General features: G+C 39.1%; 3 protein-coding genes and 1 non-coding gene across 4 annotated transcripts in view; 3 read left to right on the forward strand and 1 right to left on the reverse strand.

Annotated features, from left to right (window-relative positions):
* LOC127078230 (tobamovirus multiplication protein 1) overlaps window positions 1-2,389 on the reverse strand; it is a 4,560-nt gene extending 2,171 nt beyond the window's left edge. The window contains exons 1-5 of the mRNA XM_051018771.1: window positions 2,133-2,389; window positions 1,959-2,050; window positions 1,808-1,859; window positions 732-824; window positions 489-560 (exon numbers count right to left, since the gene is read on the reverse strand). Coding sequence (XP_050874728.1) covers window positions 489-560; window positions 732-824; window positions 1,808-1,859; window positions 1,959-2,050; window positions 2,133-2,258 — 435 coding nt within the window. The 5' untranslated portion in view covers window positions 2,259-2,389. The remainder of the gene's footprint in view (window positions 1-488; window positions 561-731; window positions 825-1,807; window positions 1,860-1,958; window positions 2,051-2,132) is intronic.
* A 24,565-nt stretch (window positions 2,390-26,954) lies between these two features.
* Window positions 26,955-27,026, forward strand: TRNAW-CCA (transfer RNA tryptophan (anticodon CCA)). Its single transcript has one exon. It is a non-coding gene; the product is annotated as a tRNA-Trp (tRNA).
* Window positions 26,984-28,580, forward strand: LOC127078263 (pentatricopeptide repeat-containing protein At1g61870, mitochondrial). Its single transcript, XM_051018773.1, has one exon. It carries the CDS (start codon window positions 27,187-27,189, stop codon window positions 28,369-28,371), a length of 1,185 nt encoding a protein of 394 aa, XP_050874730.1. The 5' UTR covers window positions 26,984-27,186; the 3' UTR covers window positions 28,372-28,580.
* A 4,065-nt stretch (window positions 28,581-32,645) lies between these two features.
* LOC127078247 (PKS-NRPS hybrid synthetase cheA-like) lies at window positions 32,646-35,081 on the forward strand. The gene is made up of 2 exons (XM_051018772.1): window positions 32,646-33,862; window positions 33,948-35,081. Exons 1-2 carry the CDS (start codon window positions 33,330-33,332, stop codon window positions 34,726-34,728), a joined length of 1,314 nt encoding a protein of 437 aa, XP_050874729.1. The 5' UTR covers window positions 32,646-33,329; the 3' UTR covers window positions 34,729-35,081.
* Window positions 35,082-72,089: the final 37,008 nt, after the last annotated feature.

Below are 72,089 nucleotides of genomic sequence, written 5' to 3' on the forward strand. Positions count from 1 at the left end.
AGTTTAGTATTCTGATAGTTGATGTCAACTAGCAAAGAGTCTTTTTAACTCTTTTGCTCTATTTACCTATGAAAAGATTGTTCCGAATTGAGATGTATCATGCGGCTAAAAAATATGAACAACCCACAATTACAACCCAAAACAGATATCAAATTGCATATATTTTGAAAGCAACTTTCAACACTGAGAAGCCAGAATGGGTACTCAACCAAGAACAAGTGTCCTAGAAATTGTTGTGTCATAATGATTTCAGTCACCAGAAGACCTTGCCGACGTACCAACAGATCATTATTTAAAATTTTAAAAAAAAAGTTTGCTTACAATAAATAGAATGCTGCAGTCCTAAAATATGGTTAGGGCAAACATCAAAATGCGAGGGAGATTTGTTATGTATCAAAACAAACACCAAGGGAATCCCACAAACAAAAAAGTAAGGATAAGCTTAAATATTCAATATTGTTGTTTGCAATAAGAAATAAGACAGATACCTGGATAAAATACATGACACCATTTACAGAGATGTAAACTATCCTGAGCTTATCAGTTGGTAAACTCCTCGCCTGCTCAAATATGAAACAAAATTAGAATCGAGTTCCTGATTAAAATAGAAAATATTCCTTGATCACAAGAATGTGCATATTATTAATCACTTGATAATAGCTGGTTCATTATATTCACTAAAGCACAAAGAAACGGGTTTAATAGAATAAAGAAAGAAAAAAAAAACATGCCTGGTGATAAATTTCAGCCCAGAAAAGGACAAGAAGTGTGTATGTTGAGAAAAATACAAGCCCCGGTAGATCTAAGAGCACCAAAGTCAAGACCTAAAAGAACAAGTAAAGTAACCACTCTATGTCAGTATTCAAGCCTTTATTACCAATCATTAATCTCACTTGGCAATTCAAACTGAAACTGACCATTCAAAGACTAAACATTCAACAGAGGTAAAAGTCAAATATAAAACCTAAACGAGCAAGCAATGCATCTTCGCATCCAATTCTGAGAGTCAAAAGTGATTCTAAAGACTGCAAATTGATTTTGGTATTTTCAGTAGCTCCTGTTTAGAATATATTATTTTAAAGCTATAATTTGTAGCTTTTGCCTCTCAAAGTGATTTTTACACTCCACTTTAAACTCAGTGAATCAATTCTGACTTTGTAGAATTGATTCGGAGTGAATTGACTTTGTAGAATTGATTCCGAGTGAATTGACTTTAGAATTGACTTTGTACCGTGATTTATATTTGGATACATTTATGTAAAAGTGAGTTGAACAATAATTTTAATGCTAAAATCATGTTTAAACTCAAAAGCTACAAATTGTAGCTTCAAGTAGAATCAATTCTGGAGGCAGAACTTTAGAAGTACCAAACACCTCAAAATCATTCCAGAATCAATTCTACACCTTTAGAATTGCTTTTGGCCCTTCCAAAAACTAAACCAAACATACACTCATTCTAACTAAAATCACTTCCATCAAAATCAATTTTCGCCGCCACAATAGAGAGTAGGTATGGTTTCACGGTTAGAACACTTAAAATTGATTTTGGAGATGTAGAATTGATTTTGACATGTTTGGTTGCTTTCTAGAATTGATTATACTTTGAATTAGGATTTGCAGGTTTTTTTACATTAAAATTTACAATTCAAATCAGTTTTTGCAAGAATTTATCCAAATATAAATTAATTCACTCGGAATTAATTTTTTTCACCGCAGAAGGAATCAAACACAGACTTATTATGGATCATCAGTCTCAGCAATTGAAAGTGAAGCTGAATATCCATAGACGCAAAAAGTCAAAACTAACCTTCGGATGCAAGAAAAAAATCCGAGCGTGAAATCCAAACACTAGAGCACGTACTGCAAAATAAAGTTCAAAACAAATGAAAAATGCAAGAATCAACGCAGGAATAAATTTGAAATAGAAAACATAAGGTAAAAAAAAAAAAAAAAAAAAAACTCCGCTAACAATGAAGTTAAATAGATGAAAAATCTTCTGCGTAGTCCAACCGTATTCCGGTACTCTAAGCTCAATTCTGATGAGTTGAATCTGCAAAAATCGAAATCGGAAGTTTAACGTAATGAAACGATGAATGAGAGAGAGAAAGAGAAGAGAGAGTGGAGCAACATACGAGAGCGATGAAGGAGATGAGAGAGTAAGCAGCGCATAGAGCGTAGAAGAATGGAATATGGGAGAGAGTGGAATCGGTGAAACGGTTCCACCAAGACCAATCGGAGAAAGGGAAGAGAAGGTGCATCGGTGAGACTTTCCGTCCAATACTACCGGAACGAGAGCGAGATTAAGCGTGTGTTAGGTGTGTTTACTGACTGAGTGGAATAGTAGTAGTTTGATATTTTAATAATGCAATCGTTTAGTTTGATTTTCTTGTTGTAAAATATTATTTCATGTGTTTAGAGTTTTTTTTGGAGTCAATGCTTAGTTAGGAGCTGCACTTGATTCGTTTTTTTCTACTCCAATAAATTTATTTTGTTTCAATTGTAATTATGATCTATACTTTTCTAAAATATAAATGAAATCATTTGATTAAATTTTTTTAACTAATTAGAATTGAAATTCAAAAGTCAAAATTAAAATTGAATTTTAAATTTTTTGAATTTAAACGTAAAATCTTTGCCACTATTGTCATTCCTTTTTAAAAAAAAATGTTTTCTATATAAATGTTAATTGGTAGTTTTTAAAGTGAGGGAGCAATTAAATCCCTCACTAATGTATTAGATCTTTTAAAATAATTTAAAAGTTAGATTTTAACTTTTTCTTTATTTTTTATCTTTTTATTTTACGATTTTTTTCAAGTTACTCTTCATCTTCTTTTTTCCTCAGTCCTAATTCAGAATAAGAAAAAATTTATGGTGTTTTTTTAGATTTTTCTTTCGATTTTTTTAAATAATCATATTTTTAAATTATATACTAAAATAATCACGTTTTTAATTTATTTACTAAACAAATCATATTTCAGTTGGATGACAAGAGGAGACATTAACCATGTTTGCGCATGCTTTCATTAATCACACATTGACGCCATTCATCATGGTGCATACATGTACATGTCGCCACTGTATGTGGTGCATGCATGCATCTAGTAGGTGCATGTGTCACTGCATGTGGATACTCCTTTATACAAACTCTATAAATACAACATTCTCTTCCCATAATTTTTCACACATCTTCTTACTATCTCTTTCCATATTTCTTCAATCTCCTTTCATTTTTCGTCAAAATGTCTTCATATATGTGTCTTTATATTCAGAAGAGAAATACTGATTTAATTTATTCGGTAGTAAAGTCTCCGATAAAGATTCGACTCTGGAATACAGAGACATTCGAACATCTTAACAGAAGTTTGATCTGTTGGTTAGATTGAGACATTGCAGAGGGTGAAAATATCAGAAGAATTCAAAGGCTTGCTACCGTGTTCAACCAAAATGGAGAAATTCGTTTATGGGACAATGTTAAAATTGATAGAGATTTTCACATGATGATGTATAGTTCTCGGAAAATTGTCCTGATGTTTGTAATCACATAGTTATGTTGTTTAGTCGTTGTATTTGTTTGTTTTATTATTTAATTTTTGTTTAAATTATTGTTTAGTTGTTATTTTTAAATTGTTGTAACCGAATATGATATTTATGAAATGAATGTTGTTTTTAATATAAAGCAAAATGGTTACATTTAAAAATATGCTGTCGTGCTTGGCCTTACACTGAGACAATTTGCACGATTGTGTCCGGACTGACGACATGAACTACACAAACTCACCATTTTATTCGCCGTATCCATTTTGGTTCGAACTAGTGTGTTGTTAGGGTGGCCCTTTTTCTTTCTTCACATTTTTTCATTGTGTCAGACTATCTCTCATTGATATTCAGGCCAATAATCCTCTTTTGGTACTATTGTTGTAAACATTGCATAGGTTTATGACTTTGTAAACGACGGATAGTAAGTTGGGAAGATCATGTTGAGCCTTTGAACATGTCGATATGACATGGGAGCAAGGCATACGAAAGACTTAGAACTTTCTGCAGTCGCACCAATCTCTATCTAGTTCCATTCGATAGTATCCCCCCGAATTCCCTTCATTGTTATCTAGTGACTCAACAACACCGAAGCAACCTTTATTACGGTCAAACAATATGACCACATGTGTGTTAGCTTTGATAGCTTCCTCCTTAATGAATTTAATCGAAGCATCACTGAACAGCTGCCCTGATTGTAACATTAAACTCCATTTTGAATGTTTGATCTCAAACAATGACTCTAGCCTAAAATAGGTTGCTTTGACCAAAGCAGTTATTGATAGGTTTTAGATGCCTTTGAAAAGAGAGTTCATTGGTTCCACGAGATTTGTTGTCATGTGGCCTCATCGCTGACCATTGTCGTATGCCCTGGTCCACTTCTCTAATGGAATATTGTCGGTCCACCTTACTGCATCTGCATTTGTCAATTTGATGTCTTCGCGGTAGTGTTTGAAGGAAGGTTCTGTTAATGCATATCATGCGTTCACAACCTTCTTCCGCATCGTATTGTCTTTGATCTCCCGCATGAAATTTTGAGCGATGTGTCTAATGCAGTAGACATGCGTTGAAGGAGGATCCTGCCAATTATTATCAAGGTTTCTATATGCACTCTTAATTGATGGATGCCTGTTGAAATCAAACATAAGTTAGGCTGATAAGCAACGTGTAATCGAAGATTTTTTAGAAAAAAACTTCATCCATAAGTAGTATCCCTTTCAACCAGAGCGAATGCGATTGGAAAAATGTTGTTGTTGCCATCTTGTGCCACTGCCATGAGTAGCGTTCCTTTTTATTTCCTGTACAACCATGTTCCATCAATTTGTATAATAGGTTTACAAAAAGTAAAACCTTTTATGCATGATTCATACGCCCATAAGAGTCGGAGGAATACGTTATTTCAACTAACACAAGTCCCGTCTGGGGGTATATGCCGACAAGTTCTCCAAATTGACAACAATCCATGGAGCATAATGCTTAAGTGCCATCAAGTATTTTGGAAGTCCTTTGTACGACTCCTCTAAATTTTCGAACACTATTTCAGCTGCCTTAGTCCTAACTATCCATGACTTCCTGTACGAGGGAGTATACTTGTATCGTGTAACGATATGCAAGATTATTGTACTCACCCTAAACGACGGATTGTTGTTAATGACAGACAAAGTTTCATCGCATATTAACTGAGACATGAGTTTGCGATGATCCTGCATCGGGTTGGTGATTATGTGTAACACCTCAAAATTTGCCCTCCTCTCTTGGGACTAGCATTAACATATTGCATTACATTTTTAGGTCATTAGGCATTGCATATTGCATATCATGTGGTTACATTGTGCAAGCCATTCTCCCAAGTCTTGATCAGAAGATGGAGAAGTCAAAGTGCAAGCCTAGGATTTATTGACTGATCATGGGCCATCTGGGGATTGGGCTGTGAATTAGGGTTTTATGATTCTCAATGGATGTTGGTCTTCATCTTGATTGCAATGATACATCATCATCATCGTGGTTGGATGTCATCTAGTGGTTGAAGAAGATTCCTTGAGATTAGGGTTTTGACCACTGGTCAACCCTAATCAGCTGCATTGGGCCAATCAGGGCTGGATCAGGAGATGAGGTTTCTGATGGTTATGAGGTTCATTTTGTGATTATATGGTGATTATTGAGGCTAGGGTTGCACCCTTGAGCCATTTCAGTTGGAGATTGGGGTTCAATTTGATCTGTGCATTGCCAGATTCATCTGTCAGTTGAAAAGTCAACTATGGTCAACTGTACATGATCTGATGGATGCGGAGGTGGAAATGAGTTGGATACACTTCATTCATGTTGGAACAAGTGTTATTTGACATCTCAAAGCTTAAAAATGAAGAAAGTCAAGTCAGGACAAAAACTGCTAAAAATAGAAAGTGACTTGTAACTGAAGTTTCCAAAAATGGAAAGTTTTGGACCTCAAGATCACGTGTCCAAGGAAGCTTCAAATGAAAATTTGTTCAACATGAAAGTTGTAGATCTTGTTCTCACCTTTCCAAAAAGTCCAAGAACTTGAAAATCCAATGTATGGTTGGAAAATTATGGCTCAGTGAAATTCAAAAATGACCCGTAATCAGGAGGCCATAATTTCCACATGCTTTGTCCAAATTGCAAGTTCTTTATATGCACAAACTCCATTTGACATGTACTTTGAGGGTGCATAATTGGATTTGTCCAAAAATGGCCAAGGCAAAAAGTCACTTTTCAACTGGACAGTTGAATTGGACCAGGGGCAAAATTGTCCAACTCTCGAAATAATTGGAATTTTGAGATGGGACTTTTTTCTACACCTCATAAATGGAATTTAGAGTGTGTTGGAATCATCATTTCTTGCATAGGCCTTGTAAATTGAGATTTGGCTTGAAAAATGCAATGGTTAAAAATGGACAAATGGTATCACATGGTGATTTTGAGATTTACACAACCAATGAGCATGAGGCAAGTTTCTACAGCTCACATATGGTATTTGGAGGTTGCATGAGCTGTTAACAGGTGGCAATGAGCTGTATATGGAAATTACACTTTTGCCCTCATTTGCAAAATTAGCCATTTCACTTACAATTGCATTTGGCTAATTAACATGATTAGTGGATGATTAAGCTACCATATATAATCAAAAACACTTGTTAATCATAACAGAACACACATTTCCCAAAGTTGGATCAAGAACTCATCAAATTCTCTCAAACCCTCAAGAACACAAAAACCTTTAAATCCAAATTTCATCATCAATTCTCAATCAATCTTCGAGATTCTTTTTGCATTGAACTTCTACAATCATCCTCTCAAACTGTTTTGATAATTTGGAAGGAGAGGAGTATGAAATCGCGGCTGTTCAATATCACTCCATCAATGGTGAAATCGAAGCTTGAGCAGTAGAAGCCATAGCGATTGATTCTGAACACATCACTCGAATTCCTGAAGCTGTTGGCGCATCTGTTTGAGGTTGATTTGCACAAAGAACCACGCGATTAACACTGCCATTCCAGGTACCTTCGAATTTCGATCATCATGTTTTGCTCGATGTTCATATGCGTTTTATAGAGCTTGCTACGTAGATCATGGTGATGTAATTAGTTTTGCAAATGGTTGACTGTAGCTTAAGAAATCGCGATTTGAAATTATGAACACAAACCCTAAGTGATTCGATTCGTTTGATATAGGAAGAATTGGTTGAAATAGAGTTCATATTTGGATTGTAGAGGTTGAGACGAGTCCATTGATTATTCGCATGTCCATTTTCGTTGAAATTTTGTGTTCATCATTTTTCTGAAATTCTGGAAAAACGTTTGGTTGAGAACGAAGCAGTTAACGCGTTTGATCCAGAAATGTGTTTGAAAATTCAAATCCGGTGTTTCCCTCCCGCGCCAGCTTTAATTACAAAAATGCCATTGGCATTTTAATTAATTTAATTAATTTCATTTTAATTCATAAAAAATTGCTAACACCTTTAAAAAATCATAGAAAAATGTAGAAAATTCCTAAAAATGTGAGAGTTGTTGTGTTGACTTACTTGTTGACTTTAGGACTTTTTTGACCTATTGGTCAAAGTTGTGCTTGGTAGAAATTCCATTTGGCATAAGCTTGTTTCACATGTATCCATTTTTGCTACACTTTTACCATTTGGTTCATGAAATGCTCATAATGTTAAATAAATTCTTGAAAATTTTTGTGATGATTCTTGACTGATTGATGCTCATTTCCATGTAAATTTCATGAATTTTTGATACCTGGTCATTGAGCAGCAAATTTTGGAACTTAGGTGTGACAATTTGTGTCACACCTTATTATGTCAACTTGCAGGATTTTTTTGAGTGACCTATACTTGTTGAAATAAAGTGAAATTTTGCATGATGCTTAGTTAGCATGTTAAGATGCTTTATGAATTTTTGTGGAATTTTACATTGCATTTTCAATTTGATTGTGATTTTTCATTTCTGTTGGTCAATTGTGCAAGCTTATATGATACATGTTGGTAGAATGATTGGGAAATCTTCATATGGTATTGTATAATCATGAAATTTGATATGCTTGTAGTAGACACATGTTAGGACCTCCCTGTTTTGGTCTCATCCATTTCTTGTTTGTTTTCATTGAGTTATGATTTTTTGAAGTGGAAGCATGTGTTGATGTTGTGATTTGGAGCCTATAATTGTGTCTGTTTTTGTTGATTTTCATTGACATGGTTCCATTTGCCCAATTAAGCTCAAATTTGACATGGTAGACCTTGAATACCCCCTGTTTAGGTGTAATTAATTTGAGAATTTTTGGATGTGTTTTGGTATGGATTTGAATGCAATACTTCTGTTTGTATGCTTGGTGCTTCATATGAACCAATGTGCCTTGTTTTGTGCATGAATTGAACATGATGAATGATATAAACATGAGACCAATGATGTTTGATCTTGTTTGATGTTAATTTGAGATTGGTTGGTGAATGCCTTGCTGTTTTAAATTTTTTCTCGCTTTTGGACCCTAGGCTTGGCCTAGTGGTCTTGTTGCTAATATTCGCTTGATTTTTCAGGATCAAAAGCATAATGCACATGGGGAATGAATCAAGTTAAATTTAATTGATGTTGTTGATGTTTGTACACTAACATAACATTGTTTTGCAGGTGGTGAAGCTTAGGCTTGGGCTTTGAGCTTGCTTTATTGTGCATTGCTTTGTATAGTTTGATTGATTGAACACTTGCTGTTTGGTTTTGTCTGTCTGAGTACTAACTGTGTTTGATTGTTTCCAGGTACTTTAGTTGCTCAGTTCCTTGTGAACTTTTGCTTTGCGTTGCTTAAGCAACTCGCATTGAGTTAAGTCCTCTTGACTTCATGTAGTCTGGAGACCCGGCTGTTACCGGGCCGGGCAAATAAATGTCTGAAGTCCTCCTTAAGAGGCAATGATTGTGGTTGTTTATTTTTAAGCCCAAGCAGGTGAAAGTCCTTTAAATAAGGCAATTGGTGGAAGGTAGGGGTATGCAGTCTACCCCCCACTATTCAGTTGAGTCTTCTCCTTGCTCCCATTACATGGTTGTAGCATTGAGATCAAAAGCCCAAGATCCTGTGCAGTGCACATTGTGTCAGAATCATCGAGTATAGAAGGGTTCCCCTATTCTGGACCCATGCTCATTTGTCAGAAGCTCTCCCTGGTTAGGGATATGAGCTGTGAGGTCTGATCCTCACTTCACCTCTTCATCTGCTTCACCTTAGCCTCGTAATGGCAAGGTTAAGAGCAAATCAAAACCATGTACAGACGACTCGCTTCGGCGGTCAAACCCCTTTGATTGAGCCCCTTGTGTGGTTATAGTGCGTGCTCTGTGGATATCTGTTTGAGATGCTTGTTCTCATTTGATATATGATTGTATGCTTGTGTGCTAGCTTCTTTCCTGGTTAGGGTAGTTTGCTTATGCAAGTAGGATAGAAAACTGAACTTAGGGTAAACGATGCATGACAACATTAGGCTCGAGTCTCAGCTCCCTAGTTGTGTATCTTTCCCCGGTTTCTGGTTAGCAATTTAGTCCCTTTCAGGGGAACTACATCGCCCTGATCCTCGTTCCAGACGAGGTATGTAGGCAGGTGGTCGTGCGAGACCACTCCGGGCAACCTTTTTCTTTTTTGCGTGTGTTTAATTGTTATCTGACTGTGTGTTTGGGTTCGGATGCCGACGTAAGCCCAGTGATTGGCTGTCGGGCTCCACGTTTGCCCTTTTGAGTGTGTTTTGGTTCGGATGCCGACGTAATTCCATCTAGTGGTTGTCGGGCTCCATGTTTGCCACCCTTGCTTGTTTGTATGTTTTGTGTTGTTTGGCGTGCGTAAGCCGAACTACAGTGGCTCTGATTCTTGTTCCAGACAAGATATGTAGGCATAAGGTGCGATACCTTATCGAGCTTGTTCCTCTTAACCCCACCTGCGTTCCCTTGTGTGTGTGTGTGATGTTTAGCAACCTTTTCTTTTCTTAGAACGTGGATCCCGTCGAGTACGACGGACGTGAGGGGTGCTAATACCTTCCCCTTGCGTAATCGACTCCCTTACCCTTTCTCTTTGGTCGCGAGACCATGTTCTTTCCAGGTTTCTCTGAGCGTTTCCTTTCCCTATCTTGGGATAAATAACGCGCAATGGCGGCTCTGTGTGTGTTTTTATTTTGAGTCTCGCCGGTTGATTTTTCGCAGGATGCGACAGCTGGCGACTCTGCTGGGGACTGCACGGATGTAGACCTGTGCTGGTCCATCGTCCCTAAGCGAGTCTCTCCTAGCGTTCTAGGACGAGTTAGGTTGCTTGTTTTGTGTTATTTATTGCATTTATTATTCTAACCTGTGTATATATTTGCATTAATGTTTGCATGCATCATACTATCATGCTGTTGCCGTCCTCTATGCAGGTGGTTCTGTTATTTGGGGTGGGTGTTCTGAGTGGGGCTAAAACCCAGGCCCGAGTATACACCTAGGATTAGTGTGGTCTCGCGTCGCTCACATGTCGGTTGGGCATGATGTTGCGATGTGACATACCACAAGCCGGACGAGGTTCATCTGAGAAATGCTCTTCCAGTGGGATTTTCCACTTTGGTTGGGTTATCTCTTTTGGGCTGTTGACTCTGGTGACCGATCATTTCCCGGATCTTTGGTTTAGACGATCTCAGGAGAGCTACAATGGCACACCCGAAAGGGCAAACCCATTGAGTATCTCTGCCCGATTGTCGAGACTATTATCCCCCTTAGGATGACCTGTTTAGAATTTACCTGTGAGGGGAGGGTGATTCTTACAGATGCATGTTCAGATGTATGATCAGATGGTGACTTTTTGTTCCGTGGATCGGAGTCCTATTTATAAGTCGGATTTATGGCCGTTTATTTCTGAGACGCCGGAGTGCTGTCCGTGGTATTCATCAGTGGGGATCCGTTTATTTCAGGATTCCCCGGGCCGAGATATTTATCAGTGGGGATCCGTTTATTTCAGGATTCCCCGGGCCGAGATATTTATCAGTGGGGATCCGTTTATTTCAGGATTCCCCGGGCCGATTCAGATGGTTTTGGGTATCTGCTCAGAGATTGGTGATGGTGATGATGATGGTGTATCAGTCTTCCGTTTATTTCGGAACCCTTGAGTCGGATTTGTGGTTAGTCAGACTTCAGATGGTTGTGATCAGTCCAGGGATCCGAGTTGTGGTTTAGAGCAACAGATGATCAGATGACTTGGAGGATGGCCCATTGCATTCATCTGCATCATTCTCATTTTGCATTCATCTGCATCGAACCTATGTCTAGCCATATGGGGAGTATTATGGATTGAGAATCTGGTTGAGAGACATCTGGATGTCAAAATGTTATTGGTGAAATGTTATCTGTCTCGATGAAACCAAGATCAAAAGACAGAAGCTTCCTCATATGGATAGACGTTGCATTCATGCATATTAACCTGTTTGCTGTTTTGCAGGAATCATTGCTCGTGCTCGCAGAACCGTACCTTTGCACTCAACACGCCCTCACAGATATTACACCAGGCGCAATACTCCCAGACTGATGGATCCTCCCAACGCTGACATCCTCGAACTGAAAGAGAAGATGGGAGAGCTGATCAGTGTCATGCAAGAGTTCGCCTTAGGGCAGAAAGTAATTGCCGAAAAGGTGAGGAGGATTGAAGACTGGCTGAAGATGGGGAACATGCAAGGAAACGCTTCGTCGTCTGGACCGAAGAAATCTTTTGGTAATGACCAGCACAAGGATGAGGGTGAATCGAGTGCTGTGTACGCCCAGAGAGGACACGGTAGGGGTCGTTACTACCAGCACACCGCTGCGGTAACTATTCCTGCTGACAATCAGCCTGCACAACAGCAACAACAGCGTCAGCCATTTCAGCAGAGGTCTCAGAGGGCAGGACATCCAGTCAGGAGGAGGATGAGTGATCGGCATTTTGACAGGCCGCCTGTGACATACTCTGTCCTATTGAAAAAGCTGAAAGATATGGGGCTGGTACAGTTGAGGACTTTGGCACCTATGGGACCTGATCAAAGGCCAGCCAATTTTGATGAAAATGTCAAATGTGAATTCCATTCGGGTGCTCCCGGGCACAGTGTAGAGGACTGCAAAGCTTTTAAGCACGTAGTCCAAGACCTGGTGGATTCCAAGGCCCTCAATTTTACATTGTCATTGAATGCTGATGCCAATCCCATGCCGGCGCATGGACAGGCGATGGTGGGTGCAATTGCTGAAAATTCAGATCGCACCTGTGTAGTAGGTGAAGAGACTGATGGTAACTGCAAGTTCAGTGGTTGGGTAAAGCCGTGCGTACCAGGAGGCTGGAAGGCTTAACAGATCATCACGGTCACTCTACTTGAAGAGTAATGATTTCTGTTTTGATTTTATCTGCATGAAAGCCATACGTTTTGCCCGAAACGTAATGGTCCATTGTAAGGGCCACCTCATGTTTAAATTTGCATTTCTGCATCATTAATAAATGGATGTTTTTCAGTCAAAAAACGGTGTTCCCTGTTTTTCCTTTATTTTTGCAGTTTAAAAACAAATAAAAATGGCAATGTTTGTTTTCATTTTTCTTTTTTGATTTGTCTCGTCCCGAATTCAAAAATAATTCTCCGGATCTCGTTGATAACAATTTGGTTACACCTCATATGACTTCGACAAACCGAGCAATCAGGCTGAAGAAGAAGGCGAAGAAGACTGTGGTCTGCTGGCATTAAGCAGGATGTTAAAACCAGAGGAGAAAGTGATTCAGCCGCACGCGGAGCGGATTGAGATTGTGAATCCAAGCACCGCCGAGGTCAGGAAAGAAATAGGAAAATGAGGCCGCTTCAGAGGCGAGTCGAGAGCAGAATGGTAGCCTTGTTGAAAGAGCAGGTGGATACCTTCGCCTGGTCATGTCAGGATATGCCAGGAACGGATACCGATGTCGTTGTGCACAAGCTACCATGGAGAGAAGACAGTCCTTTGGAGAAGCAGAACGCCAGTGCCTGTATCAGAGAGCCATGGTGACTTTGTTTCATGATATGATTCATCATGAAGTTGAATGCTATGCTATGACATGATAGCAAAGTCCCAGACAAGAGATGGGCATCTGGCAGACCGGGGCAAGCTGTTTGACCGGTTGAGACAATTCAAACTGAGGTTGAATTCAAGTAAGTGCACTATCAGAGTGCAGGCCGGTAAGCTGTTGGGGGTTCATTGTAAGGGAGGAATCGAGGTTCATCCTGCAAAAAAAAAAAAAAAAAAAAAAAAAAAAATGCCTGAACCGAGGTAAAGAAAAAAGAGAGGTTCGTGGTTTCTTAGAAAGATTGAACTACCTGTCATGGTTCACATCTCATCTAACAGCCACGTGCGAACCTATATTCAAGTTGTTGAAAAAAAAAATCGAACGGTCAGGCGAAATAATGATTGCCAAGGGGCATTGAAAGAAATAAAGGAATAAGTAGCAGGAACCTCTGATTCTGATACCTCTTGTGGAATGAACAATTGTCAATCTTGTACTTGACGGCCTTCGAGGGGTCTACGAGGTGAAGTGGGTCAGCATGACGCGTCTTGTCGAAAAGAGCATGCAATTTACCTTAGCAAAAAGTTTACCGACTGTGAAACAGTACATTCACTGTTCGAGAAAACTTGCTGTACTTTGGCATAGGCTGCTCGCCGACTGAGACAGTATATGCTGATTCATACCACTTTGTGGATTTCCGAGATGGATCCGATCAAGTATGGGTTTGAGAAGCCAGTATTGACCGGACGGGTTGTGAGAGTGCAAAAGAATATTGACTGATCAGTATACTCTCAGAAAGCAATCAAGGGGTGTAGTGCCTGATTACATCGCCCAGTAACCCGTGGAGGATTATCAACCGATGAAGTTTGAGTTCCCTGATGAGGACATCTCGAGGTACTCAAATCGAAAGATTGAGAGTAACCGATCCCGGAGGAGGGGCCTGACCCCGAATCCGAACGGATTCCGATGTCTGATGGGGAGGTTAAGGTGAATAAGATTTTGTTGCCCGGATAACGTTTGAATACACCAACGACGGTGTGGCTGAGTAGGAAACTGGTATCCTGGGTATTGATCTTCGGTGTGTCTACTGGGGCAACTCCGTTCTCATTGGTATGGAGGCTGTATTACCTGTTGAAGTTCAGATTCCCTCTCTGAGAGTCCTGATGGACGTGAAATTGCAAGAGGCTGAATGGGTAAGGACCCGGTACGAAGAGTTGAGCCTGATAGAGGAAAAGAGGCTAGCAGCCATCTGTCATGGGCAATTATACCAGCAAAGGATGAAGCGTGCTTTTGACAGAAAGGTGCGACCTCGGGTATATCACGTAGGTGATATGGTGCTGAAAAGGATCCTTCCTCCTCAAAACGATCGTAGGGGCAAATGGACGCCGAATTATGAAGGTCCATTCGTGGTCAAGAAGGTTTTCTCTGGAGGAGCCTTGTTGTTAGCGACCATGGATGGTGAGGATTTTCCATTCCCTGTGAATGCGGACGCAGTTAAAAAATACTTCGTGTAAAGAGACCCGCTGGACGAAAAGAACAAAATAGTCCAGGCAAAAATGGGCATCCCGGCGAACCAAAAACAGAAAGAAAGGTTCGGGCAAAAATTAGGGATAAAATGAAAAAATGTACACCCGGCAGGTCGAAAACCTGAGAAGGCGACTTGGGCAAAAAAGGGTATCCCGGTGGACTGAAAACCCGAAAGGGCGGTCCAGGCAAAAGAGGGATTGAAACGAACAACTGCGTCCAGCATGATCGTTTGTGCTTTGGTTAAAGCATCATGGATAATACCCGGTAGGGATCAATCAGAATCGTCTTGTTCAGAAGGCAGAAGCATGGAGAGTCTGAGGACATATGGGGTGTAACCGAGTTGGAACTCGATGAGATCACGGGTTTCACATTGCCATTAGGATAGATTTTTCCTTTTGAGCGCAATTACCTCTTTTCAGGAATTGCTTCCTTTGTATTGCTCATTTGAGCCACACTTTTTCAGTCAATAAAATGCATATTCAGTCAAATAATTTTGTTTTTGTCTTTCATTACCGCTTTGATTGCAAAAACATCCAGATATTTTTGATAAAGAATCTTGCATTTTAATACATACAGGTCCCTTCCAATGCATGTTTATAAGATTGAAGGCTTGAAATCTTATTTGGAAGGTTGAGTGACCCAAGTGTTGAAATCTTGACACGCCTGGGGCACGGTTTTGTCTGACGATCTGTTTTGCAGGAACTGTTGGATATTTTCACTCACTTGCAGGTTGTGATGTGGAAGCTTTTAGTAATAGATCCCCAGAGAGTTCGCTCAGGGATGAATGAATGGAGAACGATGAAGTGACGTTGCGGCGTACGACGATCCTTGATGATAATCAAGAAGACTCTTCAAAATCGGAAGGTTTGAAAGTTTGTAATTCCCCGCAGGGTTCGATCAAGGACGAAGGAGGAACGGAGAGACGACGGAGGGACGTCCGACGATCTTTGGAATTAATCAAGAAGACTCTTCAAAGTCTGATGATTGAAATTTCTGTATAGCTCCCAGGAGTACGTTACCGTCAAGCGCGGAGCGATTTGGAATACAAGATGATGGAACAGAAAAGGTCCAGACGAGTCTGGGAATTCTCAAAAGTGGAAAGCCGATGCGAGATTGGGAGGTGGATACCAGGGTTCGACGAGTCGACGGGTGTTTTGTACCAACTTTTCTCATTTCCCGGCTAAGTCCCCAAGCAGAGTCATAGGACTAGCTCCCCAGCAGACTCAAGGTCTGTGGACTTCCCCAGCCGAGTCAAGATGGTTATCCCCGGCAGGTAAACGGTGTTTCCTCAGCAGCCAGGCCAGAAGGTTGCTACTCCCCGAGTGGAGCAGGTTTCAATGACATATATCTCCAGCAGTTCCCCGAGTGGAGCGGGTTTCAATGACATATATCTCCAGCAGTTCCCCGAGTGGAGCGAGTCTTTTTCAAAGAAATATATCTCCAACAGTGTCCATCCTACCAGTGGATTGGACAAGTTTCCGTAGCGGACGGATGTTTGCATCTCCAGCTGAGTTGATTCTACCTAGGGATTGCATGGGTTGTCCCCAGCGGAGTAGCTTTCGTTTCCCTAGCAGGGTCAGAATGGTTATCCCCAGCAGGTTTCAGATCGATGCTTTCCCAGTCGTCACGACTGGAGGTTGCTGTTTCCCCAGCGGAGTATCTGTGGGCATTTCCCCAGTGAAGTTGCCAGGTGTCTGTGAGGGTTCTCCAAGCAAGGTGGGGATGTATATCCCCAGCAAGTCAAAGATTGTTGTATCCCCACAGAGTGCATTGGTGGTTCTTATCCCCAGCAAATTCCCGAGCGGATTGGGTACAAAGGAGGTTTCCCCAGCAAGGATTGCCTATTTCCCAGCAGCAGTGTTATTCCCCAGCAGGTTGGAGTTGGAGCAATGGCGAGTTCCTCAGCAGAGTGTCTCGTGCTTCCCAGAAGAGTCCCTTGAGGGGGATATTTTTTATGCATTCATCATGTAAATAAGCATATCATATTGCATAGAAAAAATAAATAATCGCGTAGCATTTCCATAATTATGGAGCATTACGCAGAAAAATCAATCATGCATCATTGCAAGCATAGGCTAGTCTCAAGCCGTGGTTACCGTTTGAGATATGGTTCTGCCAGTGGGTGAAGATGCTACTCGAGCCGTGATTACCGTTTGAGGAGTGGTTTCACTAGTTGGAAAATCATCAGTATTGCAAGTATCAGTTACTCGGGCCGTGGTTACCGCTTGAGATTTGTTGTACCCCAGTAGTACGATACTGGATGAGTTTTTCCGTCGGACAGAGATGGAAATAAAATCAGAAGATGTTACTTGGATAAGTTCAACATCGTGACGCGATCAGCGCGATTCAAGCCGTGGATACCGCTTGATATTTAGTTTCATCGGATGGTGAAGATGTTACTTGGATAAGTTCAACATCGTGACGCGATCAGCGCGATTCAAGCCGTGGATACCGCTTGATATTTGGTTTCACCGGATGGTGAAGATGTTACTTGGATAAGTTCAACATCGTGACGCGATCAGCGCGATTCAAGCCGTGGATACCGCTTGATATTTGGTTTCACCGGATGGTGAAGATGTTACTTGGATAAGTTCAACATCGTGACGCGATCAGCGCGATTCAAGCCGTGGATACCGCTTGATATTTGGTTTCACCGGATGGTGAAGATGTTACTTGGATAAGTTCAACATCGTGACGCGATCAGCGCGACTCAAGCCGTGGATACCGCTTGATATTTGGTTTCACCGGATGGTGAAGATGGTACTTGGATAAGTTCAACATCATGACGCGTTCAGCGTGACTCAAGCCGTGGTTACCGCTTGAAGGTTTGGTTTCACCAGATGGTGAAGATGTTACTCTGAGGAGTTTAGCATCATGACGTCAGATCAGCAAGGTTCCCCAATAGTGCGATATTGGAGGAAATGTTTCCGTCAGACGGAGATGGAAATGAAATCAAAGGACGTTACGCGATCAGCGCGATTCTGGGGTTTAAATGGAGAAAAGGAGATGTTGCGACATTTTCTGGAGAACGGGGTTCATATTGGCGATCGCAAGTTATCGTCAGGCGACTGGGGTTCAAATGGGAGATCAGGGTTCATTATTTTGGCGAAAGGGAGTGCTGAGGCATTTTCCGGGGTTCAAATGCAGAGGTCCGAGGATCGTTTGCGCGGAAAAACGTTCGGGGTTCAAGAAAATAAGAAAAAGAAGCAGAGAAATTTTCGGGGTTCAAGAAAATGAAAAAAAATAGAGAAAATTTCGGGGTTCAAGAAAAGCAGAGAAAAAAAGGGAGAGGATGATAATCCCGAGTGGATGTGTGGTGATCAGGCCGTGGTTATCCCTGCGTTACCATTTATTTTGGTATCCAGGTCGTCTTTCGAGATTGTTTCTTCGCCGATGCTGACAGGCGTTGTTAATTATTATCCCATCAGAGTGCAAATTGTTCGTCTGTTCTTGGTATTCAATCACTCTTCATCCTGATCATCCGAAAGCCGAGGTTATTCGTATCGACAGGTTCACAGTGGATTGAATAGGGGCAGCTGTAACACCTCAAAATTTGCCCTCCTCTCTTGGGACTAGCATTAACATATTGCATTACATTTTTAGGTCATTAGGCATTGCATATTGCATATCATGTGGTTACATTGTGCAAGCCATTCTCCCAAGTCTTGATCAGAAGATGGAGAAGTCAAAGTGCAAGCCTAGGATTTATTGACTGATCATGGGCCATCTGGGGATTGGGCTGTGAATTAGGGTTTTATGATTCTCAATGGATGTTGGTCTTCATCTTGATTGCAATGATACATCATCATCATCGTGGTTGGATGTCATCTAGTGGTTGAAGAAGATTCCTTGAGATTAGGGTTTTGACCACTGGTCAACCCTAATCAGCTGCATTGGGCCAATCAGGGCTGGATCAGGAGATGAGGTTTCTGATGGTTATGAGGTTCATTTTGTGATTATATGGTGATTATTGAGGCTAGGGTTGCACCCTTGAGCCATTTCAGTTGGAGATTGGGGTTCAATTTGATCTGTGCATTGCCAGATTCATCTGTCAGTTGAAAAGTCAACTGTGGTCAACTGTACATGATCTGATGGATGCGGAGGTGGAAATGAGTTGGATACACTTCATTCATGTTGGAACAAGTGTTATTTGACATCTCAAAGCTTAAAAATGAAGAAAGTCAAGTCAGGACAAAAACTGCTAAAAATAGAAAGTGACTTGTAACTGAAGTTTCCAAAAATGGAAAGTTTTGGACCTCAAGACCACGTGTCCAAGGAAGCTTCAAATGAAAATTTGTTCAACATGAAAGTTGTAGATCTTGTTCTCACCTTTCCAAAAAGTCCAAGAACTTGAAAATCCAATGTATGGTTGGAAAATTATGGCTCAGTGAAATTCAAAAATGACCCGTAATCAGGAGGCCATAATTTCCACATGCTTTGTCCAAATTGCAAGTTCTTTATATGCACAAACTCCATTTGACATGTACTTTGAGGGTGCATAATTGGATTTGTCCAAAAATGGCCAAGGCAAAAAGTCACTTTTCAACTGGACAGTTGAATTGGACCAGGGGCAAAATTGTCCAACTCTCGAAATAATTGGAATTTTGAGATGGGACTTTTTTCTACACCTCATAAATGGAATTTAGAGTGTGTTGGAATCATCATTTCTTGCATAGGCCTTGTAAATTGAGATTTGGCTTGAAAAATGCAATGGTTAAAAATGGACAAATGGTATCACATGGTGATTTTGAGATTTACACAACCAATGAGCATGAGGCAAGTTTCTACAGCTCACATATGGTATTTGGAGGTTGCATGAGCTGTTAACAGGTGGCAATGAGCTGTATATGGAAATTACACTTTTGCCCTCATTTGCAAAATTAGCCATTTCACTTACAATTGCATTTGGCTAATTAACATGATTAGTGGATGATTAAGCTACCATATATAATCAAAAACACTTGTTAATCATAACAGAACACACATTTCCCAAAGTTGGATCAAGAACTCATCAAATTCTCTCAAACCCTCAAGAACACAAAAACCTTCAAATCCAAATTTCATCATCAATTCTCAATCAATCTTCGAGATTCTTTTTGCATTGAACTTCTACAATCATCATCTCAAACTATTTTGATAATTTGGAAGGAGAGGAGTATGAAATCGCGGTTGTTCAATATCACTCCATCAATGGTGAAATCGAAGCTTGAGCAGTAGAAGCCATAGCGATTGATTCTGAACACATCACTCGAATTCCTGAAGCTGTTGGCGCATCTGTTTGAGGTTGATTTGCACAAAGAACCACGCGATTAACACTGCCATTCCAGGTACCTTCGAATTTCGATCATCATGTTTTGCTCGATGTTCATATGCGTTTTATAGAGCTTGCTACGTAGATCATGGTGATGTAATTAGTTTTGCAAATGGTTGACTGTAGCTTAAGAAATCGCGATTTGAAATTATGAACACAAACCCTAAGTGATTCGATTCGTTTGATATAGGAAGAATTGGTTGAAATAGAGTTCATATTTGGATTGTAGAGGTTGAGACGAGTCCATTGATTATTCGCATGTCCATTTTCGTTGAAATTTTGTGTTCATCATTTTTCTGAAATTCTGGAAAAACGTTTGGTTGAGAACGAAGCAGTTAACGCGTTTGATCCAGAAATGTGTTTGAAAATTCAAATCCGGTGTTTCCCTCCCGCGCCAGCTTTAATTACAAAAATGCCATTGGCATTTTAATTAATTTAATTAATTTCATTTTAATTCATAAAAAATTGCTAACACCTTTAAAAAATCATAGAAAAATGTAGAAAATTCCTAAAAATGTGAGAGTTGTTGTGTTGACTTCCTTGTTGACTTTAGGACTTTTTTGACCTATTGGTCAAAGTTGTGCTTGGTAGAAATTCCATTTGGCATAGGCTTGTTTCACATGTATCCATTTTTGCTACACTTTTACCATTTGGTTCATGAAATGCTCATAGTGTTAAATAAATTCTTGAAAATTTTTGTGATGATTCTTGACTGATTGATGCTCATTTCCATGTAAATTTCATGAATTTTTGATACCTGGTCATTGAGCAGCAAATTTTGGAACTTAGGTGTGACAATTTGTGTCACACCTCATTATGTCAACTTGCAGGATTTTTTTGAGTGACCTATACTTGTTGAAATAAAGTGAAATTTTGCATGATGCTTAGTTAACATGTTAAGATGCTTTATGAATTTTTGTGGAATTTTACATTGCATTTTCAATTTGATTGTGATTTTTCATTTCTGTTGGTCAATTGTGCAAGCTTATATGATACATGTTGGTAGAATGATTGGGAAATCTTCATATGGTATTGTATAATCATGAAATTTGATATGCTTGTAGTAGACACATGTTAGGACCTCCCTGTTTTGGTCTCATCCATTTCTTGTTTGTTTTCATTGAGTTATGATTTTTTGAAGTGGAAGCATGTGTTGATGTTGTGATTTGGAGCCTATAATTGTGTCTGTTTTTGTTGATTTTCATTGACATGGTTCCATTTGCCCAATTAAGCTCAAATTTGACATGGTAGACCTTGAATACCCCCTGTTTAGGTGTAATTAATTTGAGAATTTTTGGATGTGTTTTGGTATGGATTTGAATGCAATACTTTGTTTGTATGCTTGGTGCTTCATATGAACCAATGTGCCTTGTTTTGTGCATGAATTGAACATGATGAATGATATAAACATGAGACCAATGATGTTTGATCTTGTTTGATGTTAATTTGAGATTGGTTGGTGAATGCCTTGCTGTTTTAAATTTTTTCTCGCTTTTGGACCCTAGGCTTGGCCTAGTGGTCTTGTTGCTAATATTTGCTTGATTTTTCAGGATCAAAAGCATAATGCACATGGGGAATGAATCAGGTTAAATTTAATTGATGTTGTTGATGTTTGTACACTAACATAACATTGTTTTGCAGGTGGTGAAGCTTAGGCTTGGGCTTTGAGCTTGCTTTATTGTGCATTGCTTTGTATAGTTTGATTGATTGAACACTTGCTGTTTGGTTTTGTCTGTCTGAGTACTAACTGTGTTTGATTGTTTCCAGGTACTTTAGTTGCTCAGTTCCTTGTGAACTTTTGCTTTGCGTTGCTTAAGCAACTCGCATTGAGGTAAGTCCTCTTGACTTCATGTAGTCTGGAGACCCGGCTGTTACCGGGCCGGGCAAATAAATGTCTGAAGTCCTCCTTAAGAGGCAATGATTGTGGTTGTTTATTTTTAAGCCCAAGCAGGTGAAAGTCCTTTAAATAAGGCAATTGGTGGAAGGTAGGGGTATGCAGTCTACCCCCCACTATTCAGTTGAGTCTTCTCCTTGCTCCCATTACATGGTTGTAGCATTGAGATCAAAAGCCCAAGATCCTGTGCAGTGCACATTGTGTCAGAATCATCGAGTATATAAGGGTTCCCCTATTCTGGACCCATGCTCATTTGTCAGAAGCTCTCCCTGGTTAGGGATATGAGCTGTGAGGTCTGATCCTCACTTCACCTCTTCATCTGCTTCACCTTAGCCTCGTAATGGCAAGGTTAAGAGCAAATCAAAACCATGTACAGACGACTCGCTTCGGCGGTCAAACCCCTTTGATTGAGCCCCTTGTGTGGTTATAGTGCGTGCTCTGTGGATATCTGTTTGAGATGCTTGTTCTCATTTGATATATGATTGTATGCTTGTGTGCTAGCTTCTTTCCTGGTTAGGGTAGTTTGCTTATGCAAGTAGGATAGAAAACTGAACTTAGGGTAAACGATGCATGACAACATTAGGCTCGAGTCTCAGCTCCCTAGTTGTGTATCTTTCCCCGGTTTCTGGTTAGCAATTTAGTCCCTTTCAGGGGAACTACATCGCCCTGATCCTCGTTCCAGACGAGGTATGTAGGCAGGTGGTCGTGCGAGACCACTCCGGGCAACCTTTTTCTTTTTTGCGTGTGTTTAATTGTTATCTGACTGTGTGTTTGGGTTCGGATGCCGACGTAAGCCCAGTGATTGGCTGTCGGGCTCCACGTTTGCCCTTTTGAGTGTGTTTTGGTTCGGATGCCGACGTAATTCCATCTAGTGGTTGTCGGGCTCCATGTTTGCCACCCTTGCTTGTTTGTATGTTTTGTGTTGTTTGGCGTGCGTAAGCCGAACTACAGTGGCTCTGATTCTTGTTCCAGACAAGATATGTAGGCATAAGGTGCGATACCTTATCGAGCTTGTTCCTCTTAACCCCACCTGCGTTCCCTTGTGTGTGTGTGTGATGTTTAGCAACCTTTTCTTTTCTTAGAACGTGGATCCCGTCGAGTACGACGGACGTGAGGGGTGCTAATACCTTCCCCTTGCGTAACCGACTCCCTTACCCTTTCTCTTTGGTCGCGAGACCATGTTCTTTCCAGGTTTCTCTGAGCGTTTCCTTTCCCTATCTTGGGATAAATAACGCGCAGTGGCGGCTCTGTGTGTGTTTTTATTTTGAGTCTCGCCGGTTGATTTTTCGCAGGATGCGACATTATGCAAGTGTGAGCTAGACCCATAGAACCTATTTCCCAAGAATCACTCCTCTTCCGGAAAGATGTTGTCAATTGAAATAGACAAAACTCATTACAACACAAGATCTTGTACCTTGTTACATTAGTTCGATCGATCCTATAATCAACTGATAATTTCATGTAATACTTTTTAATGACTCTAACACAGTCTTCTTTTGTGCAAAATTTGTCTCCCTCTTTTAATGATCATTGAGTTTGCATATACGGATTGTGAAATATATCTGACGATGGTTCATCTGCACCTAAGTTCAAGCTTGTCATGTGTTGAGGTGGACAATAAACATGACTATCTGGTAATGGCTCTTGCTCGTGGTCGACAATTTCATCGTTCACCATTTGATCAACCAATATCTCAGCTTCTTCTTCTTCCTCGTCAACAACATCGACTTCAGCTTGTTCATTATCGTCAGTTTCACAAAACACTTGTGACAAATCAACAAACTAAGACATGCGCTAAACCTACCCACTTTTTCAGCAACAGATACTCAAAAGCATTCAGAAAAATGTCTCTACTAATCATGGGTGATGAACATCGAGGAACTATCGAAAATATTACGGAGTTTGTAAGTTACTGTTTCCTAATACTATAACTTATTTAATTACCTTAATCCTATAGTTTATTACCCCTTCTTACTTATTTCCTTATTTATCCTTTGTGGTGCACAAGGTTGAAGATGAAGATGATGAAGATTGAGAGAGAGAGAGAGAGAGAGAGAGAGAGAGAGAGAGAGAGAGAGAAGAGAGAGAAAATAGATCTAACTAACTTTTTAGAGAAACTCAATTGATTACCTTTTGTTACACATTTGGCTTATATACACGAACAGTAATGCTACGTAGGTGAAAAATGCTAACCTACACTAGCTAGGTTAAGCTTAACAAAACTAATACTACAACCAGAAGCTAAACACCGCTTCTGGAACAGCCAGATCAGAAGCTTCAGCTTCTGATTAACAATACTACTTTTGAATATGGATTACTTTTAACAATATATTTCTAGTAATGATGAAAGATCTGATTTACAACAACATGTCAATGTCTTCAACAACATAATCACCAATCAGGTGAGACTTGAGGTGAAGATCGATGACAAAGATAAGACAATTATCTTGATATGCTTATTACCAGATTCTTTATGACCACTTGGTGATTACTCTTACCTACATGAAATACACTATCAGTCTTGATGTGAGTATTGTTACACTTTTACCTCATTCTCAAAAGAGACAAAGTATAGAAAAAGGAACTCAATAAGACAGTATATATGTCAAAGAGGGTCAAGATCGTGGACGGAACAAAGGTAAATCAAGTTATAGAAAAAGAGGTTTAAATCCAAGAATTAGAAAACATCCAAGTGTTATAATTGCAAACACATTGGGGATTGGAAGACATATTGTCCAAACATAAAGCATGGCACATTTAGTTCTATAAACATGGTTCAAATTAATGATTATGGAGTGAAGCAAATATGTTGTATGTTTCACCTAACAAGCGCACAAATGTGTTAACTCTTGAATCTGGTTTTTCTTACCATATAATGTTGCACCGGGAATGATTCACTACATTCAGGATATGTAAATTTGGATTTTTCATTTGGGTGATAATAAAATATATACTATCAGTGGAATGAGACAAGTTAAAGTTGCCATTGATGATGGTTGTGTACAAACATTGAACGATGTCAAATATACTCCATAATTGAGGAAGAACTTGATTTATCTAGGGGTATTATTGTAATCCAAGTCTTAATATTATATATATTACTTATAACATTGAAACCCTAATTTTATCACAAATATAAAATAAAACTATACTTGCTATATAGTCGTAGAGGTATGCATAATTGACTAAATTGTGTTAACAAATATTAATCACGCTTATTGTTTTTTACTCTCATTTCTTTAATCATCCATAATGATTATTGTTTTAACAAAAATGATAGGTCATGAGCACCAATTTTAGTTTTTGTGTTTCTATTCATGTGGTGCAAAAAATAATTTCTTACTTTCTTACCATATTTATTAGCCTCACAATCATCCATGTTTTCTTCGAGTGATGACATACCTTTTACTAAGACATGTTTATACATATATAAAATTCCAACTTATTAGAAATGATGGATCACTAGGGAATCATTCACATTAAGTTAAGAGCAACCTTATAAACAAAAGTAACATCACATACTCACTCAAAACCTATAATAAATTTATGGATCCTCTAACTTATATATCATCCAACTTCCACTTTTTCAAACAATGTGAAACTACTTGATCACACTTGTATTACAACAGGAAATATTTGAATATTTTAATGCATAACTATATACTATTGACTATACTTGAAAAGTTTGCTTGCTCATCGTTTGTAAATTGTATGTATAACTTTTACGCACTCAAGTCACAAATCCCTTAAAGAAAGTAACCTCTGCTACTAATTAGTTATTTCATGTATAAAGTATGAGAGCAAGGTAATATAAAAATGACGTACTCTAGAGACAAAATAATGTCTATAAATTCAAGCATACTATTACAAGTAGAGTTGAAACATAACTAAAAATAGATAATACGTTGGAACATAAATTTGAGGGTTTAACATGAGGGGACATTTTTTATTTAAACCACTTTTCATGGTTTTTCCCCTTATAAGCAACACATCTTGTGAGAGACATACCTCATATTCACATAAAATCTTAAGGTGATATGTGCATGAGTTATCTCACTTATAAATGCTTAAGTCTCAATTTTTCTAATCAATGTGAGACTTTCCCACACTTTATTTTTCAAAATTTCCAACTCACACTTGTTTACCACAATGCACGTATACCGTTGTTGACACTCTTTCAACAAAACATGTCTCATATCCAACATCATGTGGGGAGGACTTTCGATACAAGGAAGTTGACCCATCACTTGAACCAAAGACTTCTGATACTACTGTTGGAACATTAATTTGGAAGTTCAACATGAGAGAACATTTTTCATTGATAGTTTTTCTTTATGAGTAACACACCTTATGAGAGAAATACCACATACTCACCCAAAATTTTAATGTAATAAGTGTGTAAGTTCTCTCACTTATAAATGTTCAAATATCCACTTTTCTAATCAATATGAGATTTCTCTACACTTTATTTCTCAAAATTTTCAACTCGCACATATTATTCTAAAGTTTGATAAACTCTCTAAAATAATAATCTTTAAAAGCAAATTGTAATTGAAAAAATACTCAATAATGTTTCTTAAGAAAATTATTTAAATCATAAATCAAAAACAATTTCTCCATGGTGTCAAAACTAATAAAAAATACATAGGTTTGATAATTCAACCTCAAAGCCTCGTGCTCTATTTTTTAAAGCTAGAATTAATAAAATGATTGTATTTAAAGGAACCCAATTGAAAAGAGAACATTGTATGGATTAAACTCCTAGTGAAATAAAAAATAAGACAAAACATATGCGTTAAACATTTACCCTACAACGACCATAAAACACACATTATTCATTAATATAGTCGATTTAGAGTTTGAAGTTGTAGACCAGGTTGATGGCCAATTGGATAGTGTTATGACAATTTGTCTAGAAATACCACTTTCAAATCCCCTTTTAGACAAAATAATTTACTTTTTAAGCTATCATTTTACTTGCAATTTATTCATTTATTTATGTTTACATTAGTTCATTTTGTTTTGTTGAAGAATGCTACATTAAAATCGTACTAAACCAATTCTGTTTGAGAGTTATTTTATTTTATTCTACGAATATTATTAACGATCTTCACAGTTGATTTTGATTTGAAATATAAAATAAATAGACTCTACTATACTATATTAATATTACAATGCATAAATATAATAAATGGATCTGTGGCGCAATGGTAGCGCGTCTGACTCCAGATCAGAAGGTTGCGTGTTCGATTCACGTCAGGTTCATAATTTTTTCCCAACACTTTTTTTTAACAAACGCAGCGTTTTCTACATCTTCACTTTCGCATTTTCATTTCTCACACTTCCTTCTTTTCTCTAAAACCTTCATCTCCACCATTTTCCACTGCAAAACCCTAATCCCCTTTTTCCACCTTCAACTTCATCAATGGCGTCTCGTCTCCGCCACGCCTTCCGCCACTACTCCACAATCCTCTCTCCAAACTCCTCAACCCCCCTAACCTCAAAGGAAAAAACAAGATCCGCCCTCCGTCTCCTCAAATCCGAAACCAATCCCGAAACAATCCTCGAAATCTGCCGCGCCGCATCTCTAACTCCTGAATCTCACCTCGACCGCCTCGCTCTCTCCCGCGCCGCATCCAAACTCACCGCCGCAAAACACTTCGACGCACTCCGTCAATTCATCGACGAGCTTCTCCAAACTCGCTCCGACCTTCGCAACGAACGCTTTGTCTCTCATGCTATCGTTCTCTATGGTCAAGCCAACATGATTAACCAAGCTCTCGGCACTTTCAAGTTCATGCGTGAGAATCTCAACATTGTTCCGACGGTGAAATCGCTCAATGCGTTGATTCTTGCTTCGCTCATTGCTAAGAATCACAAAGAGGTAACGCGAATTTACCTTGAGTTTCCTAAAATTTATTCCATTCAACCTAATGTTGATACGTATAATTTGGTCATTAAGTCTTTTGCTGAATCTGGTTCGACTAGTTCTGTTTTCTCGATTTTAGATGAAATGGATAAAAATTCTGTTAAACCTAATGCAACTACGATTAATAATTCGATTGGTGGGTTTTATAATGAGAAGAAGTTTGAGGAAGTTGGAAAGTTGTTGAATTTGATGGAGGAAAGGTATAAGCTGTATCCGGGTCTTAGTACATATAATGTTAGGATTCAGAGTTTGTGTAAGTTGAAGAGATCTTCTGAGGCGAAGGCTTTGTTTCAAGGGATGATTACGAGAGGGAGGAAGCCAAATTCGGTTAGTTATTCTCATTTGATTAATGGGTTTTGTAGGGAAGGGGACCTTGAAGAGGCGAAGAGGCTGTTTGCTGATATGAAGAAAAGAGGTTTTAGGGTTGATGGTGAATGTTATTTTACGATGGTTTATTTTCTGTGCGAGAGTGGGGAATTTGAGTCTGCTTTGGAGATTGCTAAGGAGTGTATTGGTAAAGGTTGGGTTCCGAATTTTACTACAATGAAAAAGCTTGTGAATGGGCTTGTTGGTGTTTCAAAGGTTGATGATGCTAAAGAGATTATTAAGGAAATCAAGGAGAAGTTTGCTGAAAACAGTGACCAGTGGAGTGAAATTGAAGAGGGGTTGCCTCAGGAATGAAGAGTGTTGTAGTCTGATTCTGTATTTTTTGGTAACTTTTATCAGGAACATCAGCGTAGAAATGGAATTCTTTTGTTTTGCCGTTTCCCTCGGCATCTTGGCGTTTTGCTCAATCCATTGTTTGCTGGTGATGTGCTAAGTTAGTTTTGTATGTTTACAATCACTTTCTTTGTCAGGGTAATAAAATTGATTGGAAATGGTTACACTGATGATAGATTTCTAATTCATCTTTGACGTACTTCTTTCAATTACATTATCTCAATTGTCTTTTTTCTTGTTTAGAGGAAAAATGCTAACCTACATAAGAGCTCGTGCGGACCTGTATAATTTTATTACTATTATTTTTGGTTTCTTGTTCTGCCATTCTCTCTCTACAGTTTGTTGGAAATGGTAATTGCTGTTGATATAGATGAGCCTTGTCATTTTAGTTCTTGATTGTTTATTTGAATCAAGCAATTGATGCGGTTGCGGGTTCTGTTCTACTGAAATTGTGCGTATAATTCTCTGTTTAATTTCTTAGACAATATCTTCATTGTCTGCTGTTATAAGCTCAGGATCATCTTGGTCCAGGTTATAGGTTATAGATCTGTGTTCACGAACTCATATTTGTATATCTCTGCACTATAATGCAACTATATGCATGTAATGCAACTTTATACATTCTCATAGTAAATAGATGTTTTAAATTTTGGCTAACATCTTAAACTCTTATCTAGGCATATTCAGAAAGTCAAAATAAACAGAATCAAATAGGGTGTTGAACCAAACCTAACCTCAATAATCCAACTTTGCAGACTTGAGTTGATTTTATTAACTAGTTCAAAGATCCAGTCAAATCTATTTAAGAATACTATTGCCTCACATCATGTGTTTTGGCGTTTTAGCTTAGCTAGTTAGCATGCAACGCCAAATGATTTGTTCCTTCAGGTGTAATCCGATATTGACAGCCACGTAATAGGTATCAAAACCGTTCTTAAGATCTGATTGTTTAACAGTAGGTGTTGCATTGGTCATTGTCAAAACATAGATGAATTGGAATGACTAACTCTACTCATAACGCCATGCAATTCAGCTCACAAGCTCAATGCATTGCTCCAATTACAACTATAACGTTTTATGTGTAAATCAACCACTCAGGCTTGAAGCTTTTAACCATGAGCATACACAACATAATGGTTCTAGGTCCTTTTTATCATATTCTAACTAGCTATTCTGGTTTGGATAAATAGGAATGTGTATTAGCAGCCTGAAAAATCAATTCTAATATTAGAACGCATGAAAGAGCATTCACTTATGGTATTACTCATTCCCCCATGTATTATTCACGCAACTTGGCGAAATTCTAAAAATAGTCTTACATTTTAGTCCGGCCGGGCTCGAGATAAAACAATTCTGGATTTTAAACTCCGGAATTCTAAAAGTACTCTTAGATTTTAGATTTTAAAGTCCGGCCGTACTCCGAATACATTCCCATGAAACACAGCAAATTCAGGATTTTAAACTCCGGAATATAGCCTGTTCTTAGACGTAGAGAAGACACTTAACACAAACTCATCCTAAGAAATTCCGGATTTTAAAATTCTGAATATACCCTTTTATTAGAAAATTAGAAGCAATAAAACGTAATTAATATAAATATTTGTTATCACATGCACAAAATTTAACATCAGATTTCATGATATAGAGATGGTTGAGACGTTTTAACATCTTTAGAATATCGACGATTGATTTTGCTAATGTCACATCCACTTTTATTAAACCCCTTGTTTCGTGATGGTGAAATATAGTCCACATTATTCTTAAATCTTCATTCTTCTTCATCTCAAAGTTGTTGAATTTTACCCATCATTTGTTATCAATCGAGAGTGAACAATATTCAGTCTTAACCACCCTTCTTAACCACCCTTATGTTCTAAATTAATAAGAGGCATCGTTGAAGTACTCAAATGCAAGATACCAATATTGATACATTTTATGGTATTTTTGATAGCTACATCTACATAAGAGACATATTTATATAAGTTTTTGATAAATAAAGATCATGCAAAAGCTATCCTGTCTTAGATGACATTTTAGATTTAGAAATCTGAATACAATTTAGAACAAATAAGTGTAAGTGTTTTTCCGGATATTGAATTTTGGAGTGACCATTTACGTATGAAATAACAACAATAAATACGGTTTGTCTGGATTTTGAAATTCATAGTCATCAATTACATAAGCAGACAAATTGTTTTATGCATAAACTTTCAAATTTTTATTCAAGTAATGTTAGATATACATTAAAACACATCAAAATGTATCCGGATTATAATATTGAATGTACTTGCTATAAGATGACATATTTCTCATAAGCACGTTTATTTGTTCATTTGTGTTGGAATGCTAATAGAAGAAATAAGAGATGTATGAATTCATTAGTGCTGGAATGCTAATAGAAGGAATAAGAGATGTATGAATTTCATCGAAATGTTCTTCTTTTGTCTTTCTGTATAGTGTTATGTATGATTTCACATGTGCCTTTAATTCTTTGATAAGATGTTGGTAGACAAGTGTATGATTCTCCTTTTTGTTATCCAACAAAGTTGAAACAATGTGATAATTGCAGTTTCCTTCATCCTTGACATCTACAACCCGATCAATATATTTGTCCATAAAAATCAACATCTCTTCAATGTGTATCATTTTTTTTATAAAAGGGGTGATATTGATAAAGGTCGTAAAGACGATGGTATCCTAATGCGAGCACCTTTGAAATAGGATGGAGATCATTTGGTTGAAATTAGGATGGAGATCATTTGGTTGAAATTAGGAATTTCTTATGGATTGTGAAATTAGAGAGTACGGAAAAAGTGTGGCAACATATTTGAAATAGGATGGAGATCATTTGGTTGAATTGTCATTCAATGTTGGTTTGACTTTTTTAGGAGTACCGTTTGTTTTTATCGGTTATGCGGGTTGTTTCAAATCTGTTATTTCTAGATAGGAAATCATGTTAGGGCAATTATTGGTCGGGGAAGTAGTATTCGAGTTATTTGGGATTTCTATCCCTAACAGATGACGAAGAATCACCAGCATTGGAACTACTCTATAAATCCATTGGTTAATCATCTATATTAGCCATGAAAATGACGAAAGAAGAGTAAACGTTAGGAATGCTACCTGGAGGAAAGTTGGGGGAAGAAACAGTGTAAAGTAAAGGGAATGGAAGGTTGATGATAAGTCAGAAAATACACTACTACAACATAAGGAAAAAGAACCATAGTCAAAGGTTACCAGATGTTTAGGAGAGAAAATAAGGTTTTGATAAAGATAGAAAATAGGAGCGAAAATTCATCCATAAAGCCAAGTGATCTTTATATAAACAAAGAATGGCAAGTTAATATATGATCCAATCTATGATCTGGATTAAAATGAAATGGATAGGCGAAAGACAATGGTCAAATCTTAATTTAAAAAATGCAATAACACTTGAGTGCACATGAGCTCCAAAGAAGGGGTGACACGCCCCAACCTACGAACTTAGAGCCGCATGTTTGAAAGTCTTTTGAAATGTCCTAATGATAATATATATATATATATATATATATATATATATATATATATATATATATATATATATATATATATATATATATATATATATATATATATATATATATATATATATATATATATATATATATATATATATATATATAATATGCATTTATTCCCTACTCCTCTTATGACCGACACCCCAAACATTTTCACTCTCCAAAGACAATCAACCCACGTTATGAGGCCACACCAACTTAAAAAACTTTCCGTTTAACATGTCACAACAAGGAAAATTTTACCTTATACCCCTACAGTTAGCCTCATACCCCTACAATTTTTTTAAAATTCTCATTCTACCCTTAATTGGTTTTAACAAATTTACCATTTCATTTTTACCATTCAGTTGAAAATTTCAGAAATTACACGTTTCACACCCCTCGCACCGGAACTCCTGCAAAAAGACTTCTGGTATGTATTTTTCCCAAACCGGAAGACTTCAAAAATGACTTCCGGAACACACAAAGCAATGAACCGGAAGACTTCACGAAAGAGTTCCGGTTCAATCAAAAAAAAGTTACAAACCGGAACACTTCTTGAAAGAGTTCCGGTAAACAGATTTACACATACCGGAACTCTTTGAAGAAGTGTTCCGGAACTCTTTCAAGAAGTGTTCCGGTTTGCTTTTTTTTTTTTAATTTTTTTAATCTGTTTTTTATTTTGCAGGAATGGAAAATCTTCCCCAAATATGTGTAGATACTACTGATGCGTTTATAACGATCGAAAGATTTGGTACACGATAAGAGGTTATCAGATGGATTAAAGAGGTTGGAATCGATAATAAAGTAACTGTTATTATCAGTCGTTCAGATACTGAAACAGGGAAGAGAGGGAGAAGTAACAAATTAATATTTGGTTGTGATAAAGGTGGGAAACACAAGAGTACTGATAGTGGTACCCAAAGTGCGTCCAAGAAATGTGGATGCCCATTTAAAATCAGGTCGACTCCGGCGAAAGATGGATCTGGTTGGAAGATTGATGTAAAATGTGGGTTACATGATCATGGTTTACCTGATAGATTAGAAGGTCATTCGTTTATTGGTAGGTTGACCACAGATGAGAAGCAACATGTCGCTGATTTGACAAAGAGACATGTACCACCTAGACACATATTGCTTTCCTTGCAAGACCGAGATCCTGAGAATGTCACTCGGATTACACAAGTATACAAGCATAAGAGTGTGATACAAAAAGAGATAAGAGGTCCTAGGAGTGAGATATAACATCTGTTTAAGCTTATTGAGGATGCAGGCTATGTCTATTGGAGTAGAAAAAAGGATGACTCGGAAGTGGTGAGAGAGATATTTTGGGCACATCCTGATTCAGTTAAGTTGTTGAATATTTTTCCGATTGTGTTAGTTATGAATAGCACCTACAAGACAAACAAATATAGACAACCTTTATTTGAAATTGTTGGCATGACATCGACCGAGTTGACTTTTGCTGTTGCATTTGCGTATATGGAGTCTGAGCAGACAGAGAATTTTTGTTGGGTATTGGAGAAACTAAAAGAGTTGTTTGTGAAGAAAGACATATGTCCACAAGTGATTTTGACAGATAGAGATCTTACTTTGATGAAAGCAATTGAAACTGTGTTTCCCAGGTCGATTAATTTGCTATGTAGATTTCACATTAACAAAAACGTTGGTGCCAAATGCAAACAACATATGGTGAATGACCCGCAAAAGAAGATAGACACATTATGGATGGAAGTTGTTTGGGCTAGTGATGAGGTTGAGTATGGTCAACGGTTGCATCAACTTGAGCAAGCATGTGTTGATTATAGTGGATTTATTAATTATGTGAAAGACACATGGTTGACTCCACATAGGCATAGATTTGTTGGAGCATGGATTAATCGAGTGCTACATTTGGGTAACACAACGACTAATCGGTACGTCTTATAATTTTTTATGTGTTATTTTTATATGTGATATTGTTTCTATGTATTTTTTATGTGTTATTTTCAATATTTTTAGGGTTGAATCTGCTCATTGGAAGTTAAAGCAGATGTTAGGAAACAGTATAGGTGACATGGTCAAATGTTGGGAAGCCATGAATAACAACTTGAGGTTACAACTGGGAAACATTAGAGCTTCTTTTCAAAAGAGTTTTTACGAAGTTGAGCACGCGCACATAAGTCCCTTTTATGGTTATTTGCGTGGTTCCGTATCTCGAGCTGCTTTGAGACGTATTGCTGAAGAGTTATTGAGAGTTGATTATGTTGGAACTAACAGGCAAATATGTGGTTGTACTCTTAGAACATATTATGGGTTACCTTGTGCTTGCGAGTTAGGAAGATACACACTAGGTGGTATACCGATACCCATTTATGTTGTTCATGTTCATTGGAGGAAACTAACTATGGAAGTTGAGTTAGAGGTAGGTGAAGATGATGGATCAGAGGTGGATATGACTTGTGCAATGGATGAATTATGGAGAAGATTTAGGTCATTAGATGTTATTGGGAAAAGGGCATTAAAGAGTAGGGTATGTGAACTAGCATACCCAACAATGACTCCATTGTGTCCACCACCTGAGAAACTAAAAACCAAAGGAGGAGTGAAAAAGAAAGGGAAAAAACCAGCAGAATATGATGTTTATAGGGACCCTTCGTATCATGAGTATGTTGATAAGGCATCTCAATCTTCACAAAGGCAATCTCAACCATCACAGACTTCGAAGAAGTTAAAATTATCAAAGAAGCAACCACAATTCATTCTTTTCCTAATCATATTAGGTCATACATTGAAGATGTAGTTAATGTTGAATCAGATGGTAATTGTGGATTTAGAGTCATTGCATCATTGCATGGATATGGTGAGGATGGTTGGCCAATGGTTCGCAGAGAGTTGGGGTTGGAAATAATAGACAAGGATAGGTCAACTTTGTATGACAAGTTATTTTCTAATCATTTGTCAGAAGTGAGAGAATCTTTGATGATAGAATCTTTTGGTTCACAGCCACCTGAAAAATGGTTGAGTCTACCAGATATGGGTTACTTGATAGCGAATCGCTATAATGTTGTACTTGTCTGTTTAGGCAATCCATGCATGACTTTCTTTCCGATGACAAGTTCACATTCACCAAATGTCTCTATTTATTGCATTGGTTTTGTTAACCACAATCATTGGGTTCAAGTACGTATTTTGTATGACAAGTTATGTTATATGCCTTAATATTTTAATTATTTCACTTAATTATTTCACTTAATATTTTATATGACTTAATATTTTAATTATTTTACTTTATCAGGTTAACATGAAAGAGGGGTTTCCGTTGCCACCGGTCACATTAGATTGGAGGAAATTTCGTTCTCATACAGCAACTACTTGGATGTTAGGATTTGCAGGACGTATGCAACATTGGCAATTACTTACACCTGTATTAGCATGAATATGTACTCAAAACATAAATATGTAATCAAAAGATGAATTTTATATTATGTCTATTATATTCAGTTCTAAAACTTAATACATAAATCAATGTGAACGAGAAATATGCAAAGCTTCAAATAAATCAACAAACTGTGGATCTTCCTCTTCGGCATTAACTTGTCTCAGATAGCGATGAATCAATGTAGATACACGAGCCCAATCAGGATCAGATGGTCCGGCGTCATATACAGGAACTGGTACCTCTCTTGGATCATCACGATGGGGAGGGACCAACCGTGGATGCGAAACACAATAATACCACTCCAGATAACCATCTTCTACATCAGATGGAGTGGTGGCCAGGATAGATGGACCGATCACAGCGATAACACTCTGATGGTAACTAATCCAATCAACATCAATATCCGTCGCCATCATACAATCAAGAGGTGGGGATGGAACATACTGCCTATACCCGAACTGACGTAAACATCTGTCAGACAAGTATGGAACAACTGTTTCACCCCACTTCAAACAGCCCCTGTAGAGACATATCTCATCAAATAGACGCCATGCTCTATGATCCTCAAATGGACGCCATATGATGTCGGCAGGCGTCAGCTCGTCCAAAATAGGCCGTAAATCATCAACCTTCAGGACTCCTTGCCTATACGACCATCTCATCGCTCGGGGAAGACCACAATTATCAGCTGGTTTCCAATTCTCCCCTCTTTTTCCAACAGTTGGAAAGTATTCGTGAATCCAATACTGTTACAAAATACAAACATAATAAATAAAATAAATTAAGTTAACATATTTTATAAAATGAATCCAACACTTAATAAACAAAATTAAATTATATACCTGTAGGAGAGTAGGATATCCACCGAGTTGTTTGCAACTGTACATGGACGCATCTCCAAGATATCTGTATAGGGTAACTAGTGCAGCTGCTCCCCAACTATATCCTGAACATCTATCTAAGTCCGTAAACAGGAGGAGGTATCGTGCATCTACAAGTGTAAAGGTCTTACCGGCAAAAATGGTGGAACCCACCAACATCAACAGATATGCTCTGGTCGCATATGCCCAGTTGGAAGCAGCTCTATGTTGTACGAATAAATCGTATAACCACTCCAACTTGTAATACGAATCCCTGCAACTACGAACATGTGACTGTGCCTCACCCTGTGACACTCATAAGTAGTCAACAACAAGTTCAACAACTACCTCTTCCGTCACATCCTGAGGACTCCAGAAGATACCCCTGATGGGCAAGTGAAGCAGACATGAGACATCATCCAAAGTAATGCTCATTTCACTAAACGGCATGTGAAATGAAGATGTCTCTAGATGTCATCTTTCCACAAATGCAGAGACAAGATTTGTGTCTATCTTGTTCAGACTGGTTATCTGAAGTGAAGATAAACCAGATCTAGATACCCAACTCTCCATCTGTGGTGGAAGAGCCAATGGAACCCTAGATGTCAGCTTCAGTCCATGTCCAGCAACCTTCAACTCTTTCTTTGGACCTCTTTCCTAAAAACAATTAAAACACATATTAGAAAACACAATATAAAATATTCAACTATTATTCATTTTCAAATATATCCCATTTATTTACCTCACCAAACCATAAATGTCGAGCAACATGATGCTCGTACTTCACCAAAAGAGACGTATCGTACGACCCTCCTGGATATCCAGCCGGCTCAGCTGTAGATGAAGATGCGTCCCGGTCTAACGTGCGGACTGGAATCCTACCATCTGCACCTCGTCTTCGAACCACTGCAAAATAAAAATTAATTATTTTTTTTTAAAATTATTAAAAAAAAAAAAACGCACCGGAACACTTCAAAGAAGAGTTCCGGTGAATAAAAAAAAAGGATGACTACCGGAACACTTTTTAAAAGAGTTCCGGTTTAGATCATCCAAACCGGAAGTCTTTAAGAAAGACTTCCGGTATACAACAAACCAAACTAGAAGACTTTCTAAAAGACTTCCGATTCAGTGCCCCTAAAAGGCAACAAACCGGAACTCTTTAGACATGTGTTCCGGTATACACTACGTGAACCGAAAGACTTACTCTGAGTGTTCCGGTTTACAATGCCAAAAAATGAAAAATTTGGTTTCCGGAAGTCTTCAGACGAAAATGGTAAAAAAAATTGAAATGAAAAATATACCCTATTTATACGAGGGTATTTTGGTCCAAAAAAATTAAATGTAGGGGTGTGGATACAATTGTAGGGGTACAGGGTAAAGTTCTCCACAACAAGCCTTGAGATAACTATTCTAAGTAGACCACTAACCCAATGCAAAAGAGGCCCAATTAGGATTTTCATACAACAAATCCAAGACAAAGCAAGATCCAAAAATTATAGGATATATATATATATATATATATATATATATATATATATATATATATATATATATATATATATATATATATATATATATATATATATATATATATATATATATATATATATATATCACTTAAAAAAATTCATCACCTCTTGTTTACTCATAATTCTTATTCTGAGCTAGAACACATGTTATTTAAAAAAAAAAAAAAGACAATCTTATTTTCTATTATTTTCTATCAGTATAGTTTTTTCTCTTTCATTTGTATATTTTAATTAATTTCATGTATTTTTTTTTAAATTATTATATTTCAATTTAATGATGCTTACCACACTAATACTCTATCTATTTTTTCTATTATAAATCGTTTTTAACTTTTCATATATATTAAAAAAATGTACTCCCAAATAATTATGATATAAAAAAAAAAAATTATAAATATTTAAGGGTATAGTTATGTATTAATAATTATGATATAAAAAAAAAATTATAAAGAGTTTTATAAAATTGTCCTTCATAACTTATATTGAGAGATAAATTGATATAATTGAAAAGAGAGAATAATAAATATTTAAGGGTATAATAGAAAAAATAACATTAATGATTCATTGATATTATAAAACGACTTATATTTTGATACAAAATATTTTTCCAAAGTGATTTATAATAAAATACATAGAGAGAGTTAACAAAATTAATTTTGTAAAATTGTTATATCTTTTAATAATTAATTCTTAAACTCCGTCACAACCTCACAATTCATTGATTTTATTGATGATTATGATTTAAAATCAAATATTTTTTTTATAATTTAATAGTTGTAATTGATAAAGCTTATGTAAATATCAGTTAAATGTAAAATAACTATTTAATATTAATAATAATATTATATTCACCAAAAATATAAATATAGGTGAATTTTTCTTTAAAAAATCATAATTTTTTAAAATTTAAATCCATTTTTGGCCCCCTAGTTTGATATTTTTAAAATTTTAGTTCCTCCATTTTAAAAATTAGTTTTTTGATCTCTTAATTTTATATTTTTTGAAATTGCGTTGGTTCTCATTCAATTTTGCACATGTGACCTCCTCATTAATGAAGTAACACTACTCTAGTGGATCAGGTCATATTTTATTTTATTTTATTTAAATTAGGAATTTTATAATTTGAAAATCAATAAACTTTTTTATTTAATTTTAAATTAATATTAATGTAAATTAAATTAGAATAAACTAAGAAATATGCAAAATCTCGTTATTGTTCATCTTCAACTTTTATTTAATTTCTCATTCATTCATTTCAATCAATTAAAAAAAAATCTACAAAATCTCATCATCTTCAATTTTCTTTAGTTTCTCCTTCATTAATTCTTAGTTAATTTATAGAAATTTGCAAATCAGAAAAACAATAAAATTCTATATTTGTAAATCTTAAAAAATCATTAAATCTGAAAAATACAACATTAAATCTCAAATTTGTAAATCTTAAAAAAAAATAAAATCAATTTTTTATATAAATTCAACAGTTAAGGCGTAGGTGCCAGATCCTTTGGCGCATACCAAAAAAAAAGTTATTTTAATCCATTTTTCAAATTATTTCCTAAACTACCCGAGTTTCAAAAAAAAACGTTAAGGCGTAGGTGTCAGATCCTTTGGCGCATACCCTTAATTTTAAAGTGGGGACGTCAATTGAATTGACTATAACACATGATGTTGTCAATTCAATTGTCGCTCATGTGTATAAAGTGAGAGGAGGCGCCAATTGGTCTTACGCCTCCGTGTATTGTGTGTTTTTTTTTGTATAAATAGATGTGTTGGATGATTCATTTTTCCAGATCTCTTTTTATTATATTACAAACATGTTTTCTCTTCGTCACCACTATGGAAAAAATGATTTATTTGAGAGATAAACCTCCGATGGAGATGATGTTTTAGAACATCTATCATTTCGAGCAACTAAAGAGAGAGTTAGTTCGTTGGTTAGATGGAAACATACTTGAAGGCGAAAAAATTAGAAGTATTGAGAGACTCGATGTCGTACGTGGTTGTGTGCGATTAAAAAATGATAAGGATGCTAGGGAAGTGATGTTTGGACCATATGACATCAACTTGATTGTTATAATCAGTTAGAAATGTTATTTTTAAATGTTGCAGTTAAGTATTTTCATCTGTTTTGACATTTGTTGTTTGTGTTGTTTATTCAAACATGTTCGGTTTTAAGTGTGTTTAAGTTGGAGTGATGTTTGTTGTTAACCCTGTTGTAACAAAAAGTTATTAATATATCAAAATCAAAGGTTACAAAAATTGAAATGAGGTATTAAATTATGATGCAGAGATTGCTCCTAGATTTGGACATTTTTTCTTATTGTGTCCGGGTTGACGACATATACTACATAATCTTATCATTTTATCAGCCATATTCATTTCTGTTCTAATACGCGTGCTATTTGACCGTCCTTTTTTCTTTCTTCGTATTTCATCATTGTGTCAAACTATGTCCCCTTGATATGGAGGTTAGTATTCCTCCATTGCTAGCACTGAGAAACTTTCGTTATAGACATTCATGATTGTAATGGCCTTGTAAACATCAGATAGATGGCTGTAAGCGTCCTGACGAGTATGTGCGCATGCTGCAATGACATGAGAGTAAGGAATACGGAAGACCTTAAACTTTCCGCAGTCGCACCAACTTCTGTTTAGTCTGACAGCATAGGATAAATTTGGCCTTCCCTCATTATGGTCCATTGTTTCCTATTCATTGAAATTTTACCTATGACGGTCAAAGATTGTAACCGTGTATGTGTTAGCTTTGATATTTTCCTCTTTCATCACTTTGATACAACATTCACTGAATAATTGACCTGACATTAACATTTCACTTCATCTTTCACCACAGATTGTGAAGGTAGATGTTAACCTAAAATAGAATGTTCTGACCAATGCAGTTATTCGTAGATTTCTAATGCCTTTGAATACTCCGTTCATGCATTCCACAAGGTTTGTTGTCATGTGGCCCCACCGACAGCCTCTGTCAACTGCCCTTTTCCACTGCTCTTATGGTATGTTATCCATCCACCTTCCTACATCTGCATTAGACAATCTAATTTCGTCACGGTAATGTTGAAATGACGATTGAGTTAGAGCATACCCTGCATTCACCACTTTTTGTGAAGGTTCTTGTCTTTGATTGCACGCGTGAAGTTTTGTGCGATGTGTCTAATGCAATATACATGGGTAGAAGGAGGATTATGATATCCGTTATCATGATTATTGTAAGCACTCTCAATGGAAGCATGTCTATATAAACTCAAATAGAGATTGACTTGTGGAGCGACATGTGTTCTGAGATGACTAAGGAAGAAACCCCAACCATAAGCGGTTTCACCTTTAACCAGAGCAAAGGCAATGGGAAAGACATTATTATTGTCGTCTTGTGAAACAACAATAATTTGTTTTTTAATATCACCCATTTATAATCTACTATATTTTCACATTTCAGTTTATTTGGCGTCCATATCTAAACTTGGATCATAATTATGAAATCAACGAACAAGACGCAACTGTTTGGACTGCATGCACACCGATCATAAGATTCACCACTGTGGATATGCACCATAGTGATCGTATTAAATTGCAGTCCGGTATGCTTCAATACATCCCATATCCCCCGACAAACCTCGGAGAATGGCATCTATGAAAAGTTAACGATCAATGAAACTTTAACCCTTGGCAAAGTTTCGCTAGATCTGAGTGTCAAAAATGGAAGCATCGACATGACCATGTCTTAACTGACATTGTGATGCCAACCGAAGAAAAACTAACTTAATTATATGGCTTGGTACTAATCGGTTGAATTTGAGTTCCTCGCCGATGATATGTACCTATACGACCCATGCCAGGTAACTTACACACAAGAAAGTTCAACATCAAACCCCTAACAACATTGTCAGACCGGTTACTCACAACCCCTATCCATCAAAATTTTCGGTCCACAAACACACAAACCTACTGAAGGAGAACGGCGATCCAAAACGCAACGGAAATTAAAATTTTCTCCTTTAGTGATCCTTACGAATGGGCATGATAAGTGATAGAATAGTTACCTCTTGTGACGATTGAAACCTTTGATGCAGATCTACGGAGCGATCACGAACGTTGAACGATGACAACGCCTCTACTCAGTCCACACGAACGGATTCTTTCAAACTCAGTGCTAGCTGCTATGAATGAAGGCTTTGAGTGTGTGTGTGTGTGTGTGTGTGTGTGTGTGTGTGTGTGTGTGTGTGTGTGTGTGTGTGAGAGAGAGAGAGAGAGAAAGAGAGAGAGAAACGAAAATGCAACCGCAATGAATGCTTATGCACAAGGATTCTATTTATAGAACCACCTGTGTGGGCTTCAAGCTAAAAAGCCCACTTAAGTGTAAGTGGCTCATATTTTATAATATGCCAAAATCACTTAAGCGTGTGGTACCTTACCATATTTCGTATTCTACTTAAGTACACTGTACCTTACGATGTTCTACAATTCACTTAAGTACACCGTACCTTACGGTGTTCCTTAGTTACTCTATCTCTCATCACAATAAAGCTCGACTACGGATACTTTAAGAATAGTGTCCTTATGTTTAATGTGATCTCATGATTAAGTCATACTTGACACATTAAACGGACTAGCTATCCTAGGGACTTTATTAAACAAACATAATAAAGAAAAAGCCTTTTATTATTAATAAATAATTCGATACAAGTACCAAAAGTATTGGCCTCTAGGGTTACACCAACAATCTCCCACTAGCACTAGAGCCAGTCAGGCATACCCTTAATGCCCATAGATCTAGTATGGCCATCATGCTTTTGCTGTGCAAGAGGCTTTGTCAGTGGGTTAACAATATTGTCAAGTGTAGGTACTCTGCATATTTTCACATCTCCTCTATCTACTATCTCTCGAATGAGGTGATAACGCCTAAGTATGTGTTTAGATCGTTGGTGAGATCTAGGCTCCTTAGCTTGTGCGATAGCAGCATTGTTATCACAATAGAGACCAATGGGATCCACAATGCTAGGAACTATGCCAATTTCACTAATGAACTTTTTGATCCAAACAGTTTCCTTCGTTGCACTTGAGGCAACAATATACTCGGCCTCGGTTGTAGAATCAGCAACTGTATCTTGCTTTGAACTTTTCCAGCTCACAGTGCCACCGTTTAAGCAAAACACATAACCAGATTGCGATCTAAAGTCATCCTTATTTGTCTGGAAGCTAGCATCGGTGTATCCAATTATAGCCAGCTCTTCCTGACCTCCATATATCAAGAATGAGTCCTTAGTCCTTCTTACATACTTAAGGATATTCTTGACAGCTACCCAATGAGCATCACCAGGATCAGATTGGTATCTACTCGTTGCACTTAAAGCATACGAGACATCTGGTCGAGTACATAACATGGCATATATGATAGATCCTATTGCAGATGCATATGGAATCTTATTCATGCGATCCCTTTCTTCCTTAGTTGAAGGGGATTGTGTTTTTGATAGACACAGGCCATGTTGCATATGTATGAATCCTTTCTTGGAATCATGCATATTAAAGCGTCTCATCACTTTGTCTATGTATGTACTCTGACTTAGGCCAAGCAGTTTTTGTGATCTATCTCTATAGATCCTGATTCCTAATATATAGGCTGCTTCACCTAGGTCCTTCATAGAAAAGCATTTCCCCAACCAAGACTTTACTTGTTGTAGGGTAGGGATATCGTTTCCAATGAGTAATATGCCATCTACATATAATACCAGGAAAACAATCATGCTCCGACTAACCTTCTTGTAGACACAAGGCTCATCTTCGTTCTTGATGAATCCATATTGTTTTACTGTTTCATCAAAACGAAGATTCCAACTTCTGAAAGCTTGCTTTAATCCATAGATTGATCTTTGTAACTTACATATCTTTTGGGCTTCTTCTGGTATGTCATATCCTTCAGGTTGTGTCATGTACACATCTTCAAGGAGATTCCCATTAAGGAAAGCAGTTTTGACATCCATCTGCGATATTTCATAATCATGATATGCAGCGATAGCAAGTAAAATCCGTACAGATTTAAGCATTGCAACTGGTGAAAAGGTTTCATCATAGTCAACCCCATGAATTTGTTTATATCCTTTTGCAACGAGTCTTGCCTTATAGGTATGTATCTTACCATCCATGTCAGTCTTCTTTTTGAAGACCCACTTGCACCCTATAGGGTTAACTCCTACAGGAGGCTCCACCAAGGTCCAAACTTGATTTGTGTACATGGAATCCATTTCAGATTTCATGGCTTCTAGCCACTTCTCAGACTCGGGACCAGTTATGGCCTCCTGGTAGGTCAAAGTCTCATCTTGATCCATGAGTAATACATCACCTTGATCAGTTATGAGATATCCATATCTCTCAGGTAGGTGACGTATCCTGCCTGACCTACGCTGGTCTTGTTCTACTTGAGCAGGTTGCTCTTCCACAACTACTTGTGTTTCCTGCTCTAATTCCTCCATATGTGTATCAATGTTTTGTGATTCTTGAATTTCTTCAAGCTCTACTTTCCTCCCACCGATTCCTTTGGAAATAAAATCCATTTCTAGGAAAACTCCAGTTCGAGCGACAAACATTTTTCCCTCAGAAGGATTATAGAAGTAATGCCCTATTGTTTCTTTAGGATACCCCATAAAATAAGAATTTGTCAGATTTAGGCTCAAACTTAGTTTAAATTTTTCGTTTCACATAAACTTCGCAACCCCAAATCTTCATGTAAGACATATGTGGTTTCTTACCACTCCATATCTCATATGGTGTCTTCTCAACCTTTTTGGATGGAACACGGTTAAGTGTGTAAGCTGCTGTCAATAGTGCATGTCCCTAAAAGGAGTTTGGAAGATCGGCGTGACTCATCATGGATCGGACCATGTCTAACAGGGTTCGATTTCTTCTCTCAGATACACCATTCCATTGGGGTGTTCTAGGAGGAGTAAGTTGGGATAGGATCCCACACTCTTTCAGATGGTCATCAAACTCTAGGCTTAAATACTCACCACCTCGATCTGATCGAAGAGTTTTAATATTCTTACCTAGTTGGTTTTGTACTTCATTCTTGAATTCCTTGAACTTTTCAAAGGACTCTGATTTGTGTTTCATTAAATACACATAACCATATCTACTAAAATCATCAATGAATGTGAAGTACTGAAAATCTCCTCTGGCTGGTATGTTCAGTGGTCCACATACATCAGTATGTATGAGGCCCAAAAGATCATTTGCTCTTTCACCTTTTCCTGTGAATGGAGACTTTGTCATCTTTCCAATTAAACAAGATTTGCATGTCTCATATGATTCATAATCAAAAGAGTCCAAGATTCCATTTTATGGAGTTTGGAAATGCGTTTCTCATTTATGTGGCCTAATCGACAATGCCAAAGGTAAGTTGGATTTAACTCGTTAGGTTTCATCCTTTTAGTATTAATGTTATAAATAGGCATTTCAAGATCAAGGACATATAGTCCATTGTTCATTTGTGCAGTAGCATAGAATATATCATTCAAATAAATTAAGCAACAATTGTTCTTTATTATAAATGAAAAACCAGACTTGTCCAAACAAGAAATGGAAATAATATTCCTGCTAATCGCAGGTACATAATAACAGTTCTCTAACTGAATTATTAAACCACTAGGTAAAGTCAATACATAAGTTCCTACGGCTAAAGCAGCAACCTTTGCTCCATTGCCAACTCGTAGGTTAACTTCACCTTTTGCCAAATCTCTACTTCCTTTCTGCCCCTGAAGTTGAAGTCTCTACTCCATTCTTCGTGTCTTCTAGGTACTTTGGGCAGTTTCTCTTCCAGTGTTCGGTCTTACCGCAATGGAAGCAGGTGCCTGCGTTTGTTATGCCTCCACTAGGCTTCAAAGCAGCAACAGTGGATCTGGGTTTGGCAACTTCCTTGCCTTTCCCTTTATCACCCTGCTTGATGGGCCTTTTGTTCTGTCTCTTTCCATTTTCGATCATCAAAATGGACTTCCCTTTTGACTTCAGGTTCTGCTCAACAGTCTTTAACATGGCTAGCAGTTCAGGAAGAGATTTGTCCATATCATTCATATTGAAATTTAGGATAAATTGACTGAATCTATCTGGCAACGATTACAAGATCAAATCAGTCGCAAGTTCCTTTCCGAGGGGAAAACCCAACCTTTCAAGGTTTTCCACATACCCAATCATCTTGAGCACATGGGGACTTACATGGGCTCCCTCAGCTAACTTGCCTTGAAAAATGGCTTTTGAAACTTCAAACCTTTTTTGCCTTGCTTGCTCTTGATAGAGCATCTTCAGGTGTTCGATCACATCGAACGCTGCCATGTTCTCGTGTTACTTTTGCAATTCTGAGTTCATGGTAGCTAGCATGAGACAAGCAGTTTCAATGGCATCATCGACATGCTTCTTATAAGCATCTCTTTCTGCCTTAGGTGCAGAACTAGGAGGTTCCTCTTCAGGAACAGGTTTCTCCAAGACATACAGCTTTCTATCATGTTTGAGGACAATCCTCAGGTTTCGGTGCCAATCCAGAAAATTTGTCCCAGACAATTTTTCCTTGTCAAGGATTGATCGCAAAATGTTGTTAGAGGTGTTTGTTGTCATGGTAATCTACATAAGAATTAATGAAAATATAAGTATCAATAACATATTTAATTAGGCCTTTAATTAAATATGCTCACACTATTTTACTCAAAACAAATGACCCTCATCCTACTCCAATACGGTCTAATGTACGATCCAGTTGGACCCTCAAATCCTCAGATACTGCCTAGCGTACGGTACATTCCGGGGTGTAGTCCAGCGTACGACTACTTTCTTCTTCAGATACAACCTAACGTACGGCTCATTCTGCAACTCGGATACGATCTAACGTATGATCCATTCTGACCTTCAAATCCTCAGATACGGCCTAGCGTACGGTACATTCCGGGATGTAGTCTAGCGTACGACTACTTTCTTCTTCAGATACAGCCTAACGTACGGTTCATTCTGCAACTCCAATACGGTCTAATGTACGACCCATTTGGATCTTCAAATCAGATACGATCTAGCGTACGATCCATTCTGATCTTTCCTCCCCAGCGAAGTCATCCGCCTAATGAATAACTCACTCTGCTATTCAGATATGGTCTAGCGTATGACCCATTCTGATCCCTTATCCTCAGCAACGTATAACACACTCTGACTCCCCGGCAAAGTCGACAGCCTAATAGATGACTCACTATATGGTCCAGCGTATGACCCGGTATGACACCCATGTCTTCAGATATCATCTAATGTACGACGCACTCCGAAGCTCTCATCATCAAACTTCCTGGAGGGCATCTTTAAGCCCATCTCCATCAAGACTAACTTTTAATTAACAAGTGCAAATTGTTGGGCCATTCTAAGTGTTCAATAATCTTCCACCTCCAGACCACGAATGACATACATAGCATTCTAACTCTCTCAGTTTAAGAATATTGAACAGGGGCAGCTGTCATACCCCAAAATTTGCCCGCTAATATTACAAGGCATTTTTCAAGGCACCCCAACTTATTGTTCAAGACATTGACCTTAAAAGAGCAAAGACCCAGCTCACAAATGGCCCAATCCAGAAAATGGCCCAAACTGGCATGCTCGCTAGGCGAGCAAATCCTTCGCCTAGCGAACCCTTCGCTACAATACTCGCCTAGCGAAGCTTGCGAATACCAGAAAATTATGGGCTTCATTCTGAGCCCATTAGGTCACAACAAACCATTATAAATACCAAGGACTTCATTCAGGAAAAGGGAACGAAAACGGACGGAGGACGGGAGATAGAGAGAAGGCACAGCAAACCCTGGAGGCTAACCCAGAGAATTCAGAGCAACCCTAAAGGAAACCCTGAAGGAAACTCATCCGCATCAAGGTCACCTCCGCCCAACTCAATCCGACTTGCCAATTCAAGGTTGCAATTCGATTGCAAACAGGTTTGTATTACTATTACCGCTTTATGTTCTTAATTTGCATGTGATATTATAATTGAATTCATAAACATATTTGAGGTTTTGCATGTGAATTTAAGTGTGCCTGAATATTATGAATGCTGAACCATGTAATTTGTGTATTGGACGCCATAAGGCGTGCAGCAGGCTGAGGTCATACTGTTCTGAAATTCAAAACCCACAGCCGCTCGCTAGCACATTGCTAAGCGAGCATGTAGCGAGTATTCGCTAAGCCTTCGCTAGGCGAGGCAGAGGCGAACATGACAGTCGCTAATATTTTGGTTGTTCTGTTCTATGCTTATCTGATCTGTTCTATGTCAATCATGCGTTATTTTGCCTGACATTCCTACTGCTGTGTTTTCCTTTGCGGTGTAATCCTCGATTGCACCCCCATTTGGTATTCTGACATGTGTGCTGAATGTTGTAAGGGTTCACATATTCCCAGGAACAAGTAGCTTGCTAGGTATTCCACTTTATTTGTGGGATACCCTTGTGGAGATTCATCCTAATTGTTCAATTGATTTTAATGTGGAGATTCATCCTAATTATTTAATTAATTATAATGTGGACCTAATTACCTAATTGATTACAACTACCTAATTGATCGTAAAATATTGCCTTTGAATATGTGATCTTGGACCTCTCTTTGTTGCCTTACGATATTACGGTACTACGGTCATGTCCCGCGAATGTGGGGATACCCTTAGCCAAGACCCTTCGATTAAATCATCATGTCCCTCTAAAATGAATCATAGCCCCTCGGATGTTGCCTTCGAATATATGATTTTGTCCCTCGATGACCCTTCGGTGTAGCCTACGGTTAAATGATGATAGTCCCTTCGAATGCTAAGATATCCTTACAACCGTTGCTTTCAATGACCAATCGATGACCCTACGATGACCCTTTTACATCCAAAGGATAAAACTACTTATTTCTCAATAATAAGGACGGTTTTACCCTCACAAGGATAGGAAATGCCCATCAAGACCTTGGGTAGGTATAACTCTTAATTGCTTACTCACAATTTAAAAATACTTTTCATACTTCACAAATACTAGAAAATCACCACTTGGTATACATTCATACTAGAATCATTACTGAGTTATATTTTTCTAAACCATTTTCAAAACTAAACGAGATAACCACTTTGTATACATTCATACGAGAATCATTACAAAGTTAAATTCTCTTTTTTTCAAAACATTTTCTAAACAATTCACGAACACTTTTTCAGACAAGAAAAATAATATAAGTGATCAAGCAATTAAGAGCCCATGGATAACCATGGATACAAAGGGTGCTAACACCTTCCCTTTGTATAATGTACCTCCCGAACCCAAAATCTAATTAAGGTCTTTCCTGTTCTTTTCCACCTTTCCTTATGGGATAAAAGAAAAGTCGGTGGCGACTCTTGCTATCCGCGACATTTGCTTTCCAAAGCAAAACACACAAAGTCAGTTCACCGTATGACACATACACATGCATCAACATACATAATGAAACAGTTATGGCCCCTAGCGCAATTGTTCTCCCAAGCCAATGAGAGAACCTAAGCTAACCTAATAATGATCTAAGCTTCTCCAAGCAAGACCTTCAAGGTTGTCCTCCTTTGATATTGAATTCTTCTCTTTCTTCATAACATTGCCCTCCTTTGATATTGAATTCTTCTCTTTCTTCATAACATTGCCCTCCTTTGATATTGAATTCTTCTCTTTCTTCATAACATTACATTACAGAAGAAACTCGTTTTTCATACGAGGGATTGAGATGGGAAAAGAAGTTACATTAAGAGATTAAAAGGAGAGGCACGACACGCAGGTCGTATTTAAAACCCAAAATAAAATAAAGAAAAACTAAGGTTATAACTGATCACCACAAGGCAATAATAATAAACACATTATTATTATTAATTTTAATTCTTTTAATTAATTAAAACCAAATTAAACTTCGGTGACCGATCACACTACGCAGAGTTAGCCAGGGGTCCGCTGCTCGGTCAACGGGAACAATTCATTTGAAATCGACGTCGTTTTGCATCAACACAACTCTTGCGCAGTCACAAAACAGAAACCCCGAGAATTCTGACTCTGTGAATGTGACGACCTTCACAAAGCATGTTACTACCGTCACGTCCAGCTTGTTACGGCCGTCATAGGCCCATGACGAACGTCACGCGGCCAAAATAACAGAAACGCCTAGAATTCTGGATCTGTGAATGTGACGACCATCACAAAGCATGTTACGACCGTCACGTCCAGCTTGTTACCATCGTCACAGGCCCATGACGAACGTCACGCGGCAAAAATCAGCGCTTTTTGAAACAGTCAACAGACTTGATCCAAGAAGCCCTCAATTCACAACTCCTTGACGGCACAACCCTTGTGCCATCACTAACCCTAATGCGCCAATTTCAGACTGTCAAATACACCTCAATTGTTGATTCAGTATGATTGATCAACAGGTCATTGCTTCACCATACTAATGTCGGACTCCGAAGCAAATGACCATTGATCGCTCAAAGGAAAACAACCATTAAGTGTTTGAATGAACGAAACAAAAAAAATATATCATATATACCGTATTTTGCATTAGGATTACTTATATCATATATATAACTTGATCGATCTCAATCGCGTAACCTATGGACGATCGATGTGTCGCTGCTTCACCATACTAATGTCGGTTCTAAAGCATAGTCAACATCAATCATCCAAATCGTACACACATGATGCCGAATTTAATTACTCGTTTATTCTTTGATTCATTCTGTCTTTTAATCATATTAATACAGAAAATAAACAGCTATCCGATGCATGGTTTCGTAAGTGGCTCTGATACCACTGAAGGAGAACGACGATCCAAAACGCAGCGGAAATTAAAATTTTCTCCTTTAGTGATCCTTACGAATGGGCATGATCAGTGATAGAATAGTTACCTCTTGTGACGATTGAAACCTTTGATGCAGATCTACGGAGCGATCACGAACGTTGAACGATGACAACGCCTCTACTCAGTCCACACGAACGGATTCCTTCAATCTCAGTGCTAGCTGCTATGAATGAAGGCTTTGAGTGAGTGAGTGAGTGAGTGAGAGAGAGAGAGAAACGAAAATGCAACCGTAATGAATGCTTCTGCACAAGGATTCTATTTATAGAACCACCTGTGTGGGCTTCAAGCTAAAAAACCCACTTAAGTGTAAGTGGCTCATATTTTATAATATGCCAAAATCACTTAAGCGTGTGGTACCTTACCATATTTCATATTCTACTTAAGTACACTGTACCTTACGATGTTCTACAATTCACTTAAGTACACCGTACCTTACGGTGTTCCTTAGTGTCGCATCCTGCGAAAAAACAACCGGCGAAGCTCAAAATAAAAACACACACAGAGCCGCCACTGCGCGTTATTTATCCCAAGATAGGGAAAGGAAACGCTCAGAGAAACCTGGAAAGAACATGGTCTCGCGACCAAAGAGACAGGGTAAGGGAGTCGGTTACGCGAGGGGAAGGTATTAGCACCCCTCACGTCCGTCGTACTCGACGGGATCCACATCCTAGAATAAAAGAAAAGGTTGCTAAACATCACACACACACACGGGGAACGCAGGTGGGGTTAAGAGGAACGAGCTCGATAAGGTATCGCACCTTATGCCTACATATCTTGTCTGGAACAAGAATCAGAGCCACTGTAGTTCGGCTTACGCACGCCAAACAACACAAAACAAATAAACAGACAAGGGTGGCAAACATGGAGCCCGACAACCACTTGATGGAATTACGTCAGCATCCGAACCAAAACACACTCAAAAGGGCAAACGTGGAGCCCGACAGCCAATCACTGGGCTTACGTCGGCATCCGAACCCAAACACACATCAAACAATAAGTAAACACACGCAAAAAAGAAAAAGGTTGCCCGGAGTGGTCTCGCACGACCACCTGCCTACATACCTTGTCTGGAACAAGGATCAGGGCGATGTAGTTCCCCTGAAAGGGAAGAAATTGCTAACCAGAAACCGAGGGGAAAACACGATACTAGGGAGCTGAGACTCGAGCCTAATGTTGTCATGCAAAGTCACCCTAAGTTCAGGTTTCTACCTACTCGCATCAGTGCGATCTAATCCTAACCAGGAAAGAAGAAAGCATACAAGCATACATCATATATCAAATGAGAACAGGCATCTTAAACAAGCATGTCAATCAGAGATTCACAGAGCACACGCTATAACCAAACAAGAGGCTCAATCAAAGGGGTTTGACCGCCGAAGCGAGTCGTCTGTACAGGCTGGTTTTGCTCTTAACCTTGCCATTACGAGGCTAAGGTGAAGCAGATGAAAGGATGAAGTAAGGATCAGACCTCACAGCTCTTATCCCTAACCAGGGAGAGCATCTGACAAATGAGCATGGGTCCAGAATAGGGGAACCCTTCTATACTCAGAGACTCTGACTCAATGTGCACTACACGGGATCTTGGGTTAGGATCTCAATGCTTCAACCATGTAATGGGAGCAAGGAGAAGACTCAACTGAAGAGTGGGGGGTAGGCTGCATACCCCTACCTTCCACCAATTGCCTTATTTAAAGGACTTTCACCTGCTTGGGCTTAAAAATAAACAACCACAATCATTGCCTCTTAAGGAGGACTTCAGACATTTATTTGCCCGGCCCGGTAACAGCCGGGTCTCCAGACTACATGAAGTCAAGAGGACTTACCTCAATGCGAGTTGCTTAAGCAACGCAAAGCAAAAGTTCACAAGGAACTGAGCAACTAAAGTACCTGGAAACAATCCAACACAGTTAGTACTCAGACAGACAAAACCAAACAGCAAGTGTTCAATCAATCAAACTATACAAAGCAATGCACAATAAAGCAAGCTCAAAGCCCAAGCCTAAGCTTCACCACCTACAAAACAATGTTATGTTAGTGTACAAACATCAACAACATCAATTAAATTTAACTTGATTCATTCTCCATGTGCCTTATGCTTTTGATCCTGAAAAATCAAGCAAACATTAGCAACTAGACCACTAGGCTAAGCCTAGGGTCCAAAACAAGAAAAAATCCTTAAACAGCAAGGCATTCACAAACCAATCTCAAATTAAAGTCAAACAAGAGCAAACATCCTTGGTCTCATGTTTATATCATTCATTATGCTCATGTTATGCACAAAATAAGGCAAACTAGTTCAAAGGAGGCACCAAGCATACAAACAGAACTATTGCATTCAAATCCACATCAAAATAAATCCAAAAAATCTCAAATAAATTACACCTAAACAGGGGCTAATCCAGGTATGGCACACCAAATTTGAGCTTAATTGGGCGAATGGAACCATGTCAATGAAAATCAACAAAAACAGACACAATTACATGCTCCAAATCACAACATCAACATATGAACTCACTTCAAAAATTCACATCTCAATGAAAACAATAAAGAAATAGATGAGACCAAAACAGGGAGGTCCTAACATGTGTCTATTACAAGCATGCCAAATTTCATGATCATACAATACAATGTGAGCATTTCTCAATCAATCTACCAACACGTAACATATGAGCTTGCAATTGTGACCAACAAAGATGAAAAATCACAATCAATTTGAAAATGACATGAAAAATTCCACAAAAATTCTCATAGCTTCCTAACATGTTAACTAAGCATCATGCAAAATTTCAATCAATTTCAACATGTATAGGTCACTCAAATAATTCCAGCAAATTGACATCAAGAGGTGTGACACAAATTGTCACACCTAAGCTCCAAAATTCATAACTACATGACCAGGTATCAAAAATGCATGAAATTTACATATAAATGAACATCAACCAGTCAAGAATCACCACAAAAATTGCCAAGAATTTATTTTACAATATGTGCATTTCATGAATCAATTGGCAAAGTGTAGCAAAAATGAACACATGTGAGAAAACCCTAAGTCAAATGGAATTTCTACCAAGCACAACTTTGACCAATAGGTCAAAAAAGTCCTAAAGTCAACAAGGAAGTCACAGAAAAAATCTCCATATTTTTCTGAATTTTCTACTATTTTTTATGCATTTTTTAATGTCATTTGAATTTTTTAAGAATTAAACAAAATTATTTAAATGAACAATGGCATAATGGTAAATATATTGTGGCGCCAGCGGGAAACCTCCAGTTTAAATTTTCAAACACATTTTTGGATCAAACGCCCTCTTCTTCATCGTTCCAGTTCCAGATTTTCCAGAAACTCAATAAACGCTCAAGAACACGCATCTCTCAAATCGTCACCAAAACGGACAAATAGATATCCGTTAGAACCGCAAGAACCTGTAGATCACGAATATGCATTCCAATCGACCTAACAATACCTAAATCTCAAGAATCGAACGCGCTAGGGTTTGGATACAAAAATTCAAATCGCGATTTCTTAAGCTATAGTTAACCATTTTCTAAACCGCAAGCATCATCATACTCTACGCGAAACGCTCTTTAAAACACATATATCTATCAAGCATTTGGTGAAAGTCGAATTTCACTCACCTGGAAGTTGCAGCGCGGGATTTGGACGAATTAACGTGTTTTGGCTTCAAACAGGTACGAAACAAACTTCAAGAAGTTGAATTCCAAGCTCAGGTTCAATCGATTCCACTCCTAAAGCTTGCAATTCGAATTCACCATGGAAGCACCTTCCTATGACAGCCACGATTCAAGCCTCTTCCACCTTCGAATTCCAAAAACAGTTGATGTTGATGATGATGTGAGTTCAGATCAAAAGGAATTTTGAAGTTTGGTTGAGGAATGATGAAGATTGAAGGATTTGAGGGTTTGGTGTTCTTGATGAAAATTGAGAGAATGTGAGAGGTTTTGATCTGGTTTTGGCAATTGTGAAATTCTGTTGTGATTATGCAATGATTAAGTTTATATACATGAGCTTAATCCATCATTTAATCATGTAATTAGCCAAAAGCATTGTTAGTGTAAATGGTAATTTGTAAGAAAGGGCAAAAATGTAATTCCACTATGACAGCTCATGCCACCTGTTTTGACAACACATACACCTTCCAATTATCATATGTGAGCTGTAGAAACTTGCCTCATGCTCATTGGTTGTGTAAATCTCAAAATCACCATGTGATACCATTTGTCCATTTTTAACCATTGCATTTTTCAAGCCAAATCTCAATTTACAAGGCCTATGCAAGAAATGATGATTCCAACACACTCTAAATTCCATTTATGAGGTGTAGAAAAAAGTCCCATCTCCAAATTCCAATTATTTTAAGAGTTGGACAATTTTGCCCCTGGTCCAATTCAACTGTCCAGTTGAAAAGTGACTTTTTGCCTTGGCCACTTTTGGGAAAATCCAATTATGCACCCTCAAAGTACATGTTAAATGGAGTTTATGCATATAAAGAACTTGCAATTTGGACAAACCATGTGGAACTTATGGCCTCCTGATTACAGGTCATTTTTGAAATTCACTGAGCCATAATTTCCCAACCATACATCGGATTTTCAAGTTCTTGGACTTTTTGGAAAGGTGAGAACAAGATCTACAACTTTCATGTTGAACAAATTTTCATTTGAAGCTTCCTTGGACACGTGGCTTTGAGGTCCAAAACTTTCCATTTTTGGAAACTTCAGTTACAAGTCACTTTCTATTTTTGGCAGTTTTTGTCCTGACTTGATTTTCTTCATTCTTAAGCTTTGAAATGTCATATAACACTTGTTCCAACATGAATGAAGTGTATCCAACTCATTTCCACCTCCAAATCCATCATATCATGTACAGTTGACCACAGTTGACTTTTCATCTGATAGATGAATCTGGCAATGCATAGATCAAGTTAAGCTCCAATCTTCAACTGAAATGGCTCAAGGGTGACACCCTAGCCTCAATAAGCACAATATAATCATGAAATGAACCCCATAACCCTCATAAACCTCATCTCCTGATCCAGCCCTGACTGGCCCAATGCAACTGATTAGGGTTGACCAGTGGTCAAAACCCTAATCTCAAGGAATCAGCCTCAATCTCCTGATGACATCCAACCAAGATGATGATGATGTATCATTCTAATCAAGATGAAGACCAACATCCATTGAGAATCATGAAACCCTAATTCACAGCCCAATCCTCAGATGGCCCATGATCAGTCAATAAACCTTAGGCTTGCACTCTGACTTCCTCATCTTCTGATCAAGACTCGGGAGAATGGCTTGCACAATGTAACCACATGATATGCAATATGCAATGCCTAATGACCTAAAAATGTAATGCAATATGATAATGCTAGTCCCAAGAGAGGAGGGCAAATTTTGAGGTGTTATAGCTGCCCCTATTCAATCCACTGTGAACTTGTCGATACGAAATAGCCTCGGCTTTCGGATGATCAGGATGAAGAGTGATTGAATACCAAGAACAGACGAACAATTTGCACTCTGATGGGATAATTATCAACAACGCCTGTCAGAATCGGCGAAGAAACAGTCTCTGAAACGTCGACCTGGATACCAAAATAAATGGTAACTCAGGGATAACCATGGTCTGATCACCACACATCCACTCGGGATTGTCATTCTTCCTTTCTCTCTCTTTTTTTTTTTGCTTTTCTTGGACCCCGAAATTTTCTTATCTCTTTTTCATTTTCTTGAACCCCGAACGTTTCTCTGCTTCTTTTTCTTATTTTCTTGAACCCCGAAATTTTCTCTGCGCAAACGATCCTCGGACCTCTGCATTTGAACCCCAGAAAATGCCTCAGCACTCCTTTTTGCCAACATAATGAACCCCGATCTCCAGTTTGAACCCCAGTCGCCTGACGATAACTCTCGATCACCAGAATGAACCCCGTTCTCCAAAAAATGTATCCACATTTCCTTTTCTCCATTTGAACCCCGTCTCCAGAAAATGTATCCACATTTCCTTTTCTCCATTTGAACCCCGTCTCCAGAAAATGTATCCACATTTCCTTTTCTCCATTTGAACCCCAGAAAATGCCTCAGCACCTCTTTTTCTCCAATCTCTCGTGATAATTCCGCTGGCAACGACGGAACTAACACCAAACCACTCTGAGGGCGACATGTCAGAGGGTAACCCTTCACAACGGAAGGTAGCATGTGTATCTCTTCCTCAGAAGACACCTATAACGACCTCCACTGGCATCCGCCAAAGTCTAAGATGACACATGAACAGAAGATAATCCCAAGGACCTCATCCCGGATACAATCTTCAACTCCAATCTCCATTTGAACCCCAGAAAATGCCTCAGCATATACTCTTCTCTGATTGAACCCCGATCTCCAAAAAATGTCGCAACATCTCCTTTTCTCCATTTGAACCCCATCTCCAGAAAATGTATCCACATTTCCTTTTCTCCATTTGAACCCCGTCTCCAGAAAATGTATCCACATTTCCTTTTCTCCATTTGGACCCCGCTCTCCAGAAAATGTCTCCACATTTCCTTTTCTCCATTTGAACCCCGGAACATGCCTCAGCATATACTCTCCTCTGATCGAACCCCGATCTCCAGAAAATGTCGCAACATCTCCTTTTCTCCATTTGAACCCCGGAATCGCGCTGATCGCGTAACGTCTTCTGATATCATTCCCATCTCTGTCCGACGGAAACATTTCCTCCAATATCGCACTACTGGGGAACACTGCTGATCTGACGTCATGGTACCACACTCCTCAGAGTAACATTTTCAACCAGACACTGACTGATGACTGGGAGAAAACTCGACGTTTACTGGACATCGAACAATGATGTTGACAGGACATCGAACAATGATGTTTACAGGACATCGAACAATGATGTTGACAGGACATCGAACAATGATGTTGACAGGACATCGAACAATGATGTTGACAGGACATCAAACAAGGATGTTGACAGGACATCAAACAAGGATGTTGACAGGACATCAAACAAGGATGTTGACAGGACATCAAACAATGATGTTGACAGGACATCAAACAAGGATGCTGACAGGACATCAAACAATGATGTTGACAGGACATCAAACAAGGATGTTGACAGGACATCAAACAGGGATGTTGACAGGACATCTAACAATGATGTTTACAGGACACCGAACAATGATGTTGACAGGACATCGAACAATGATGTTGACAGGACATCGAACAAGGATGTCGACAGGACATCGAACAATGATGTTGACAGGACATCGAACAATGATGTTGACAGGACATCAAACAAGGATGTTGACACGACATCAAACAATGATGTTGACAGGACATCAAACAAGGATGTTGACAGGACATCAAACAATGATGTTGACAGGACATCAAACAATGACCGACCAGACATTAAACAATGACTGGGAAATAACTCGACGTTTACTGGACATCGAATGATGATGTTTACTGACACCAAAGAAAGCTCGACCAGACACTTACTGATGACTGGGAAATACTGCTACTCACAATGCTGAACTCCTCGGAGTATCGTCTTCACTGTCCGGCAAAACCAAATCCCAAGCGATAACCACGACTTGAATCGCGCTGATCGCGTAACGTCTTCTGATTTTATTTCCATCTCTGTCCGACGGAAACATTCTTCACCAGTGTCGTACCACTGGGACAATACCTTTGATCCAATCATGAGGCTATACTCTTCGGAGTAACACCTTCACTGTCTGACACAACCACTTCTCAAACGGTAACCACGGCTTGAGACTAGCTCTATGCTTGCAACAATGATGCATGATCTTTTTCTGCGTAATGCTCCATAATTATGGAAATGCTACGCGCTTTAGTATTTTTCTATGCAACATGCTATGCTATTTTTACATGATGAATGCATAAAAAGTATCCCCCTCAAGGGATTCTTCTGGGGAGCACGAGACGCTCTGCTGAGGAACTCGTCAATACTCCGATCTCCACCCCGCTGGGGAATAAGCACTGCTGCTGGGAAAAGGCAACCCTTGCTGGGGAAGAACCTCCTTTGCACCCGATCCACTCGAAAAACTGCTGGGGATAAGCACCACCAACGCTCTGTGGGGATACAACAGTCTTTGACTTGCTAGGGATATCAATCCTGCCTCCGCTTCGGGAAAACCCTCACAGATACCTGCTGACTTCACTGGGGAAATGCTCACAGATACTCCGCTGGGACACAGCCACCTTCAGGTCTGGCAACTGGGGAAGCATCGATCTGACACCTGCTGGGGATGACCATCCTGACCCTGCTAGGGAAATGAATACTACTCCGCTGGGGACAACCCATGCAATCCATAGGTAGAATCAGCTCAGCTGGAGATGCAAATATCCGTCTGCTACGGAAACTCATTCAATCCACTGGTAGGATGAACACTGCTGGAGATATATTTCTTTGAAAAAGACCCGCTCCACTCGGGGAACTGCTGGAGATATATTTCTTTGAACCCGCTCCACTCGGGGAACTGCTGGAGATATATTTCATTGAAACCCGCTCCACTCGGGGAGTAGCAACCTTCTGGCCTGGCTGCTGAGGAAACACCGTTGCAAACCTACCGGGGATAACCATCCTGACTCGACTGGAGAGGTCCACAGACATTGGATCTGCTGGGGAGCTAGTCCTATGATTCTGCTTGGGGACTTAGCTGGGAAATGAGAAAAGTCGGTACAGAACACCCATCGACTCGTCGAACCACGGTACCTACCTCCAATACTCGTATCGGCTTTCTACTTTTGAGAATTTCCAGACTCATCTGGACCTTTTCTGCTCCATCATCTTGTATTCCAACTCGTTCCGCGCTCGACGAGAAACGTACTCCTGGGATTATACAGAGATTTCAATTTTCCGATTTGAAGAGTCTTCTTGATTAATTTCAAGGGTCGTCGGACGTCCTTCGTCGTCTCTTCGTCGCCCTTCTCCGTGCACTCGTCCCTGATCGAACTCTGCGGGGAATTACAAACTTTCAAGTCTTCCGACTTTGAAGAGTCTTCTTGATTAACATCAAGGATCGTCGTACGTCTCAACGTCTCCGTCATTCTTTCATTCACTCGTTCCTGAGCGAACTCTCTGGGGATCTATTACAAAGCTTCTACATCACAACCTGCAAGTGAGTGAAGAATATCTAACAGTTCCTGCAAAACAGATCGTTAGATAAAACCGTGCCCCAGGCGTGTCAAGATTTCAACACTTGGGTCACTCAACCTTCCAAATAAGATTTCAAGCTTTCAATCTCATAAACATGCATTGGAAGGAACCTGTATGTCTTAAAATGCAAGATTCTTTATCAAAAATATCTGGATGTTTTTGCAATCAAAGCGGTAATGAAAAACAAAAACAAAATTGTTTGACTGAATATGCATTTTATTGATTTGAAAAGTGTGTGGCTCAAATTGAGCAATACAAAAGGAAGCAATTCCTGAAAAGAGGTAATTGCGCTCAAAAGGAAAAATCTATCCTAATGGCAATGTGAAACCCGTGATCTCATCGAGTTCCAACTCGGTTACACCCCATATGTCCTCAGACTCTCCATGCTTTCTGCTTTCTGAACAAGACGATTCCAACTGATCCCTACCGGGTATTATCCGTGATGCTTTAACCAAAGCGCAAACGATCATGCTAGACGCAGTTGTTCGTTTCAATCCCTCTTTTGCCTGGACCGCCCTTTCGGGTTTTCAGTCCACCGGGATACCCTTTTTTGCCCAAGTCGCCTTTGCAGGTTTTCGACTTGCCGGGTGTACATTTTTCCATTTCATATCCCTAATTTCTGCCCGAACCTTTTTTCTGTTTTTGGTTCGCCGGGATGCCCATTTTTGCCTGGACTATTTTATTCTTTTCGTCCAGCGGGTCTTTTTATACGAAGTATTTTTTAACTGCGTCCGCATTCACAGGGGATGGAAAATCCTCACCATCCATGGTCGCTAACAACAAGGCTCCGCCAGAGAAAACCTTCTTGACCACGAATGGACCTTCATAATTCGGTGTCCATTTGCCCCTTGGATCGTTCTGAGGAGGAAGGATCCTTTTCAGCACCATATCACCCACGTGATATACCCGAGGTCGTACCTTCTTGTCAAAAGCACGCTTCATCCGTTGCTGGTACAATTGCCCATGACAGATGGTTGCTAGCCTCTTTTCCTCTATCAGGCTCAATTCTTCGTACCGGGTCCTTACCCATTCAGCCTCTTGCAATTTCATGTCCATCATGACTCTCAAAGAGGGAATCTGAACCTCAACAGGTAATACAACCTCCATCCCATATACCAACGAGAAAGGAGTTGCCCCAGTAGACACACCCAGGATACCAGTTTCCTACTCAATCACACCGTCGTTGGTTTATTCAGACGTTATCCGGGCAACAAAATCTTATTCTCCTTAACCTCCCCATCAGACATCAGAATCCGTTCGGATTCAGGGTCAGGCCCCTCCTCCGGGATCGGTCACTCTCAATCTTTCGATTTGAGTACCTCGAGATGTCCTCATCAGGGAACTCAAACTTCATCGGTTGATAATCCTCAATGGGTTGCAGAGAGATGTAATCAGACAATACCCCTTTTGATTGCTTTCTGAGCGGATCACAAATCAGTCAACATTCTTTTGCTCTCCCGCAACCCGTCCAGTCGATGCTGGCGTCTCAACCCATACTTGATCGGATCCTTTCTGGAAATCCACAAAGTGGCATGAATCAGCATAAACTGTCTCAGTCGGCGAGCAGCCTATGCCAAAGTACAGCAAGTTTTCTCGAACAGTGAATGTATTGTTTCACAGTCGGTAAACTTTTTGCTAAGGTAAATTGCATGCTCTTTTCGACAAGACGCGTCATGCTGACCCAATACACCTCGTAGACCCCTCGAAGGCCGTTAAGTACCGATTTGATGGTTGTTCCTTCCATAGGAGGTATCAGAATCAGAGGTTCCTGCTCCTTATTTTTTATTTTTTCCATGCCCCTTGGCAATCATTATTTCACCTAACCGTTTGATCTCTTTTTTTTTCTTTCAACATCTTGAATATAGGTTCGCACGTGGCTGTTAGATGAGATGTGAACCATGACAGGTAGTTCAATCTATCCAGGAAACCACGAACCTCTCTTTCCATTCTCGGTTCAGGCACATTTCTTTTTTTTTTTTTTTTTTTTTTTTTTTTTTTTTTTGCAGGATCAACCTCGATTCCTCTCGGACACTTATAATGAACCCCAACGATTTACCGGCCCCACACTCTGATAGTGCACTGATTCGAATTCAACCTCAGTTTGAATTGTCTCAACCAGTTAACCAACTTGGCCAGAGCCACCAGATGCCCCTCTTCTGTCTGGGACTTTGCTATCATGTCATAGCATTTGATTTCATGATGAATCGTATCATGAAACAAAGTCACCATGATACGTGGCACCGGCGTTTTGCTTCTCTAGAGGACAGTCTTCTCTTCATGGTAGCTTGTGCACAACGATACCGGTATCCGACCCTGGCATATCCTGACATGACCAGGTGAAGGTACTCACATGTCCCTTCAACAGGGCTACCATTCTGCTTTCGATTCGCCTCTGAAGCGGCCTCATTTTCCTATTTCCTTCCTGACCTTGGCGGTGCTTGGAATAACAACCTCAATCCGTTCCGCGTGCGGCTGAATCACCTTCTCCTCTTGTTTCAACAACCTGGCTAATTCCAGCAGATCACAATCTTCTTCGCCTTCTTCTTCGGCATGATAGATCGGTTTGTCGAAGTCATATGAGGGGTAACCGAATCGTTATCAACGAGATCCGGAGAATATTTTTGAAGTTGGGACGAGACAAATCAAAAAGAAAAATGAAAATAAACATTGCCATTTTTATTTGTTTTAAAACTGCAAAAATAAATGAAAAACAGGGAACACCGCTTTTTGACTGAAAAACATCCATTTATTAATGATGCAGAAATGCAAGTTTAAACATGAGGTGGCCCTTACAATGGACCATTACGTGTCGGGCAACACGTAAGGCTTTCATGCATATAAACTGAAAACAAGAAATTATTACTCTTCAGGATGAGTGTCAGTGATGATCTTGTTTAGGCCTTTCAGCTTCCTGGTACGCACGGCTTTATCCAACCATCAAACCTGCAGTTACTGTCATTCTCTTCCCCCATCACACAGACGTGATCCGAATCTTCAGCAATTGCACTTACCATCGCCTGACCACGTGCCGGCATAGGATTGGCATTAACATTCAATGACAATGTAAAATTGAGGGCCTTGGAATCCACCAGGTCTTGGACTACGTGCTTAAAAGCTTTGCAGTCCTCTACACTGTGCCCGGGAGCACCCGAATGGAATTCACATTTGACATTTTCATCAAAATTGGCTGGCCTTTGATCAGGTCCCATAGGTGCCAAAGTCCTCAACTGTACCAGCCCCATATCTTTCAGCTTTTTCAATAGGAAAGAATATGTCACAGGCGGCATGTCAAAATGCCGATCACTCATCCTCCTCCTGACTGGATATCCTACCCTCGGAGACCTCCGCTGAAATGGCTGACGCTGCTGTTGCTGTTGTGCAGGCTGATTGTCAGCAGGAATAGTTACCGCAGCAGTGTGCTGGTAGTAACGACCCCTACCGTGTCCTCTCTGGGCGTACACAGCACTCGATTCACCCTCATCCTTGTGCTGGTCATTACCAAATGGCTTCTTCGGTCCAGACGACGAAGCGTTTCCTTGCATGTTCCCCATCTTCAGCCAGTCTTCAATCCTCCCCACCTTTTCGGCAATTACTTTCTGCCCCAAGGCGAACTCTTGCATGACATTGATCAGCTCTCCCATCTTCTCTTTCAGTTCGAGGATGTCAGTGTTGGGAGGATCCATCAGTCTGGGAGTATTGCGTCTGGTGAAGTATCTGTGAGGACGAGTTGAGTGCAAAGGGATGACTCTACGAGCGCGAGCAATGATTCCTGCAAAACAGCAAACAGGTTAATATGCATGAATGCAACGTCTATCCATATGAGGAAGATTCTGTCCTGGATTCTGGTTTCATCGAGACAGATAACATTTTAACATCCATATTCTGAAATTCAAGATGTCTCTCAACCAGATTCTCAATCCATAATACTCCCCATATGGCCAGACATAGGTTAGGTGCAGATGAATGCAAAATGAGAATGATGCAGATGTATGCAATGCACTGGGCCATCCTCCAAGCCCTCTGATCATCTGTACTGAAACCTGGTTTCTGAACTGATCATAACCATCTGAGGGAATAGGTAACCACCAATCTGACCCACGGGTTCCGAAATAAACGGAAGACAGATACATCATCATCATCAGTCTCTGAGCAGATACCCATCATCATCTGAATCGGCCCAGGGAATCCTGAAATAAACGGATCCCCACTGATAAATATCTCGGACAGCACTCCGGCGTCACGACAATAAACGACCATAAATCCGACTTATAAATATGACTCTGATCCACGGAACAAAAAGTCACCATCAACGTCACCATCTGTACCTGTGATAAAGATCATTCCCTCCCCACTCACGGGTGTCATCTAGGCCAGGGCAAGGTCGAGAGAAACGCAGCATAAATAACCTTTCGCAGAATACCATCATATACACACCCGAAGTATGTAACGATAATATCCCACCAGGGTCTGAACTGCTCGTGATGTCAACGTTCCGCTAAGTGGCGCATACCACCCGCTTCCCATGAATCACTCTATTCCTAGGTTTCCTAGATTGCACTCATAGCCTGGGTATTGGGCCTTTTACCTCGAGTAACTCCCACCCCAAAACAGAGGAACCACCTGTACAGAGGACGGCAACAATATGATAGTATGATGCATGCAGACATTAATGCAAATATATACACTGGTTAGAATAATAAATGCAATAAATAACACAACACAAGCAACCTAAACTAATCCTAGAACGCTAGGAAGGACTCGCTTAGGGACGATGGACCAGCATAGGTCTACACCGTATATTCCCCAGCAGAGTCGCCAGCTGTCGCATCCTGCGAAAAAACAACCGGCGAAGCTCAAAATAAAAACACACACAGAGCCGCCACTGCGCGTTATTTATCCCAAGATAGGGAAAGGAAACGCTCAGAGAAACCTGGAAAGAACATGGTCTCGCGACCAAAGAGACAGGGTAAGGGAGTCGGTTACGCGAGGGGAAGGTATTAGCACCCCTCACGTCCGTCGTACTCGACGGGATCCACATCCTAGAATAAAAGAAAAGGTTGCTAAACATCACACACACACACGGGGAACGCAGGTGGGGTTAAGAGGAACGAGCTCGATAAGGTATCGCACCTTATGCCTACATATCTTGTCTGGAACAAGAATCAGAGCCACTGTAGTTCGGCTTACGCACGCCAAACAACACAAAACAAATAAACAGACAAGGGTGGCAAACATGGAGCCCGACAACCACTTGATGGAATTACGTCAGCATCCGAACCAAAACACACTCAAAAGGGCAAACGTGGAGCCCGACAGCCAATCACTGGGCTTACGTCGGCATCCGAACCCAAACACACATCAAACAACAAGTAAACACACGCAAAAAAGAAAAAGGTTGCCCGGAGTGGTCTCGCACGACCACCTGCCTACATACCTTGTCTGGAACAAGGATCAGGGCGATGTAGTTCCCCTGAAAGGGAAGAAATTGCTAACCAGAAACCGAGGGGAAAACACGACACTAGGGAGCTGAGACTCGAGCCTAATGTTGTCATGCAAAGTCACCCTAAGTTCAGGTTTCTACCTACTCGCATCAGTGCGATCTAATCCTAACCAGGAAAGAAGAAAGCATACAAGCATACATCATATATCAAATGAGAACAAGCATCTTAAACAAGCATGTCAATCAGAGATTCACAGAGCACACGCTATAACCAAACAAGAGGCTCAATCAAAGGGGTTTGACCGCCGAAGCGAGTCGTCTGTACAGGCTGGTTTTGCTCTTAACCTTGCCATTACGAGGCTAAGGTGAAGCAGATGAAAGGATGAAGTGAGGATCAGACCTCACAGCTCTTATCCCTAACCAGGGAGAGCATCTGACAAATGAGCATGGGTCCAGAATAGGGGAACCCTTTTATACTCAGAGACTCTGACTCAATGTGCACTGCACGGGATCTTGGGTTAGGATCTCAATGCTTCAACCATGTAATGGGAGCAAGGAGAAGACTCAACTGAAGAGTGGGGGGTAGGCTGCATACCCCTACCTTCCACCAATTGCCTTATTTAAAGGACTTTCACCTGCTTGGGCTTAAAAATAAACAACCACAATCATTGCCTCTTAAGGAGGACTTCAGACATTTATTTGCCCGGCCCGGTAATAGCCGGGTCTCCAGACTACATGAAGTCAAGAGGACTTACCTCAATGCGAGTTGCTTAAGCAACGCAAAGCAAAAGTTCACAAGGAACTGAGCAACTAAAGTACCTGGAAACAATCCAACACAGTTAGTACTCAGACAGACAAAACCAAACAGCAAGTGTTCAATCAATCAAACTATACAAAGCAATGCACAATAAAGCAAGCTCAAAGCCCAAGCCTAAGCTTCACCACCTACAAAACAATGTTATGTTAGTGTACAAACATCAACAACATCAATTAAATTTAACTTGATTCATTCTCCATGTGCCTTATGCTTTTGATCCTGAAAAATCAAGCAAACATTAGCAACTAGACCACTAGGCTAAGCCTAGGGTCCAAAACAAGAAAAAATCCTTAAACAGCAAGGCATTCACAAACCAATCTCAAATTAAAGTCAAACAAGAGCAAACATCCTTGGTCTCATGTTTATATCATTCATTATGCTCATGTTATGCACAAAATAAGGCAAACTAGTTCAAAGGAGGCACCAAGCATACAAACAGAACTATTGCATTCAAATCCACATCAAAATAAATCCAAAAAATCTCAAATAAATTACACCTAAATAGGGGCTAATCCAGGTATGGCACACCAAATTTGAGCTTAATTGGGCGAATGGAACCATGTCAATGAAAATCAACAAAAACAGACACAATTACATGCTCCAAATCACAACATCAACATATGAACTCACTTCAAAAATTCACATCTCAATGAAAACAATAAAGAAATAGATGAGACTAAAACAGGGAGGTCCTAACATGTGTCTATTACAAGCATGCCAAATTTCATGATCATACAATACAATGTGAGCATTTCTCAATCAATCTACCAACACGTAACATATGAGCTTGCAATTGTGACCAACAGAGATGAAAAATCACAATCAATTTGAAAATGACATGAAAAATTCCACAAAAATTCTCATAGCTTCCTAACATGTTAACTAAGCATCATGCAAAATTTCAATCAATTTCAACATGTATAGGTCACTCAAATAATTCCAGCAAATTGACATCAAGAGGTGTGACACAAATTGTCACACCTAAGCTCCAAAATTCATAACTACATGACCAGGTATCAAAAATGCATGAAATTTACATATAAATGAACATCAACCAGTCAAGAATCACCACAAAAATTGCCAAGAATTTATTTTACAATATGTGCATTTCATGAATCAATTGGCAAAGTGTAGCAAAAATAAACACATGTGAGAAAACCCTAAGTCAAATGGAATTTCTACCAAGCACAACTTTGACCAATAGGTCAAAAAAGTCCTAAAGTCAACAAGGAAGTCACAAAAAAAATCTCCATATTTTTCTGAATTTTCTACTATTTTTTATGCATTTTTTAATGTCATTTGAATTTTTTAAGAATTAAACAAAATTATTTAAATGAACAATGGCATAATGGTAAATATATTATGGCGCCAGCGGGAAACCTCCAGTTTAAATTTTCAAACACATTTTTGGATCAAACGCCCTCTTCTTCATCGTTCCAGTTCCAGATTTTCCAGAAACTCAATAAACGCTCAAGAACACGCATCTCTCAAATCGTCACCAAAACGGACAAATAGATATCCGTTAGAACCGCAAGAACCTGTAGATCACGAATATGCATTCCAATCGACCTAACAATACCTAAATCTCAAGAATCGAACGCGCTAGGGTTTGGATACAAAAATTCAAATCGCGATTTCTTAAGCTATAGTTAACCATTTTCTAAACCGCAAGCATCATCATACTCTACGCGAAACGCTCTTTAAAACACATATATCTATCAAGCATTTGGTGAAAGTCGAATTTCACTCACCTGGAAGTTGCAGCGCGGGATTTGGACGAATTAACGTGTTTTGGCTTCAAACAGGTACGAAACAAACTTCAAGAAGTTGAATTCCAAGCTCAGGTTCAATCGATTCCACTCCTAAAGCTTGCAATTCGAATTCACCATGGAAGCACCTTCCTATGACAGCCACGATTCAAGCCTCTTCCACCTTCGAATTCCAAAAACAGTTGATGTTGATGATGATGTGAGTTCAGATCAAAAGGAATTTTGAAGTTTGGTTGAGGAATGATGAAGATTGAAGGATTTGAGGGTTTGGTGTTCTTGATGAAAATTGAGAGAATGTGAGAGGTTTTGATCTGGTTTTGGCAATTGTGAAATTTTGTTGTGATTATGCAATGATTAAGTTTATATACATGAGCTTAATCCATCATTTAATCATGTAATTAGCCAAAAGCATTGTTAGTGTAAATGGTAATTTGTAAGAAAGGGCAAAAATGTAATTCCACTATGACAGCTCATGCCACCTGTTTTGACAGCACATACACCTTCCAATTATCATATGTGAGCTGTAGAAACTTGCCTCATGCTCATTGGTTGTGTAAATCTCAAAATCACCATGTGATACCATTTGTCCATTTTTAACCATTGCATTTTTCAAGCCAAATCTCAATTTACAAGGCCTATGCAAGAAATGATGATTCCAACACACTCTAAATTCCATTTATGAGGTGTAGAAAAAAGTCCCATCTCCAAATTCCAATTATTTTAAGAGTTGGACAATTTTGCCCCTGGTCCAATTCAACTGTCCAGTTGAAAAGTGACTTTTTGCCTTGGCCACTTTTGGGAAAATCCAATTATGCACCCTCAAAGTACATGTTAAATGGAGTTTATGCATATAAAGAACTTGCAATTTGGACAAACCATGTGGAACTTATGGCCTCCTGATTACAGGTCATTTTTGAAATTCACTGAGCCATAATTTCCCAACCATACATCGGATTTTCAAGTTCTTGGACTTTTTGGAAAGGTGAGAACAAGATCTACAACTTTCATGTTGAACAAATTTTCATTTGAAGCTTCCTTGGACACGTGGCTTTGAGGTCCAAAACTTTCCATTTTTGGAAACTTCAGTTACAAGTCACTTTCTATTTTTGGCAGTTTTTGTCCTGACTTGATTTTCTTCATTCTTAAGCTTTGAAATGTCATATAACACTTGTTCCAACATGAATGAAGTGTATCCAACTCATTTCCACCTCCAAATCCATCATATCATGTACAGTTGACCACAGTTGACTTTTCATCTGATAGATGAATCTGGCAATGCATAGATCAAGTTAAGCTCCAATCTTCAACTGAAATGGCTCAAGGGTGACACCCTAGCCTCAATAAGCACAATATAATCATGAAATGAACCCCATAACCCTCATAAACCTCATCTCCTGATCCAGCCCTGACTGGCCCAATGCAACTGATTAGGGTTGACCAGTGGTCAAAACCCTAATCTCAAGGAATCAGCCTCAATCTCCTGATGACATCCAACCAAGATGATGATGATGTATCATTCTAATCAAGATGAAGACCAACATCCATTGAGAATCATGAAACCCTAATTCACAGCCCAATCCTCAGATGGCCCATGATCAGTCAATAAACCTTAGGCTTGCACTCTGACTTCCTCATCTTCTGATCAAGACTCGGGAGAATGGCTTGCACAATGTAACCACATGATATGCAATATGCAATGCCTAATGACCTAAAAATGTAATGCAATATGATAATGCTAGTCCCAAGAGAGGAGGGCAAATTTTGAGGTGTTACACTTAGTTACTCTATCTTTCATCAATTCGTCCTTTGTGTGTGACCCTGTAGGTTTTCCCGGCATTGTCAATTATATTAAATCACGTATTTAACATAATAAACAGTGAGCGGTATCTAGCAACACATCACTGCTACCCAAGACACGAAAATGTCATGTGATCTGACAAATCCTTCTGTGATAATACTTATTTGTATAATTACCCTTTTGCCCTTATGTCTATATTGAACACAAGGCATAGACCGTGTCATCCTTGTCCAATTCAATATTTGGCCCATAGACATTTATCCTGTTATGAAGGATGGGCAAATTCCATCTAGGTCACTCATGTCCCTCAGCATGCTTCGTGAGTACCCATCAACTGTCTTTATGGTTATCCAGTTACGGACAATGTTTGATCAACAATAAAGCACTCGACTCTACATCTAGGGTCCATAGTGGTTTCAGGTCGAAGGGTGGTATGCACCATTATCACCATGAGAATAACTTATGAGACTTTGCATAACATTCTATATAGTATTCTCATAGCGGGTCAATCCAGTATAAATATTACTCTTAATATTCATACCTATGTGTCATACTCCAAAATTTGCCCGTTATTTTTATGATACTTTCAACAGGTTCCAATGAGGTCTATTCATTTTTCAAAGCATGAATCTCAAAGAAACAAAGATCCAGCACGCAGGTTACCAAATCCGGAAGATGACCTGAACTGCCATGCTCGCTAGGCGAAGCCCACGCTTCATCCTTCACTCCAGCGAACCTTGTTGGTTTAGCTACTGGAATGCTCGCTACCTACTCGCTAGATGCTCGCCTAGCGAGTAAGTACTAGCTGGGCTTTTATCCAAGTCTGGAAGTATTCGCTGGAACACTCGCTGAGTGTTCGCCTAGCGAACCCTTCGCTAGATCACTCGCCTAGCGAAGCTTGCGGATATACAAAATTCTGGGCCTGAATTGCCTTCAGTCTGAGCCCACCAAGACACAAAAAATCAGCTATAAATTCCAAGACTTCATTTGAAAAGAGGGGACAGAGGAGAAAACCCAGGAGACAACCCTGAATAACGGAGAAAACCCTAGAAGCTAATTCAGAGAACTCATCGGCACCAAGGTTACCTCCGCCAACCCTATCAGGCATAAACCCTAAGATTGCTCTGCAAACCCAACGGTGTAACTCAACTTCGTTCGATCCCTCCAATCAGGTTTGCCCTATTCCCACTACTCTATGCTCCCAATTTGAAATTTCTAAATGTATGAGGCATTATGGTTGAATTTGGAAAGGCGAATATCGTTAGGTTTTGCATGTGGGTTTAGATGTGCATAAATGTGTAAAACAATACTTTGAATATTCGATCATGTAATTTCTGTAATGGATGCCATAGGGTTTGGGGTTTCCGAAATCGTACCAGTATCAAAGAAGAACCCAGAACCCGCAGTCGTTCGCTAGCACCTCGCTAAGCGAACATGTAGCGAGAGTTCGCCAAGTCCTCGCTAGGTGAGGCAGTAGCGAACATGACAGTAGTTTTTTTTTTCTGTTTGCATTCTGATCTGTTTTGTATTTGTTTGACATGTTTTCTATTGCGTTTACAAGTTGTTTGCCTGACCTTCCCAGATTATCAGTTGGTACCCACATTAGAAGAATTCTCCAGGATGCTTGGGATACCTATCCTTGATCAAACACCTTTCAGTGGTTTAGAAAAGAGTCCGACGTCTGAAGAAGTTGCCGCAACTTTACACATGACAAAGTCAGACATTGAAACCAATTGGGTAACAAGAAGTGGAATTAAGGGTTTACTTGCCAAATTTCTGATAAATAAGGCCCGAGAATTCTTAAAAGATATGAATGTCCATGCTTTCGAAGATGTCCTGGCATTACTAATCTATGGTTTGGTGTTATTCCCTAACCCGGATCAATTCATAGACATGAATGCTATTAAGATATTTCTCACTCATAACCCTGTGCCTACCTTGCTTGGAGACCTTCTGCATTCCCTTCACACTCGTACTATGAAAAGGCAAGGGACTCTCATGTGCTGCATACCTCTATTGTCTAGGTGGTTTATTTCACACCTTCCTCAGTCAGTCTTGAAGAATGAGCAAAATCTGAAATGGTCTCAAAGGATAATGTCGCTCTCCCATTCAGACATCCGTTGGTGTCCTCATCTCAAAGAAAATGTTATCATCATTGACCGTTGTGGAGAATTCTCTAACGTACCACTCCTGGGGATAAGAGGAGGTATTACTTATAACCCAGCTTTAGCCCTACGCCAATTGGGGTATGCTCAAAGAGAGGGTCCACATGAAAGAATTATTCAAGGCACTGTGTTTGATTATGACACCGATTCCCAAGGTCTCCGTCAGAGATTTGTACGAGCCTGGGGCATGGTAAAAAGAAGTACTTTAGGACAGAAAAACTCTATTCCTATGGAACCTTATCTCAGATGGGTACGCGCCAGAGCTCGTGAAC

This window comes from Lathyrus oleraceus, chromosome 1 (genome assembly GCF_024323335.1).
Source record: "Lathyrus oleraceus cultivar Zhongwan6 chromosome 1, CAAS_Psat_ZW6_1.0, whole genome shotgun sequence".
NCBI classification, from domain to species: domain Eukaryota; kingdom Viridiplantae; phylum Streptophyta; class Magnoliopsida; order Fabales; family Fabaceae; genus Lathyrus; species Lathyrus oleraceus.

What these genes read in the sequence shown, in the direction of transcription:
- LOC127078263 (XM_051018773.1), top strand. Translation starts at nt 27,187, where the DNA reads ATGGCGTCTCGTCTCCGCCACGCCTTCCGCCACTACTCCACAATCCTC.
- LOC127078247 (XM_051018772.1), top strand. Translation starts at nt 33,330, where the DNA reads ATGAATAGCACCTACAAGACAAACAAATATAGACAACCTTTATTTGAA. An exon ending in GGTAACACAACGACTAATCG is followed by an intron (nt 33,863 to 33,947) that starts GTACGTCTTATA and finishes CAATATTTTTAG; the next exon opens with GGTTGAATCTGCTCATTGGA.